Here is a 64,625-nt window from a genome sequence, read left to right as displayed (position 1 = left end):
TTAATTTTGATTTCTTTAAGCCAAAACGTCACTATTTTAATAATAGAAAAATTATCAAAATTTTCACTTAACTTTTGCATAAAGTTCAAGTACCCTACATCTGTTAAAAATAATTACTAGGTTAAGCATAAAATGTTTGAGAAATATGAACTCTTCAGCTAACTTTAAGTATGAGTTAAAGTCCTTTTGTTTAAAGTTCAAATATATTATACATCAGATAAAAATAGTTACTATATTAAGTATATAAAGTTTGAACAACTTACGGACCTTGTTAAGTTACATGATAATGTGACTTATATTAACCATTAAGTTATAACTAATGACCTAAAAGTAGAATGAAGTAAATTATTTTTTAGCTCACAAATCATAACTTTTGGGTTAATGTAAGTTATATTATAATGTAACTTAACAACACCCACAACTTTAACTCTTGAGCAAACATTTAAATATGAATTAATTTCATGGACTTATATACGTTATTAGAGCCAAACTCATGCAGCAATGGGTACACACTATGTTACAATGTGACAAGGATTAGGAAAAAATTCAATCAAACACGAGGGGCCGTGATAGGAAAAATATCTCACATTAGCTAAGAATTAGGTTTATCTTCTTGTTTGTAATTTAAAAAAAAAATCTCATGTCACCTATGTATTAATAACAATATATTATTAGAATTTTAATTATTTATATTCTTTTATATATATATTTTCTTATTATTACTCATACACTATTGAAGTTTAAAACCAAGACTTGAGCTCTAGAAGGGTCACTCTTTTTCCATTGAAGTTAGAATTTGGCTTCGTTCTTTTTACATATGTATTCTTATATGATAATCGTTACTCACCACCTTTATTTTTGTTCGACAGGCTTTGTTTTAATTTATTTGTCTTTTTTGTTTTTAGTTATTGCACCGTTAATTGTTTTGCACCTTCATGTTTATTTTTTCAGTTTTTATTTTCTATCACGTTATTTGTTGTTGGATGTTTGATGTTGAATGTTGGTTGTTTGTCGCTGTTGTTGTTTTACTCCCCTCAGAGGCTGTTCTGGTGGCAATAGATAGCGTCATTTCAATATTTGGGCCTAGAGGGTATGTTTGTATTGGGAGTCATAGGTTGGCTTCAATAGTGGTGCGTTGGGAGTTTGATAGTCTGAAACAGGGACTCATTGTGAGGGCATTTGGCGAATCCCTTGAGGAATGGTTTTTTTTTTTTTTTGTTACAATGTGGTGTTTGCTTGCACTAGTTAAGTTGGTTAGACTAGGCCAAACTCATAAAATTCCTTACACCTTATTAGATATTTAGATGTAGAGCCACTTTTTCTATCAGCTATAAGGAACTCGCAGTGATGTGTTATTTTATTTTGTTTTCTTTGTTACTAGGTTTTGTCCTAACTACCCATGAGTCTTAAATTAACCTAAGTGTTGAATTTGAGTTCGATGTGGCTTTTTATTTAGGCCTTGATATGGCGATGCATTATTGACTATTTTTTAAATCCTTTTATTATGATTTTAAAAAAAAGAAAAAATTACCACTTTCATATTTACTTGGGATAAGTTTGGATCATTACTACGATTCTTTCTTATTAGCCTTTACACAATATTATCTACATAATTCATCACAAAAAAATTGGTTAGAATAGGTTGATATTGATTTTAGAATCTATTATCTTTTTCATTTTTTCCTCTTTTCCTAAAAGATATGTAATGGTCAAAACTTAAGTCAAATTTTTAGTCATATATTTCAAGAGTGATGATACAACCACAAACTCTTCTACAAACTTATCTTGTACAAATTGATTTATCATTAATTCATTGGTTTAATGAAAATATAAAATAATAAAAATAGATCATGTGAGCCAAGAGATATTTAATTCAACTAATGTTATCCCGTCATATCAGTTTGTACAAAATAAATTTGTACAAGAATTTGTGGTTATATTATTACTCATATTTCAATGATCAACAAAATGAAATTGCGTGAAATCACTTGTCCAAATACAGGAGGAGCAAATATAATCAACGTCTACCTGAAACTAAATGTAAAAGAAATGGGAGCATGGCGACCTTAAAACTTGATATTAAATAGGTCTATTTGTGAACGAATCATGCTTGCTTCATCTCGGTTTTCCAAAAGGAACTGATTTTAAGAGGTGTATAGAAAGTGTGGCCTATAATCATATGTTTGCAACCAGGTGGCATTAACAGTTTCGGTTCGTTCTGTCCCTAAACTGAATTGAACTAAAACTAATCGATTTATAAATATATGAACTGAATACGAACTTAAATACAAAATCGAGCCGAATTGGATCTATAATTTAATTCGGTATCGATTTGATTTAAGAATTTTGAGAAATTTTTTATATTAGTTAAAACTTCAGACTTTTTACTTAAAATATTTTTCTTAATTAAATTCAATTATAATTACTGCAATTCATGATTTGTACAAAAATATTAATGTGAAATAATTTTATAATAATAAATAATATTTTCTTTAATTTTAAATATTGAACCGATCAATTCTTGATTTTTTTTTTCCCTTAGAACAGGTTGAATCGAATTGAATATTTTCAGCTTTCTATTCAATAAAAATTGGGGTAATTTTCACTTTCCTTGCCTGAGGTTTGGTGTATCTCTGCTTTATTAGAAAGTATTGTTGCATCTCCACTTTCCTCCCCAGTTGTTAATATAATGTTTCATATATAGTTAGTCACTAATGGTAATTTTGTAATTGCATACTTTATTGATTATATATTTAGGTAAATTTAAAAGTTTTCACTTTAAGAATAGTGTAGTAATAGAAACATGTTAATATCCACTGAGTAACAATAGATACAATTTGCTATCCATTGTGTTTTAACTCACAACAAAAGCCAAGTTTTTCTCTTTCATCTATTGGAATCGAAACCACAAAAAAAATCATAATCTTTTCTCTGTCATCTATTGGAATCGAAACCACAAAAAGCTCATAACTCATTTCAATTGTTCTCAAATCGTTTGAAGAAATCAGAAGCTGTTGTTACCAAAATGAAAATTAACTAATCTCAATCGATAACACCTGGGACGGATTCGATGAATCCAGCTAAATGGACTGCAATTAGTGAATATCGGCGACGACCTAGAAATCATCCACTTATGTTAGAGCCAAGGGTCAGGTAACTGCAACTTTCCCCCTCCTTTTTTTTTCTTATAATAATGGTGATGAGATCGGTTAAAATGCAATTGAGATTGTTGTTGTTAATAGTGAAGTGGGTTTGTGGGGATGATTTTTATATATTTTTTCTTTAGAGTATGAAAATGGATAACACAAATTGGTGTTTCAGTTACCTCAAATTGGTGTTTTAACTAACTGTCATTGACTTTATGCTGGAATGTCTTTCCTTGACATTTTCCTCAAATATTCAAGATGAGCGAAACCTGTAATGAACATTTATGAATCATTAAAATTTTCTTCATGTGTAAATAAGTACCAATTTTTGCAGTGAATGAGTTTTGTTTTTATGTTTTGGTTGTGATGGAAATGTCAAGCAAACCACTTGTTAATTGTGATATTGAGATGATGAATAGATAGCCAACATCATTGCCAATATAGCCGTTTAGATTCAACGGTAATATTGGCAGTGTTCTTTAATATTTTTAAAGTCTTTTTTTTTTGTTAAACTTTGATTTCTAATTCAACAAACATAATTTGAGTTTTTGTTAAGGATAATATGGTCATTTTGTATTGTTTATACACTTGGTGACAAATTTTAGAAGAAGCTATTATCTTTGTTAGCTTTGATTATAATGGTTCAAGGGTATTTTCGTCTTTTACTCAGTCAACTAATGGTTATTTAAATGGGTAATTTTTAAGGACCTCCCCTGAGGTTTAGTGTATTAACACCTAGATAGAATATATTGATATAATTACGGAAACCTCCCCTGCTGTTATTTAGTAGTTAAGTTGACTGTTAGAGGATTGTTAAAATTACTAAAATACTCTTCTCTCCAAAATAATAAATTATTAAATATAACTTTAAGAATCGATGGGTATGGGTTTGGCTAGAATCACAAAACACAGAAAAGGATAAAAAAAAACCATTTATGTAATTGACATGTTAACTATAAAAAAATCCCTAAAACTGAAATAATTCCTTAGTAAAATATTATCAAGTATCAAAGCAATTAACTGCATCAGAATCAACAAATTGTTTGAAAACTCACTTCAACAAAATGCATGTTGGCGGTGTATTGGGCTTAAAGAGGATTTCGTTTGCGAGATCTAATTGGGTTGAACATGGCCGCAAGTGGGGGATGAAATTTGTGGCTGTTGAGATGTTATTGAGGTCGGAACTGCACGGGGGTTGGTTGAGGGGATGGACGGTGACAAAATGGAACCATCACCGATGGCAGAAATCACGGCAGTGGTATGCGGTGTGAGAAGTCGTGAGCTGGGTTTTGAGGGCTGTGTGTGGTTGAGTTTTGGGATGTCAGAGGTTGCTGCGTGGTATTGGGATGGCTCAAGGGTGATAGCGGATGGGTGGCATCAGCAACGGCCAAAAGGGCACTGCCGGTGTGGGGGTTGTGAGACAAAACCCATCTTCTTAGGTTAATGCTTGGTGGTGGACGTGGCTGATTTAGAGGCTCCTGTCACTAGCATTGGTCACCAACGTTTGTCACTGGCGTGAAGAGGGGACTCTGGCAATGGCAAAACACCACTATCGGCCGCCTATGAAGCCATGGTTGGCTGGTTACGTTCGGTCAACGACTGGCAAATCGGCCAAAATTGTATTAATCTAGTAAAAAAATATTTTGAATTTTAAATCTGATTTTACAAATTTACCCTTCTATACTGATGCCATACGTATTTTTATACTAACGACAGGGGAAGTATATGTAATTACATCAATGCATTCTATTTAAGTGTTAATACACCAAATCTCAGGAGAGATCCTTAAAAATTACCCTTATTTAAATAGTAACTAACTGTAGGGGAGGAAAGTGAAGATACATTAATACTTTCTATCCAAGTAGAGATACATCAAATTTCAGGGGAAGAAAGTGGAAATTACTTGTAAAAACTGAACCAAATGCCTAGACGCAACTCTCACGTATACTATGTGCCGAAAGCCTGAACCCACTACATGCAGCTGTTGGCATTGGACGTATACGTGCTGATCTGTGGGCTGCTGAGTCAGCTTCGTCGTATTTGTACATATTAAATCCAACTTTCTAGTTTAGCTATTGACACGTAAGCACAAGGCTTGAAATTTTCTAGTGACGTGTTGTTGTAAATTTGACCTTTTTCATCCACGCGCTTTTATAGCGAGTGAAGCAAGAAAATAAAAATTAGACTCACATCTTCATTCGGTCTTTACGCTGAAAAACTTGCAGTATATATAATCGTCATCAAAATCCATCACCTTCTTCTCTGAAAAAGAAAAAGAAAGAAAATTAATAACCAAAAATGGCGAAAAAAATAGAGGGATTCAATTTCGAGCAGCGACACGGGAAAGCTCGAGTGAGAGTTGCAAGAGTTTGGCGAAGCAAAGAAGGCCGCCATTTTATGGTCGAATGGAACGTCAGCATCAGCTTGCTCTCCGATTCCATCATCGCCTACGTTGACGACGATAACTCCGATATCGTCGCCACCGATACCATAAAAAATACTGTAATTACATCTAAAATGAATTTATTTAAATTAATTTTATTATTATTATTACTATTAATTTGCGAAATTTTTATATTAATATAGGTTTACGCTAAAGCTAAGGAATGTAAAGAGCAACTTTCAGTCGAGGAATTTGCTATTTTACTCGCCAAGCACTTTACGTCCTTTTATCGCCAGGTAAAAGGTTAACTTTGAGGATGGCTAGAATGAAGAAATTGTAAACTGAAGATGCTCAAAATTGAATTCTCTAAACTGAGTGGGCCTGAATGTAAAATTTTCTAAGAAATGAGTTGGGCTCCTTTTTGTTTTGAGGTAGTCTATTTGGCATCGAGGAACTATAACTATAGGTACCGTAAAAAAATTAAAATTATGAAATAAAGGTTAATGTTATATATAATTTTTAAATAATAATTTTCACAAAACTAATAAAGGTATAATATATTTTTTATTATATAAGTGTACTTAATTTCTAAACTAGCGAGTGTTTACTAAACAAATTGTCTAATTTTAATCCCAAACAAGGCCTTAATTTGAGAAAGAACCCCTTATATTTACATGGAATTTTTAGTCTAATAATGTTCATGTGTGGTTTGATTGGCGAAGAGCCTTTATGAGCTCTTTAAGGATCATCGTTGCCATTGGTGCATTTTGTTTTGTTTATTTCACTGAAGGTATTTATTTACATGGTGGATTAAGTAGTGTTTTTTTTATTATAGGTTACTAGTGCCATAGTGAGGATAGTGGAAAAGCCATGGGAATGTGTATCCGTGGATGGGCAACTGCATGAGCATGGTTTGTTCCTTAATATCTTCAAGATAAATAATATGCAGAGTAATATAATACTTTTCAATTGATAATAAGGCTGTGTAATAGATAACACTTTTATTCCAATAATGGTAAGACAATGTATTCAATGATATAATATTTTCCTTTTTTGTTTTCTTTTTCTTTTTCCTCTTTTGTGAAAAGTAAGAGCAAACACGGATTATTAATGAACTTGCAAAAAGTCCAACTGGGTTGTAAGTTAGAAATTGTAATTTGTACATAGCAATCAATGGAGTGCAATAATTAGCAACCAATGGAGTGGAAGGCTGTTGGAGTTCTCTGGAGTACCTTGCGTCCTTTTTCTCATGACCATTTTAATTGCAGAAATGGTTTCTACGTATGAATTGGTTGTGATTTTTTTATTAATGATTTTAGTGATATTCTCTACTGAAGGTTTCAAACTTGGATCTGAGAGGCACACAACAGAGGTTACAGTACAGGAGTCTGGTACTTTGCAGATGACTTCTGGCATTGAAGGACTGGCTTTGCTGAAGACAACCAAGGTAAACTTATTTCTCTATACTAATGCATTATACCTGAATTAGCTCTGGTTGATGTAAGTTAGAAGAGTGTGGGTTTCTTTTTATTAGTCCTACCATTGTCTGTTCCAAACAAGAAAAGAAAAGGGCGAAAAAAGAGGAAAAAATGCCGATCTGATTATCTGTTGTGAATTAAAGTATAAGAGTGAAACCTGCATATGTGCCCCTAATATGGAATCTAAAACAAGAAATACCACTGAGGAATTCCTTGAATCCCATGCCATTGAACCCAAAGTCCACCAGATTATCTTAATTCCCAGTATTAAAGGGAATTAAACTAAAACCATTTATAGGATGCCTAATGAAAATAAATATGAGAAAAGACTAACTGATACTATAGACTATGAGAAGTTGTAACTAGGATCTGAAACATATGTATGCTATAATTCAAGATTTCCATGCACTTTAAACTTTCTTTTCTCAAGCCTTGTAAAGCCACATTAGAAGTGTTCTTCGAAGTATGCTCGAACAGGATAAGATAGCCTGTTTAGGTATAGTTTTTTATCTACATTTAAGCTGTTGCGAGTACAATATTGCTATCTGTCTATGTGACAATTGGTTCCTATGTATTGTAGATTCATCTGGTTTATAATATAGTTGTTATTGTTTCCACATATTTTGAAAAAATTAAAAAAAAGAAATTACAGTACCAGATAAAAGTACTCTATATTCAAGAATAAACATTGTCACTCATGAAACATAATCATAATTACAGAAAGTTTCATTTAAGTTGTATCATGGACTGATCTTAAATACAATTTTCTTGCGAATTGTGGAGGATGCTAAAGTAACAGACCTTTAACTTCCAAAACATGTCCAGTGGAGGTCGGTATTTGGCAGTAGCCACTTGTATAGATGCTTAATTTTTTATTTTTTATCTTTTTGCCAGCCCTAAAGGTCAAGAACCTTGGAATCCTCTGGAAGTTTTGTATTATAGCAAAGTCTTTTATCTTGTATTTGTGCCAAGACCCTGAGTGTGCTATTGCTCCAGGTGACCCTTCACTGCTTGACGTTTCTAATAGAGTGCCAATGCACTCTTTTTGCATGTGCAAAGTAAAACCCTGCAGGGTTTATTTGATTGAAGAAATCATTATGGTTTCTCTTGGACGCTGAAACCACTTGACCCAAAAGCTTCAACCATTTGGCAAGGGCCCAACATTGATATTTAAAGTCAAAGTCTAATTGTCTTCTGGTAACAATTTGGGAGGATTCAAAAGAACACGTTATTCTGTTGTCATATTTAGTTATAATTATATTATCAAGGAGGTTGGCTTTGAAATCATTTTCTGTTAAGCATTGTCTCGTTTGCTTGCGATATTTAGAGTATTACTGAAATTGGGGTGTTTGTTGAATTTGGGATCCATGCTATGGACAGTCAGGTTTTGAAGGGTTTATTAGGGACAAATACACGGCTCTGCCTGATACTCAAGAAAGGATGCTGGCAACAGAGGTCACTAGTACGTGGAGGTATTTTACATTTTTATTTTCTTAATACTTAAATGTAAGAAAACAGAAAGTCACATAAGTTGAGGAAAACATTTCTTCGTTGTAAGTTTATACCTCTAGAATTCCTTCATTTTGAGTTTATTACTAGCTATATTGACTTCTTATTAAATTTCCCGAGTTCAGAAAACAATGAGGCATGTTTCTAAGAAAAATGTGATTGCAGGTATTCTTATGAATCTGTCTTTAACCTCCCACAGAAACCGCTTTACTTCACAGAGAGATACCTGGCTGTGAAAAAAGTTCTGATGGATACTTTCTTTGGTCCTCCGAAAGAGGGAGTATACAGTGCGTCTGTCCAAAGCACTCTTTACCAAATGGCAAAGGCCGTCCTTGGCAGGTCTCTTTCGGGTTTGCTCACTTTCAGACTCCTGACCTTTTTTGTGTGCGGCAATAATTTAAGATGATCCTTGATTTTATTGGTTTCAGGTTTCATGACATATCATTGGTCCATCTAAAAATGCCCAATATCCATTTCTTACCAGTTAATTTATCAAGCAAGGACAAGGACATTATAGTGAAGGTGGGACAATTTATCTGTTAATGTTTTCCTAAACAAAAAGACTGAAATCATGTGTAAATAAGCCTCAAGTCATTTAAAAATGAGGAATCAATTTGAAAATGAGGAATCATTCTCTGCTATTAATTTTGCTCAAATTTTAGCATTCGAATATGTTGAATTTTGCAGTTTGAAGATGATGTGTATTTACCAACAGACGAACCTCATGGATCAATCGAAGCAAGCTTCAGCAGGTTCTGGTCAAAGATGTAGAAGTGTTGCAAGATGTGAAGTGTACACTATGTGTTTCATCATTCTCAAAATAATAAGTGCAACTGATTGTATCATGTTGTTAAATTAAAGTTTTATTGTTGGATTTATGCTTGAACCTTAAGCATCCTAACTTGCAAACTTTAAAAATTCATTTGTGCTGGCATCTCGTTCTCATTTTTGGGTTTTATAAATGCTCTTGTTTGTTTAACAGCTTTTTGTTCAATTAACTCTAGAACAACAGAAGAGTTCAGAGTACGTGTTTGATGAGCATTACTTCCTAAAATACGTATTTATAAGATACGTATTTTATAGTAGATTCAAGTCACTGCGTCGGGATAACTATTGTGGGTTGCGGTTTGGAAAGGATGGGCGCCCTAAAGTAAAGGATGATTCACATCGAAAACTTGGCTAAGTCTACTTCAGGGATTATAGTCCATAAGGAAGTGTCTTGTTAAATGAGATGGTAGAGAATTTATCATTTTAAAACAATAATAATAATAACAACAAAAATAATAATTTAGAAAATTAAATCTTAAACCATATTCATATATTACAAATTCACATGGTAGATAATTACTGGCTAAAGAGATTCATTTTGGTGAATATGCATTATGATTGAATGCACGTGGTTGACAATGTGAAATACATGTGGATTAGATTATGGACAAAACATGCATTGATATTTACTATAAAGCATGCATTAAAGTAAATGTAAAAGCATGCACTGATATTTAATGTAATAACATGTACCAGAATTAGTATAAAGCATGCATTGATATTTAATGTAAAGCATACATTAGAATAAATGTAAAACATAAATTGATATATATTCTAAAAAATGCATTAGAATTAATGTAAAGCAGCATTATAATAAATGCAACTGAAGAATTGAAACCTGAAAATTAGCAAGTTTCACAATTCATTCAAGCATCCATATTTTTAGTTAAGTATCCAAGGGAGAATTATAAGTGAGTTAAGAGCATTTCCAAAACTAATTTTTTTTCCAAAAAATAATTTTTATATTAAGTCCAAAAACACAAAAAACTATTTTTGAGAAAATATTTTCAGTTTTCTTCCAAAAACAATTTCAAGACAATATTTGTAGTATTTTCCAAAAACATTTCCGGGAAAAATATTTTTAGAATTCTTTCAAAAAAACATTTTCAAACTCATTTTAAGAAACCTTTTCTAAAATAGTTTCAAAACACATTTCCATATTCATTTTTTAAAAATATTCTATTTTCTCACATTTTTTCTAACTACACTCTCTAAACTATAACAATCTTAAAATATTAATGTTAAGATATAAGTTTCCCATTATCACTAGTGTACTCTGGTCCTACACAGGTGTCATTACTACTTGAGGCAAAATTGATTACTCAACGAAACAACAGTTATAGTAAATTATAACAAGTGCTTATTTAGGCTATATTAACGTCTGAATACGCTTTTAACCTTACTCTTTAGACCATACAACAGAATTAGGTGGATTGCAGACACTAAGCCCGAATTCCCAATCAAGCTCAAATTTATTTCAATTGAAAAAGAGTCCATTCTTCTAACATGTGGCCTGGTGAAATTTCCGTCCCAACATTTGGCTATTCCATTGAGAGTTTGGTTAGAATTTTGATGTTGCCTTCTAGTAGCAAATAGATAACATTTGCAGTCGAAGCACTGGTGAAAGTTCGTATAACTTATGAACCAAATGAAGAATCATGTCTAGAAGGGATGGCAATCGGACGGGTCATCCAAACCTGAGCTTGACCCTATAACATTAATATAGGATGGAGCCCTAAAGAAGTTCAGTTGTTTGAATTTTAGCCGATCTAAATCGGGTTGACCAAATTTTAAATCAATATTACTATGACGGGTAGTTAGATAATTTCATCTCCCTCATATTAGCTTGTTTATGGAAAGCATGTTCTCAAAAATGATGAATTTTTGGAGTCTCCATATAGCATAAATCGATCACATAGATAAACAACAAACAAAACAAACAACAAAGCATAGCAATTGATTCTTGAAGAAGAAACAATAATGAATAAGGAGCAAAAAATCTCTAATTCTCAAATCCTCCTTTTACTTCACTCCAGGTGATTCTCATCATCATCATGATCATCCCTATTTCCAAAACGACGCCACTTTTCATCTTTGACTTCATTCATATTTTTGCTTTTTATTCTCAGGAGTGAAGCTGTCATACAGTACGACTGGGTTCAGAGTAAATGCTATCCTTCAATCAATGGTATACAACATCAGAATATTAGTGGCTTTGAGGTCGCTAAAGAAACAATCCATGATCGGTTGATGATCACTGCTTCACACAACAAAGTCACTGATACTGGCATCAAAATTGTTATGGATGGGAAAATCCTCCATGGGTTTGAGGCCCAATGGGACTCCACCCTAAATGAGGTGAATTTTAAATAATTTTTGGAGAATGAGGTGGGAAATTAGGGAAAAATAATTCCTAAATTCTTAATAGGGTGAGATTTAGTTTTGTACTCCCTACCCCACCCCCACCCCAATTCTCATTAGATATAAATATTTTTTCTAATTTTTATTTAATAGTTTTTGTTTCATCAGTTACAATGTTAGTTAATAAATTTTCTTTTTATTTTTACTTGACATAAATGGAATATAACTAATAGAAAACTTTACAATATAATTTTTATTTAACTTAAAACATTGTTATATTTTCTTTTCCCTTTCAAGATATTGCTCTCTTCAAACATTTTTCAATTTTGATATCATTTCGAGATATTATTTCAAACATTTGGAGTTTTTTTTATAAACAATTTAAATACTTTATAATATGGTAATGATTTTATTTAAGTCTTTAATTTTTAATTTATTGAAATCATGTATCTATATCTATTATAAAATAAATAAATGAGGAATGTGGTGGAGATTTCACATTCTCACCCCACTAAATTTATTGGGGAATTGGGCGAAATTTTTAATTGGTGAGGAATGGGGTAGGCCTCCCCACCTCCATCCCACCACATTATCATCCCTAAAAATCATCAACCCCAACTGTGTGAGCATGTGATGTTGAGTCCTGAGCATGTGCCGTGAGATGTGTTAGGATTTGTGTTTTGAGAGTTTGAGATGTTTCACAAGTGTGAGTGTATAATGCGTGTGTGTAAGTGCTTTTTTTTTTTTTAAGGTATTCGGGTAGAGTTGGGGAATATAAGGCCTGAACATTGATCCGAATTTGATCGGGCCTTAATATTTAAGCCCAAACCCGACCCTTCACCCTTAAATTTGAGCTAGAATATGAAAATCTCAAGCCTAGTGGATGGGACCAATAAGTTAGGTTGGGTTTCTTTTGCCATCCTTAATATTTGGGAAACAACAGCCTCAACAATAAAGGCAGCCACAAGCTTTCTCACAAGATCAACCTTGAGCCATTCTATAGAATCAAGTGCCATATTAATCACAACAAGACTTGCCAAGAGAATCTAAGCCGATTCCTCGTCATGGGCAAGTGTCTGTTCCTCTAAGGGAGTCATTCACTCGACCAGTTATGAATACTTTTGGGAGATTACTAAAAAACTTTCTCGAAATTGTTTTAGGTAGAATATTGAAAATGTTTTCTAAGAAATTATTTTTGGAAGAATATTAAAAATGTTTTCTCGAAAATTATTTTTTGGGAAATGTTTTGGATTGAATCTAAAAATGATTTTTTGGAGAAATTGGTTTTTGAAATGCTCCTAATTCATTTGTCATTCTCTCTTAGATTACTTAACTAAAAAGATGAATGCTCAAATGAATTGCGAAGCTCACTATTTACAGGCTTCATTTTTTCATATGCATTTATTTTAATGCATGCTTTACATTAAATATCAATGTGTGCTTTACATAATTCTAATGCATGCTTTATATTAAATATTAATGCATGCTTCACATTAATTTAATTGCATATTTTGTCCATACGTCTAATCTGCATGCATTTCACATTCTCAATCATGTGCGTTCAATTGTGATGCATACTCGCCAACATGAGCCTCTTTAGCCAATAATTATCTACTAAGTCCTTAACTTGAGTACAAAAATAAATAAATAGTCGATGCATGTGGATCAATCATATATGTATGTAATTTAGGATTTAGTGTTTAGTGTTTTAAACTAAACTTATTATTATTATTATTATTATTATTATTATGATTATTATTGAATAATTGTTTCTCCAATAACTCATTTCACAAAACGTTCTCTTATCAGCGAAGGTCCTGCCAAAGGGTTTAATGTCAATTGAGTTTCATTATGAAATACATATCTTATAGGTTGAACTGGGCCTTTGGACGTAGCATAGATTTTTGGGAAATTTACGAAAATAATCATAAATATTTTGTTATTTTCACAATTAACCCTCTCAACTTTTTTCTATCAACATTAGCCAAACACGAGCTTTTCTCCCCAAATTACCCTTCTTTACGGACCAAAAGCAACATTGTTTCACCTATATCGTCAAACCAAACGCAGCTTTCCACTTTTGAATCATCAACCAACGGTGACGGCAAAAGACAACGGTAAAAGTGAAATCCGATCATAATCTATCCAAATACAACACTAATCGACATTAGAGTTGTATGAGTTATTTTCTGAACTTGCTGAACTGAGTTGAGGGGTGAATCTGGCCACAGGGTGCCTGTCGCACCAACCCTTGTAGATTCACTAAAACTGTATTATTTTGATAGGGCTCAAATAATTTTTTTTTATAATTTCAAGCTTAATGGATTCAGTTGTACTTGAATTGTGTTACGATGTTTGGTGGGAGACATTAGAGGATGACTATATGGAGTATGTGAATGGTAAAAATCAAGCTTTCATGGTTGGAAAAAATTGTCTGTTTGATCAGTTATTGGCAAGAGTATACGAGATGTTACAAATAAACCCTAATGAATATAGTATCACAATGAAGACAACTTTGAGGTCTAGTAACACATTATATCGTATATGTGCACTGCCCATGGATATATGTGATGATGAAATGGTGAGGGTTGTGTTGCATATGGCATCCGATGTAGCCAATTTTGGATGCATTACTATATTCGTGACCACATCACCTCGAGTTCCGAGCGAAAGTATTGAGCCACATGTCGATACAGAAACTTCGTTTAGAGCAACTATGTCTGGCCTCGATAATGATGAAGAGGTGTTGCCAAGGACAATATCGATGCAGCAATATTACTCTCCAATCCACTACAATTATGACAACATTGATGATAATGGCGTTACATTACAGGATGTTGGAGCAATGGTATTTCCAATAACGACGTCGTTGGAGCAACGGTATTCTCCGTATCACAACAATGATTTTCGGGACAATGATGATTTTCATAATGAGACAGAGGGGGATAATATTTGTGCAGAACCTTCTAATAATACGAGGGGGGGCACTCATTTCAATAATGATGGTGATGATGGAGGAGCCAGTCCTTTGAATGTTCCGTCGTTTCAACATGAGGATGAGTGTGAAGACAATACTCCTGTGAATAACAGAGGCAATAGACCTATTCCTTCTATGGTTCGATCGAGAAGGAGAATTGACCCCCTTACAAGTCTTGCTCCAACTTTGCCTTCGAACATGGTTGCTCCAAGCTTTGTTAGCAGTTGTGACTCAGATGATATCAGTGTGGGTAAGCTATTTGCTGAGAAAAATGAGTTTATATTACAACTACGCAAGGTGGCCTTTAGAGATAAGTTTGATTTCAAGATTGCATGGTCTACTACGACACGTTTTGAGGCTCACTGTTGTTCAGAATCATGTAAATGGCGTATTCAAGCAACTAGATGTTCGAACGAGCAAAATGTTCTTTGGGTGGTGAAGAGAATTGATAATGTACACACTTGTCATAATGAGGTATTGGCTGATGGACGTCATCAAGTAAGGAGCTGGGTTGTCGGTCATATTATCGCGGAAAAATATATTCAAGATAAGAGAATTTATACTCCCAATGACATAAGAGCAGATATGCAACAGGAATACGGTGTTCAGTTAACATACCAACAGGCATATCGGGCGAGAGAAGTTGGTCTTGAAATAGTTTGAGGCAACCCTGAAGAGTCATACAACTTGCTCCCTAAATACTCTCACGTACTAACTACAGTGAATGAGGGTACAGTCACTCACCTCGAGCAGGATGGAGATGGTAATTTCTTGTATTATTTTGTAGCACTCGAATCTTCCATCAAGGGGTTTATGCAGTACATTCGACCTGTCATTGCTGTAGATGGTACTCATCTGAAGGGACTATATCGTGAAAGCATGTTCGTGGCAACATGTCTTGATGGTAACAATCAATTGTATCCGTTAGCCATTGGGATCATGGATTCAGAAAACAATGATGCTTGGGAATGGTTTATGATGAAGTTACATGGAGTGATTGGCGATAGACCTGAGTTGGTAATTATCTCTGATCGATGCACTGCCATAAGGAGAGCCGTTCTTAAAGTATTTCACAATGCAACTCATGGTGTTTGTTTTTACCACATCAAAGGTAACATTAAGTCACAATTTAGAATGTCCAAAGCTCTTTGGAATGAATTTGAGCCTGCCTTTATTAATGCAGCAAAAGCATATAGCCACGAGGAATTTAAGAGACAACTTGAAGGGTTGTGGATGATCCACTCGGGTGCGGCTGATTACCTAGAAAATAATGTCGGTACGTGTAATTGGGCAAGGTCTCAGTTTGAAGGTAGGAGGTACAACATACTTACCACCAACATCACAGAGAATGTTAATTCTTTCATGAGGGAACCTCGAAAATTTCCTGTTACTCATCTTGTTGATCACTTTAGGAAAACATTGCAGCAATGGTTTTATGATAGAAAAATTGTGGCTGAATCTATGACTACTCGACTAACAACATGGGCGGATGAAATAGTCACTGAGAGGAGAACTATAGCTGAAAGAATAATAGTTTAGCCGGTGTCTCCGCATCGATTTTAAGTTATAGGCGGTGGGCTTAAGGAAGGTTTGGTTGACTTGCAAAAGAGAACTTGCTCCTGCAGAGTGTTTCAGCTTGATCAGCTTGTGTGTGCTCATGCAATTGCGGCGTGTCTAACACACCGGGTGGATTTTATTAACCTTTGCTCAGACTTTTACATTACAGAATCGTTGGTGATGGCTTATGCACAACCAGTGGAGCCAGTTGGTGACGTGGCTGATTGGGAAGTTCCAGATGAAATTTAGGAGATGCAAGTATACCCACCAGTTGAGGCACCACCACCTGGCCGTCGTAAAGAGCTCAAAATACCCTCAGCTGGCGAGGACGTTAACCGGCGGACTATAAGATGCGGGCGGTGTCATGAACTGGGCCATAATCGTAAGCGATGTAAGAATCTCATTACGTCGACTCGAAGTTAGTTGTATTTTGTGTGTTATTCATCTGTTAAAACTGTTATTGTTTTTGTATTTCATTGGTTAAAACTGTTATTGTTTTCTGTATTTCGTTAGTTAAAACTGTTATTGTTTTCTGTATTTCGTTAGTTAAAACTGTTATTGTTTTCTGTATTTCGTTGGTTAAAACTGTTATTGTTTTTTGTATTTTGTTGGTTAAAACTGTTATTGTTTTTTGTATTTTGTTGGTTAAAACTGTTATTGTTTTTTGTATTTTGTTGATTAAAACTGTTATTGTTTTTTGTATTTCGTTGGTTAAAATTGTTATTGTTTTTTGTATTTCGTTGGTTAAAACTATTATTGTTTTTTGTGTATTGTACACTTATATGTCATAAAACTTTAGTTTATTTTAAATATTAAAATGTGAGCATTAAAATTATATAAATTTAAGTGCGCAAATTAAAATAAAAAATCAAATTTCAACATTGAAATTACTAAATAGGTTTACAATACAATATCATCATTAAATATGTCAACCGCAATCTTCTTTCTAAAGTACTCGACATCATTAAACTCCAATCTAAGCCCGAACATTAAATACATCGTAACTATCAATACAAAAACACCGCAATCGCCAGTTCCGAGCTCTTGTTGTGACGCACTCTTAACTGCCATAACTTTCCAGGGGTCTGCACTCCGCAACTCAGGTCGGATGTTGTAGAAGCCAACATATTCCAACCGTCGAGGGAATATAACTTCAAGTGGCTTTAATTTCAACTTGTACCTTTTGTCGTCGCAAAATGTGAGTAATGAGTTATAAATCCAGACTTTGTTTTTCCGAAAGTCAACTCGTGCTAGTAGCCAATGCGCGCCGTCCAAGTTAACAGGGATGAGTAACTATTTATAAATATTGAAAAACATGTTCGTTATACATGAAATTGAAATACAACAAAGAAAAAGCGACAACTCGAATATTTTCATTATGGAGTATGTGAAATGCAATAAAATACATATCATATCGACATCCGTCATTGGTTTGGACATTGTGTGCGGTCGCCCACAAAGATAACTATTCAAGCGGTCGTCTAATACTAATGAATCGACCACACAATCCCCGTTATTTCATAACTGATTCAAGAACACCTAGTACATAGATAACCAAGAAATGCATAAATAAACAAAACTTAAAGGCAATAATTAAAAATAAATAAATAGTATTTATAAGTTTTGTCGGCACGTTACCCAAAAAAATGTGTCAGTATGTGTGACACGTTGGAGTAAAGCATTTGGATACTGCTGTTGTTTCTCGCTAATCAAGCGGAGATACTCGTGAATATGCTGTAGAGAAACAGAAATATAACGATTTAAAAGAAAAATTTTATACACAAATCCACAACACTAAAAAAACTTCAAAAATATAAATACCTCATCGTCTAGCCATCCTATCGAGTCTGTACCCAAAATTATTTGAAAGAATGATCGCGGGTGCTGGACTCTCCGGCGGACTCTAATATCACTAGTGAACCATCGATCAAACTCAGCAAACAGACTAAAGTCCTCCAATCCTCTAAGTGGATTTACATCCACACTTGTACTCATGTCAATCGCATGCTCCATGATTTGGGGTCGAGGTAAAGGCCGGACGTTCTGTCCTCGCCTGACTGGAGGAATCATGTAAGGACTGTTATAAACATACGACGGTATGTACGCGCGGCCGAACTTACTAACGCCCGGAGGCACCTCAGTGAACACCTGCACGCTCTCCCCACTAACATTCCCGTAGAAACTATACAATGACGTGGGCGTAGATAAATTTTGATTGCCCACGTCAGTATATACTCCATAGTCATCTGGGGCCTGTCCATTCGCCAAGAAGAACATATTAAACAACTATCAAATTAAAAGTTAAACGAACATACTTATTAAATTTAAATTTGCTCACCGCATACGAGCGTGCAGTGAGAGAATCCTTATTTGGACGTTTAGAAAATGTGTCGATGAAGCCAACAACGGTTTCTTTAAAATCTTTTAATTCTGACTTTATTTCATACACGTTACGATCAATCTTATCCAGTCGTCGTCGCATGTAATCATTAAACTGCTTTGTCCTCGACTATTACAAAAGAAAACAATAAAACTTAAGAATAACAGTAAAAAAATAATGATTTATAACAAAAAAATATCGTATATTATTTATAACCTCAGATTCTCGTGCGTCATCAGAGTTGTCTGTTTGCTGTTGGTGGTCATCACCAGTCACCTCATCCTCAGAAGTGTCATGATGCTGCTCTGGTATTGGGTTTGGTATGTCGTCATGATCGTCATGCTCGTCTGATTGCCTTGTAACCGACGGCATTGCGTTGATTGAGGGTTGGTGCTGTATAAAGTATTATTTAAAATTAGTAAATGAAAAGTCAAAAATTTCGATTATAAAATTTTTAGTACTTAGAGTATACCGACCTTATGAACCCAGTCTGGAATGGTTGGCAAGTAATCCTTCACAGAGAGCCAATATTTTCTGCTACTCTCATTTGAATTTGGCTCAAGACTTTGTAAAACGTCCCCCTGCCATAAATTCAATTGAAAATTTTAAGTAAGTATACATAACTTAAATTTAGTAAAGTTAAAAAAATAAGTAATACATATTACTTATAAGACGAGATTCGTCGTTGAAGAACGAATAAACCTCCGCAAAGTTGATTCTCAAAGACGCCATGGACTTCCATTGCAGAATGCGGGGAATCTTCTTCTTCATTTTGACGACCCATGTTGATGGCAACCCTCCGATTGCTTCGTAAATCCAAGCCTACAACAACCAAAGTGAAAAATCAAATAAAACAACTATAAAATATTTAATACTATAAAACTTATTAATAAACAAAAAAAATGCACCTGAACCCCGGACGTAAAGCCGTAAAGATTGTATTTTTCAATGTTATGATCTAGATTTTTCAACCGAGTCTTCTTAAATTTCTCGTCTTTCTCGAACAGTGCATTGTCAAGACTCTCGTAAATCATGTCCTACGACAATAGACCCCATGGACGCTTTCGGAAGTTATGTATATCATCAACTTGGTCAAGCTAATCGAAATTGATTTGACAGTGATTTTTTCTTCCATTTAGTACTCTGTCCGCAAAATAAAATAGTGCAATCTTTAATGCATCCATTTCCTCGAATTTCAACTTCTTAAATACTGCATCGAATTCGTTCACATTAATCTTACGATGCACACCACCAAAATACGTATTCCGTAGCCTCTGCTCCATTTCATCATTTTTTTGGTTGGTATCAACACCAAATGAAAGTCCAGTAACCAAGCACCATTCGACAATTGACAAGCGAATCAAATGCTCACCAATTTGAAACCATAACTGATCCTCATGGCTATCTTCTTCATGGGCCACTTGTCTTAGTAAAAGATTGTGCAAAATTACCCCACTAAATGGAAAACTTCGACACTCCAAGAAATGTCCAAATATATCATTTTTTAACATACTCAACTACCGCTTTGTTAATTTTTCCTCGATGGCTTTTACGACCGAAGATAACTTACACATGCTCGAAATTCGACTAGGAAAGTGATCGGCATAACGAAAATACATCTTGCCTACTTCGATATCCGGTGATTCTGATTTCGTCATGTATCTGTAATATTTATAAAATTATTACATTACATTTACAGAAAAAAAATGACTCGTTAAAAAAAAAGGCCACTCTAATTTTTGGTGCGACAGCGGGGCGTGCATGGGTGCGCGCGCCCTACCCCCCTCCCTCCCCACCCCCAAAATTAATCCACAACACTCCAAAATCGAAAAACAATACTCCCAAACACCACCAACCACCACAAACACCACCACCATCAACATTATTCTCAAACTATAACTATTATTATTCTTAAATTTCATTTTAAATTAATGAAAATAAGAAAAATGACTAACCTAGGTTTTGTTGAAGGTTGTAGATCGTAGATCGGATGCCGGTGAGAGATGGAGCCGCCGCCGACGAGGGTTGATGTTGCCGCCGATGATGGGAGTTGGATCGGTTTGGGAGAGATGAGTGAAAGGGAGTGTTAGGGGAGAGATGAGGGAGAAGGGTATTTTGGTCTCAAAGGTTGTTTTATGGCTAATGTTGATAGAAATATTTTTGGGGGGTTAAGATGAAAAAAATCAAAACTTTAATGGTTATTACTGTAAATTTCCCTAGATTTTTTAGTTAGTAACATTAACCCCCTTTGATTAACATTAGTCTGAATTTTCAATCAAAACCAACTTTATTTTAATTGAAAAATAGTCAATCCTTATGTATGGCATGGTGAAATTACCATCCCAAAAAATGAAAAAGAATATAAAATTTAACAATAGTGTTAAATTAAATTAGTCATAATCAACATATAAACTCGATGAGATGACGATAACAATTGTATTTGTTTTCACTTAATTTCATGACTTGTAAATTATTTATTGTTTTAATCTATTTCTCCATTAATATTACTACAAAAGTGCCGTGTAAAAGGTCATGGTACCTCAATGTCAAGCTATTATTGCATTTGCTAAAAAAAATATTTGGGAATGGAAAAAACGAAATTTAATTTTTATTTCAGTATTTGGATGATTTTAAACATAGAACTTATTAGACTCAAAAATTACGAAAGAAAAAGAGTTTAATTTTTAATCGATTGAATAAGGAGAGAGACTTGTGTGGGCCGTAGGAGTATGTTTACCAACTTAATATAAGGTGCACTTGGGGCAGCCGAATTGCCCTAATAAGGTAATGTGCTTGGCTAGGACTCGTTATTTTCAAGTCTAATGGGGTGGATTACATATTAAATGTTACGAGACCCATAATATTTAGAATAAAAATTTTTTAATCCGAATACGAAATTGGGTAATTTTCAAGGACCTCCCCTGAGGTTTGGCGTATTGACAATCTCATAGAAAGTATTCATGTAATTACAAGGACCTCCCCTAGCGTTAGTGTACCTTTTCGTATATTGTTCGTATATGAGGGTAAATTAGTGATTTTATAAATAAAAATCAAAGAAAAATCAAAACAAAATTCAAAGTTGCATCGATGACCCATATTTAGGTACTGATAATCAATTTATTATCTCCACTGCAAATTATCTTCAATATATTTGAGATGAATCAAAACTCCATTTTCTCTCTCATTAAACAAAACCCACAGCCATTTTCAAGCTTGAAAAGATCTGAAAAAGCTTTTATAACTATAGAATCTTTGCTACCTTCAAGTAATTTTAAGCTGAGTATGGACATGATAATATTAAAATGCAAGTCCATTTTCAAGCAGAAGCATAGGCAGGTCACGTTCAAGTCCAATGTTTGTGCAAAGAAAGAAGAGTGCCGCCATTGAAACGCAGGAACCCACTTCACCGAAAGTCACATGCATGGGCCAAGTACGGGTCAAGCAATCGTCGAAACAACAACAACCCAGAAAAAGAACCAGAGGCTCGACTAAACGGTGGTGTAAGTGGATGGGTAAAAATGATAAAAGCGGCTGCTTTTGCCGTCGTTTTAAGGGGAAAAGACTCAAGCCTAGGTCTTTAAAACCCGTTTGGTGCAAAAGGGTATTGTTCTTTCATGGTAGCTTTCGAAGAAAAAGAAAAATTATAGAAGATTCTTTGGAGAAAAATTCAAAATTTGGCAACAAAAGTGAATCTTTTGTTCGAGAAACTGAACATGACGAAGAAGAAGAATGAGAGGAAGCTGCCAAAGTTTTTGCTTCTCCTGCATCAACACCACTGAAAAATGTTTTTTTATTAACAAGATGTAGATCTGCACCGTACAGATCATCTTCATTAGCGAGTAGGGTTTGGGGTGAAGAAGAAGAAGAAGAAGAAGAAAAAGAGCAAGCAGAGGCAAAGACAGAGCAAGAAAGCGGAGGAGAAAAGAATCCCACATCGGGAAGAGAGTCCATTTGCAGAGATTCAGATCAATAACCAAATTGTTACACTCATTTAATCATTTTTGTAGCCAAGGGTATTTTAGACTTTTTGTTAGTCCACTAACAGTCAAGTTAACTGTGTACTAACGCCGGGGGAAGTCCTTGTAATTATATGAATACTTTTTATGAGACTGTCAATATGCCAAAATTAGGAGAGGTCCCTAAAAATTACCCATACAAAATTTATTGAACTTTTCAAATGACAAATTCTGTCTAAGCAGGTGTACCATGTTGAGACGGTGCACCCGTCTCATCCAACTATTTCTCTTAAACAAAAAGGATAATATGTTGATTGCATTCAGTTTTTGAAAGGTAATAAAAAATAAGAAAATTATCTACCGACCACATTTATTTTTATTTTTTAAAAAATACACATATCTTTTTGGTTGATTTCTACTAAAAGTTACATTTTCTTTTATTTTTCCATTCTGTTTGCATTCTGTTATAATTTTGCTGATGTTATAGGGTTAAATTGTCATTTCGCTTGTATAGCAAAAATCAACGTCATTTAAACGCGGTAGAAAGAGGAAAAAAAGTAAAAATATTCTAGATTATTTTGTTTAACTTATTATCAAATGTTTAAATTGGGAAGAAAAATTGAAGTAATTTAATTTTTTTTTCATTTAACTAGGGTGAAATAGTAATTTTTCATTGGGGGTAAAATAATCATTTTGTTAATATTCTGTTAACTTCTCTCACGGAGTTTAAACAGCAGTGGAAAAATGATACATTTTGTAACTTTAGGTGGAAATCAGTAAAAAAAGATATGTGTATTTTTAAAAAGAATAATGATACAGCCACAAACTCTTGTACAAACTTATTTTTTACAAATTGACGTGATATTAATTTATTGGTCGAATGAAAATATAAAATAATAAAAATAAATCATGTGGGCAAAGTGATATTTAATTCAACTAATATTATCATGCCACATCAATTTGTATAAAATAAATTTGTATAAGAGTTTGTAACTATATCATTACTCTTTTAAAAAAAAAAAAAATAGATAGTCGGTGGATAATTATCTTAAAAAATAATTAGTTTTGAAATAATATAAAATAATTAATTTTCTCCAAAAATTACTGCCTAATTTTTATATATCTCAATTTACCGTTCAAACAATAACAATGATAACTTAATGAGAACAAAAGTAAAATGATAAACATCCTCGTACAGAACGGCTACGGCAGTTTGTGGTACTCTCTATCTTGATTCATTGTCATGATTCTCCCCAAAGCCGAACAAAAACCCGATGAAAATCAATCTCCCTCCTCCTTTTCCTTTACCTCTAAGTTGAAACCATTAATATTATGTACATTATCAACTCTAATTCTCCTTATAGCAATCTCTTTCAGTTTCATCACCAAAACAACAAAACCCGCATTTTTTCAATCAAATTTAGGGTTTTTTCACCAAACCCAGAAACCAAATCCCATTTCCAAGCCACCCCCATATTGTGTTTTATGGATGGCTCCATTTCTTTCGGGTGGTGGGTATAGCTCAGAATCTTGGTCTTACATTTTAGCACTTAATGAACATGTGAAAAACCCTAGATTTAAATTGGCTATTGAGCACCATGGTGATCTACAATCTTTACAATTTTGGGAGGGTTTGCCTCACCATATGAGGAACTTGGCAGTAGAGCTTTATAACACTGAATGTAGAACAAATGAAACTGTTGTTATTTGCCATAGTGAGCCTGGTGCTTGGTACCCTCCTTTGTTTGATACCCTTCCTTGTCCACCAACACCTGGTTATGGAGATTTCATGGCTGTAATTGGTAGAACCATGTTTGAGACTGATAGGGTGAGTCCTGAACACGTAAAGAGGTGTAATCGTATGGATTTTGTTTGGGTCCCTACTGATTTTCATGTGTCTACATTTATACGAAGTGGGGTTGATCCGGCTAAAGTTGTGAAGATTGTTCAACCGGTTCATGTTGGTTTCTTTGATCCCGTCAATTGTGATCCAATAGATCTTGCTTCCATTGGAAAACCGGTTTTAGGGTTGAGTAACATGAACACGAGTTCAAAGGAGTTTGTGTTCTTGAGTGTGTTTAAATGGGAGTATAGGAAAGGCTGGGATGTGTTGTTGAAAGCATATTTGGAAGAATTTTCTAAGGCTGATGGGGTTGTTTTGTATTTGCTAACAAATCCTTATCATTCGGGTAGAGATTTTGGTAACAAGATTGTGAACTTCGTGGAGGACTCTGATTTAGAAAAACCGGATGATGGCTGGGCTCCGGTAAATGTGATTGATACTCACATCCCTCAAATTGATCTGCCACGATTGTATAAGGCGGCTGATGTTTTTGTTCTTCCGTCAAGAGGGGAAGGGTGGGGGAGGCCGCTTGTTGAAGCCATGTCAATGGGATTGCCGGTCATTGCAACGAATTGGTCTGGGCCAACGGAGTATTTGACAGAGGAGAATGGGTACCCATTGCCTGTAGGGAGAATGAGTGAAGTAACAGAAGGGCCATTTAAAGGGCATTTTTGGGCTGAACCATCTGTTGATAAGCTGCGCGCTCTGATGAGGCTAGTGATGAGCAATGTTGATGAAGCAAAGGCCAAGGGCAAGCAGGCGAGGGAAGATATGATACAAAGGTTTTCTCCTGAGACTGTTGCAGGGATTGTTACCGATCATATAAAAGATATCCTTAGCAGCAAAATTTAAAAAAATAATATACTGAAATATTATCATTTTTGGCTCTTTGCTACTGAAACTTGGATTCTTTAGCTACTAGCTTAGAAGCTCGAGTTTGTACACGACTTGTATATGGGTTGGTAGAGCTTCTTAAACCACAGTCAGCTGCCAGTCTTGAGCTGCTTACAAATGCAAACTGTTTGATATATTGACTGTAGTGTGATGATGTTACAGAACATGAATTATAGATGTATTTTACGGGAATTAATTGAAGAGATTATATCTTAATTTTAATTTTAGAGGTTGTAGAGTATGCTTATGGCATACTTCTGAATAATTGTTTTGCTGTGATATCCCGTATTCCTTCAGCATGTCTTGAACATCAAGAAACACTTCTTGCTTGTCTCTTGTAATGTACTAACAAACAGCTCACATGCCCTAAACTTCATGAGAACTCATTCAATTGATTCAAATATCAGATAAACTGTTAAGGATTTGGATTTTTCAAAAGACTGCTTCTGAATATTTTGTGCTGTAATATCTTGTGTTAATTTTTTCAAGCCTGTAAAGTTGATGACTTATGGTGAAGAACTGAAGATTGTGCAACTTGAAGCTTTGCCAAAACATTTATAGTGGCAATTCAAAAAACTGACATTCCCATCAAAATGAAAAGATGCACCAGAAGTGGCTATAATACGTTGCTAATAAGTTTATTTCTTTCATCGATCACAAGAATATCATATCATATCATTACAAGGCAGTTGATATGTATGTGATATCCAATAAAGACTTTGAAAAGTTAGTGACTCAACAAATCAATTTATCACCCAGTTTTGCAGAATCTCGGACAATTCCAACATAATATTATTGAAGATGAGGTGTGAAAACCGTAAAAACTTCTTTGTAAACAGGTTTCTTGAAATCCACAGCCTGCAAACAATTTAGGTACTCAAAAGAATTAGAAATAAGAACATCAAAATACTGAACTTATTTTATTTATGTCTGAACTAACAGAGAATAGTAGAGCTACTGACACGCTCAAGTATTTGTTCTGGTGACATCCACTTCCACTCGCCAAACTCAGGTTTCTCAGATTTATCACCAAGAAGATTGATTTCTTCCTCCTTGCCAGTGAACTTGAGGAGAAACCTGTGATTTGCATGATTGCATACAACAAATAAGTAAATAAAAACAAATGCAGCTTGGATGGTACATTGAAACTAAATAAATAGCACAATTCAACAGGGAACGGTTCCAAAATTATGTGTGGATATAGATTAGCATGCAGTAAAAGAAAATCAGAAGTATTTGTACGATATACATGTTTATACTGTCTACTACCATCCAATCCAGACTTGGGTGAAGCCGGTGCACAGGTTGAACCATGTCAAAAATTAAAAATTGTTAAAAGAGTAGACAGAGTATCAACAACCAATTTACATGAGTCAGCAGGTTCAAAGCTAGGTTAGATTTGTGAAACATTGAAGCAGTATCGAGTAACTATTTCCAATGTCTTTCCTCTCCTCTTTCTTCTTTATGCATAACAAAATAAAGTAAAAGGTGGCTGAAGGAACCATGTTCCTAGTACAAAGGTATATTACATTTGCAATTTCCTATATCTTAAATCAATCCATCCGATCCTTGCTGAGTTTCTGGCCCGCTCTGCATAAAATGCATCTAAGTGCCAAATCAAGTTACTCACCACTTCTGTGCTTGACCTTTCCAGTCACCTCCCCATTGATGTTTAAGTTTTTCCCTGACTTCTGGAGGGAAGTCATATGTCAACCAATAAGGCACCTGCATGCATATTTGAAATATTTAAATTAGCATTACACTTTCATTAGAAACTGCCATCTAACTTGAACACGAAAAACAATAAGAGCAGATGTAGATACATATTGAAATGAATCCTAAACTGATATAGATGCCACTGACATTTATCAGCCTGAAGGCATGTATAGCTTTATTCAATGAACATTTTTCTTTTTTAAAAAAATTTTATTTAAGCATTAGCATTACCGGTAGATAAATTCCCTTCATACCCATGTGAGTGAGGTTCAAATCCTAGATCTCTTGTTTCAACTGAAGAGATTTTACCAACTAAACCAGCTGGCACCCACAGATTCAATGACCCAATTTCATTCACCTCCACAAAACCTACCAAGATCTAAAACCTTTACCATCAAATTTAAGCATCAAAGAAACAATAACTGAGTTTCTCCAAAAGCCAGCACATTAAAGCCTATCAAAACATTTCTGTTTTCTTTTCTCCAAAAGGCCAGTCTGGCAGTCAAATTTATAATAAGTAAAAAGCCAAACCTCTGCAAGAACTTCCGCCGAGCTGACTCCTGTTTCTTCTTTCAATTCCCTTAAGGCAGCAACTTTGGGATCCTCATTCTCGTCAATACCGCCCTGAATAACAACTTACAAGAATCGCCATTCAATTCGTGGAAAGAAAAGTTCATATTTCAAAAGGAACACTAATACAACCGCCACCAGCTTCACTTTCAACTTCAATTACCAAAAATTCTAGCACTGTTGCTCCAAATTCTTCAAAGAATATAAAAATTGACTTTACCACTCCATAAAAAATGTGATAATTATTATCAGCGGTCATTGATTGACACATAAATGCCACGTCATTTAGGATACAAATATTGTACTACAAAATTTTTGTAACCGCAGCATCAGCAAATTACGAGAATTTAACCAAAAAAAAAATAGTTAAAAGAGATTATGAAGAGTGATCAATGACGCTTCAGCATTACTCAATACTCGTGACAATATGAGTTTTTAAATAAATTCAAAATATATAAATTGAAAAATAATAGTTACAATAATAGAAGCTACCTGTGGCATTTGCCAACTATCAGGTATATCAAGTCTCGAAGCGGCAAAAATCTGCAAAATTTTGTACGAAATTATGATTATAAATTTTTTGTCAAAATATAAAATTAAAAAAATCTTTGAAATTTGAAAGGCGATGGATAATTAAAAACCTTTTTGGAAGAATTGATGAGACAGATGCCGACATTTCTTCGGTAACCTTCTGGAGGAGCGTCCATGGAGTATGATGATGAGCAAATCCGATTCTGATGATGAACGAGTGGCAGGTTAGTAGATTTGGAGAGTTTATGAGGGTAATTTGGGGATGTGAAATTAGGCTTGCAGCGACTGAGGAGAGAAGAAAGGTGAAGCTGGGAATTAGAGGAGAAAGATCGGCTTAAACATAAAGCCATTGCCTGAAGAGGATGCCCAACATTTTTCTTTAGTTATGAATCCGCGTATCCGACCGTGCTGGCTGGCTTCTATTTAATTACCGAAATAGCCCTGCGTTTTAAGATCTAAATTTATTTTTGTAGCCATCAGTTGGGCCTACCTTTCATGAGGTTAAGCCCAATTGCGAGAAAAAACAAAATCAAGCTTTTACTTCAAGGCCGGCTTGATTCGTTATTTTAAAATAATTTTTAAAAAATTAGGATCTAATTCAATATAGTATTTTTAATTTTTAAAAATTATTTTAGTAGTTCTTTGATATAATAGTTGAATATAGTAACGATTTTAAAATTTGAAAATATTTAAGATAAAAGAAAAAAAGTATTAAATTTGATATGGATAATAGTAAATAAAAATACACTTTTAATTTCTTTTATCAAATTTTAAACTAAAAGTTAGAATAATATCCAAAAATAATTGTTGGATAAGATTTAGCCAAACACACTTTTTTTACAATTTTCTATATTCCTTGTTTTTAAAAACAAATAGCTGTATCCAAAACTTGAAAAAACGAGCCCTTAACTTCTCATTGTAAATAAATGGATTTTTCATCTATATAGATAAATTTAAATATTCGAAAGCAAATTTTGTAAAGCATTTACTGTTTGATTGTAGACCCTTGAGACATGATAAATCTGAAAATCTTGATATGGTATAAGTTCGACTTGAATATCTATATGAGTAGAAGCATGATAAAAAATTAACTTCCCAATGAGAAATGGATTCCCAATAGCAGAGATAAACCAATCCTAAGGTGCGTTTGGGGCAGCTGCGCTACCACAGTGTAGCTGCTCCACCCCTTATATTCTATGAGAAAGTATAGTTATACCAAATTCATGCTCACCAGTGAGTCGTACCAATATCAATATTTAATTTACTAATAAACACTCATGAGTATGACAATTTTAAAATTTTTAACTTTTAAGAACTTAAAATAGAGATGGTTATTAATAATAGAAATAGTTTGATACATAACCTTTTTTAAAAAAAAAATTGTATGTTTACCTTTCCAAATAAACTTTATGATAGCAGAGATAAGATATTCTTCGAGCTATAACTAATAAAATCTATTTTAGACACGTTATAAAGGTGCATCAAACGAACACCAATGGCAAGTGTAACATTAAATTTCGTACAAATTCTAAGACTCTATTATCTTTTTGAACTAACCATGTATGAAGTATCTAGAGAGAATGTTGCACTTCATACATTATAATTTAGATTGTAGACCAACCTATTCAATCCAAGATTGCTAAATGTGGCTCTGATTTGGTTCGATGGGGTGATCATCTCTCCCGTGAGTTTTGTAATCGAATTATGGGCTGTAAGAGGAGGATGGGTCTGTTACGGGGTAAGCAGGATGATGGTAGTTTGACTCAATTTACAGAAGCTCGATCCCTGTATAATGAATTGCTGCAAAGCCATGAAGTTTACTGGAAACAGAGATCGAAGATACTTTGGCTTAAGGAGGGTGATATGAACTCCAAGTATTTTCATGCTACAGCTTCGACAAGGAAGAGAGTGAATACGATTGGAAAGCTCCGAAATGGTCAAGACCTATGGTGCACTCGTCCAGAGGAAGTGAATGAGATAATTGCTGGGTATTTCAACAATATTTTCATCTTTGATAGAGGTTCCTGTCCTGAAGTTATTCAATGTGTCAACCCCAAGATATCAGCGGCTCAGAATCACTCACTTCTGGAACCTTTTACTGCTGCGGATGTCCGAGATGCCATTTTCAGTATGCATCCTGATAAATCGTCAGGACCGGATGGTATGAACCCTGCTTTTTTCCAAAAATCCTGGTCTATTGTAGGAATGATGTCTCATCTGCTTGTTTAGACTTTATTCAGAATTGTGCATTCCCCACTGGCTTAAATGACACTAGTGTTGTTTTGATTCCTAAAAAGTCCAATCATGAGTATGTCACTGATCTGAGACCAATAGCATTATGTAATGTTATATATAAAATCATAGCTAAAATGCTTGCTAATCGTCTCAAAGGGGTTTTGGGGTCTGTTATTTCGAAGTCTCAGAGTGCCTTTGTCCCAGGTCGAGCCATTACTAATAATATTCTGATCTCTACTGAGATTATGCATTACTTAAAACGAAAAAAGCAAGGTAGGGATGGGGTCGCAGCTCTAAAAATAGATATGTCTAAGGCTTATGATAGAATTGAATGGCCTTTTCTTAAATCGATCATGCTCAAGTTGGGGTTTGCTGCTGATTTTGTTAACTTGATTATATTGTGTGTCACTACTGTTACTTATAAAATTGTGAGAGAGGGAATGGAAATAGGCCCTATTGTACCTAACCGTGGTCTAAGACAAGGCGACCCTTTATCACTGTACCTATTTATTATTTGTGCAGAGGGGCTGAGTTTGCTAATACATTATTATGAGAGGGCAGGTTTTTTGCATGGGGCTCGAGTAGCTAGGGGTGCTCCTAATATCTCGCATCTCTTTTTTGCCGATGATTGCCTCTTATTTTTTAAAACTAGTGTCCAGGAAGCTCACTTAATGAAGAATATCTTGGCTATGTATGGGGCTGAGTCGGGTCAGAGAGTTAATTTTCATAAATCTGCTATCTCCTTTAGCCGCAATATGAAAGAAGAAGTTGTGCAACAAGTATGCGAGTTACTTGGGGTCCAACCAACTGCTGACTATGGTACTTATTTGGGCTTGCCTTCCTCTATCGGTCGAAGTAAATCTGCTGTTTTCCGCTACATTAAGAATAGAGTTTGGAAGCGCCTACAAGGCTGGAGTCAGAAGTTATTATCTAGAGCTGGTAAGGAGATTTTGCTCAAGACAGTGGTACAAGCCATGCCCAATTATGCCATGAGCATGTACTTGCTTCCCCTTGAGCTTTGTCGGGATATTGAGAAGATGATGAACTCCTTTTGGTGGGGTAGTAAAGGTACGAGCACTAAGGGTATCATTTGGATGAGATGGGAAAGGTTATGCAAGCCTAAGACTCATGGGGGACTCGGTTTTAAGAAATTGCATCAGTTCGACATTTCCATGCTTGGCAAACAAGGTTGGCGGTTTTTAACTAATCCGAATTCCCTTGTGGCTCGCTTATTTAAAGCTCGATATTTTCCTAACACCTCTTTTCTTGAGGCTTCTTTGGGCAGTAACCCCAGCTATGTTTGGAGGTCTATTTTGGCGGCTCAGAACGCTATCTCACTAGGTAGTCGTATTCGGATTGGAGGGGGCCATGAAACAGTGATTGGCCATGCCCCCTGGTTGTCGGACCAAGATAACGGCTTTATCACCTCTTCACTGCCCACATACCTTTCTAATGCCACAGTAGACAGCCTCATGGCGCTTAATCTTCGGCGCTGGGACTTTGATGTGGTGGCTAACATTTTCAATCAAAGAGATCGCGATCTAATCTTACAAATCCCTCTTGGCTCTCGGATTGTCGAAGATGGTTGGTATTGGTTACCAGATTCAAAGGGGCAGTACACGGTTCGAAGTTGCTACAAGATGTTGGAGAATCTGCCAAGTCCTCCTAACAGCAGTGTATGGCGAAAGCTGTGGCAACTTCCAGTTCTTGCAAAAGGTAAAAATTTTCTTTGGTGTGCTATGGTCAATGTTATCCCCACTGCTGATAACCTTGTGCAACGCCGAGTTGAGGTACACCCCTTATGCCCTATATGTAATGTAGCCACTGAAACTATATCCCACGTGTTGCTTGAGCATTCTTTTGCTAAAACTTGCTGGTTAGCATCTGCTGTTGGTTTTATTGGGAATTGTTGGAATGTTGGGGAATGGCTGGAGACTCTCTTTACTCGTTGTAGTAAAGATGATTGCAGCTTAGCTACTATGATTTGCTGGGGAATCTGGTTGAATAGAAATAACAGAGTCTGGAGGAATATCAACGGAAGGGCTAGTACTCTTTTCAATTTAGCAAGTCAGAATTTATTCCAGTGGCAGCAAGTTCGTAAGAATCCTTACTTCTCTCCTTCCTTTGTGGCAAATGATCATGGTTCGGTTTGCTGGAAACGACCCCGAGATGGATGGTTTAAGTGTAATGTCGATGCAGCCATCTCTCGACACAGAGGAACCATCAGCTTTGGGGCTATTATCCGCTCCTCACAGGGTGATTTTATTGCAGCTAAAAGTGTTTCCCTCCCTGGTACATTTGCAGCTCGTGAGGCAGAGGGAATCGGCTTGCAAGAAGCTCTCAATCGGCTCATGCATCTTCCAGATCGGCCAATTGTTGTTGAGATGGATAGCTTACAAGTGTTTAATGCTTTACATGACAGTGTTGTTTATTCTAATGGTTTTGGTGCTATAATTGCTGATTGTAGAGATTTAGCTCAATCTTTAGGAGAGTTTGTTTTCTCTTTTGTTCGTCGATCTGTGAACACCGCTACTCATACTGTTGCTAGGGTGGGGGGTTCTTTGTCTGGTCCGGGAGAATGGAGGCATGTTCCACCTCCCTGGTTGATTAATTGTCTTGGTTGATTTATAAAATTTATCTTTCTTCAAAAAAAAAAAATTATTTCTTTCTTCTTTACTATAGGTACCAGTAAACAAAAAAGGAATAAAACAGTAAACAAAAAAGGAATAAACCTTAGTACGTACCACAGTGGTATCAGAGATGATAACAGATTTTGGAGAGTTAAATGTCGGCTCTCTCATGCCTAGTCAATGACAGATTTTGGAGAAGACAAATGAGATGTTTGGGAAGCTTAATTCAAGAAATTCTCCATGAGAGGCTGTACGGGAGGAAAAAGAACATTCTGATGCCCCACCTCACTATCTAGGACAATCTGGAAACACCATGGGCAGTCTTAAAGGCAACGGACAATAGTCATATGCTCCAAAGCTAATTAAACTTGACTTCCCATGGTCCAATGGCAGCGAAAGATGCGACTAGCTGGCTGGGTCTGTAGAGTTGAGCAGTTCTTTTATCTTCATCAAGCACCAGAAGAAGAACGAATAGCTCTAGCTTCATTCCATTTGGAGGGAAATGCTTAACAACAGTTCTAGTTGATCAAACAATAAGGAGATTCTATGACTTGGCAAGAGTTCTATGAAGTTATGCATGCTAGGTATGATACCACACAATTTCAAGAGTTTTATTAGTGAACTAATCAGATTGCAGAAGCTCAAAACGGTTCCTTATAGGTGCCCATCAAAAGGCTTAGCACAGAAACGATAGTTGATAGGAGGAAGAAAAGACTATTCTTAGCGTAATGAACAATTTGGTCCTAGATATCATCGCAAAAAATTATTCATGATTCAAGCTTGTTTCAATGATTACGATGCTGACAATGTAACTCTCGAACCACCGTTGTTACCACCATATTTGAGTCCTTGAAAATTAATTCCTTACTTACAGACTTGAGGACAAGGTTGACTTAAGAGGGAAGGAGTTGTTAGGGGCACTATTTTTTCTTTCATTGTTATTTTAAATAGCAACAAGTGTTAGTGGTTGTTGTAGTTCTAGTTTATTTCAACTTGTTGCAACTCTTTTGCTACTTTTTTAGAATTTCAACGTTCTATTTTGGTTGTATATTGAAAGTCATTATTGAATAAAAATATATAGGTGTTTTGATTTATGTAATTAAGTTGGTGGAGGCCACAGGTTCCTCAATTAACCTGACAATCAATTATTTCTTATTTCTTCACAGTAGATTCCAGTAAACAAAAGAGGAATAAACCTCAATGCATACCATATTTGTCTTTTTTTAAAAAAAAAATTTATTGCTTTATTTTAAATTGAAACTTGAAGATAATAATTACCGACAACCAACAACCAACAACTAACAACCCAACAACCAACAACCAACAACTAACAACCCAACAACCAACAATCCACAATCCATCAACATAGAGTCACAATCTAGCCATGCAGAAGTGATGCATGCCAGCCTCGGTCAACTCCATAGCTAAAATAGCAGCCATTTTTTGTTAAGTTCGTCAAGTTTAAAATGAACGTAATCCTTGTACTTCTTGGCCTCGTACTTCGGTGGATTTTTTCCGTTAACAAGTTGAGGAAGGGGACCCACCACCATATCAGCAGGTGGATCTAAGAATACTGGCCAAGATATTCTCGTCTTCTCCTTGTGAGGAGTGGCTTTATGCAGCACTGCTTTGTACTTGCCATTGCTCAGAATCTGCACATCAAACGTACGTCAAAATCAATTTGCCATAACACATGCATGCTCTTACTTAGGGGACTTACGGGGTGGACACGGGTTGAGCTGGATACAGTTTGTAAAACTTCAATCTAGCTCATTATTAATTGAATTGTGAAAAACTTAATTCCATTTAATTAAATAAACGTATTCAACTCAAATCAAATCTAACTGTTAAATCATCGGGTTAGAATAGGTTGACTTAATTATATTGATTAATATTAAAAAATTATAAATTATAAATAGAAAAAAAGATAAATAAAAAAATAGTTGGCGCTTAAAATTAACCGATTCAAATAGGAAAAAGAGTACATTAATTCTCCATCATGCATTAAATGTTGTCCATTATACTTAACATATATTGATAAATAAAGATTGTATATGACGTAATATTTGAAAATTTATCAATTTACTTTCAGTAAAAATTCGAGTTTGATTATTGAATTTTGAATCTGAAGCATTTAATCATCGTCAGGTTTAACAAAGAGAAATTGAAAAGGGTTAGGTTGATAGTTGACGTTAATTTTACTATAATTTTTATTGTTCTTAGGTTAGGTTGGGTTATAAAGGTTCATTAATTTGAACCCAACCCAACCAAATTAGTAACTAGATTAAAAAAAATTGACCAAATCAACTCATCTAAATTTAGTTTGATTGAATATTAGATGATAAATTTTAGAATATATTAGAGGTACAGTGTCAGCCGTACAATAATTTGATTGAATCTATTACCGTGTTAGCCATACAATAAGTAAATGATTTTATGATATGTATACATTTATTTTGAAAAATAATCATAAAAATGGTGGTTATATTAAATTCAATTATACATATCATACATGCATTAATTAGTTGTATTCCCTTTAACATATTTTAGAATTTCTCCAATTTGATTAGATTGTGTTTACCAACCTCCACTCTTATGTTAGCTAGTAGGAAGTGGATTTGGTGCTTAGCTGAGCTTGTACTGAGCACTGAATCAATGGTCAGCAATTACCTTATGTGGGCCCTAAACAATTGCCGACCATTGATATGGTGCTCAGCTCAAGCTCAGCTAAGCACCGGATCCAGGTCCTAGCTAGTAAGCCCGATTGATTTACCAATTTTCTGCCGCCCCTTACTTAATTAGGACAGTTTTATATTAATTACAACCATGTAACAGGTGTTCACTCGTCATTTATTGACATATAGTTTCTTTCTAGGTGTAATAAATAATATAAATGAAATAGCTATATACCATACATAACTTACCTCGATTTGGTCACCGATGGTAACAATCAAGGCGTTGGGTATGTAGTTGACATCGATGGAACGGTCACCCTTAAAGGCTAGCAGACCAGGGACATCGTTAGGTACCAGAATGGTGATGGAAGAAAGATCGGTGTGTGGCACCAATCCAGGAGCAAGATCAGGACGTGGGCAAGGTGGGTAGTAATTGATCTTGAGCATGTACTCCAGCTCGTCTCCTCCCACTGCTTCTTTCAGAGCATGCCCTTCAACACCTAACCCTAACGAAAGACACCTAAACAACTTATTCACCACTCCCCTCATGCAATTTGCATACTCCTCGTTCACCTCTCTGTAAGAAGGAGGGTTCTTGGGCCAGAACCGGTAGTTTCTAGAAGCAGGAGGCCAGATCCTGTGGAAAATATGATCCACCCAAGATTTCTTTTCTTCGGCTTCTTTCTGTAACCTGGTCCCGTATCCTTCGATGTCTTTGGCATCTCTTGGGCGAGCATAAGCTTCTTTCTCCTCCTGTGGAAGCTCGAAAAATTCTCTTCCAACGCCTTGCAGCTTGTTGATAAGTTCGCTGGGAATCCCGTGGTTAATAACCTGGAAAATCCCCCATTCCTGGCTTGCTTCCGCGATGGCGCCTGTGAGTCTTTCTTGGTCGGGGTCGTTGAGATCGATTGTGGGGATCTCAGAAACGGTGCCGTTGTGGCACGTTCGGACTGCTGCCTCTGGCTCTACCTGTTCATTTGAATGGGATAAGGAACCAATATTGGCTTGGACTCCCCTCTCTACTTCCATTTTCATGAACCCACTTTCTCTCTAGGTTTAGCCTTAATGTCTGTGTATCGCAGCAAATTATTGACTTATATTTATTCCGTTGATAAACTGCTATTTTTGTTAACTTTTTAAATAATTGACAACTATTGAATAAGAATATAAAATTAATTAAATTTTATATGTATATATGACATGAAATTAAGAAAATTGAACACATATTAATTCAGCACTGGATTTAAATTTATTATGTAAATGAAAACTGACGTGACAGTGACAATTAAAATTAAACTAGAGTAGCTTTTTGAAAAAATAAAAATAAAAGCCGCTGCCAGGAATAGACATAATGATGGTCGGTAATCAATCGGGAGCTATCGATTCAAATGAATTCTGTATAAACTATTAGCAGTTAGTGTGGTGCTGAATTATTTTTGTCGGGATTGCACTAAATCCATTAGTAAATTATTGTAGTAGGTAACAGGGAGTTATCAATTAAAGGCGAAGCTTATTTTACATTAGCTGTACATTAGAGTTAAAATTTTTTAAATTTTTAGAAAAGATAATAATTATTAAAAACATTAATATAGTTTTAAGTTTTACTTTAAAGCCCAGGCTGCAGTCAGGCAATAGTACTGTTAGATCTTCAATTTTTTTAAAATTTTTTATTTATATTTATAACAAATTTAGTACTAAATTACTTAATAATTTTTTCTATTTTATTTAATTGAATCTCTAACTTATTTAATCTTATATCTATTGAGTTTTTATTCATTATATTAATGACCTTTTACTTTAATATATCATGATTTTCAATATTGAACTCTTTTATTAATTGTTTAACTTTATTAAATTTTTTACTCAGTTAATCTCTCAACTTTTTAATTTATTTTATATTTTCATCATCGAAATTATTAATTTCTAATATTTTATTTACATCTTCTATATCATTTATAGATAAATTTGGGTTTCTTAATTTATTTAATAAATATCGTGACATTCAATTTAATTTATTATTTCTCCACATTTTTGAATCATTGATCAGATCAAATGGTTAAAATCTTTTATAGAAAAATCCTCTTTGCCTATAGCAAGAATGTGATAACTTATTGGTTTCTATGCTTTATGAAATTATTAGAAGTTCTGATAATTTATTCATTGTTCTATGTTTCTAATAATTCGTTAGATTCATGGGATATTTAGCATATGTAATATCTCTCATAATTTAGGATAATAAATTTAGATTACAAAATCTATGTGACAACATTGATGGTATGTATTAGGATGGGAAAATAGATTGAATGTGTGTGTGTATGTGTGTGTTAGAAGAAAATTTAGTTTATGTCTCAAGAGAGACAAGAAATTATAAATGCTGGTTCAAAAATATATTCAAAAGTTGTAAATCTTTATGAATATAATAATCATTTAGATTTTTATAAAAATATAGTAAAAGCTTTATAAAGTTTTAAAATAGATGTAGAAGTGATGGACTACAAAACTATTTAGTTAAACAAAATTAATGAGGACTTATTTGAAAACAAGAAGTAAATATGTGATTAAAAAATGAAATTTTTATAAATTACTATTACACCCATACCTCATTTTATGTTAAAATTGTTTTCATCCATTAGCTTTAAGAAATATCAAAATCAATAATTTATTTCTATTAGATGTTTGTTAAATTCTTTGTAAGATAAGCTTTGCCTCAATTAAAATGAACTATATATACAATAAATTTTGTATTGTTAGATCTTTGAAAAAATGACTCGTGACTTTGACCATCTAGAAGGTCCAGTATATTAGGCACTTATATTAGTATTTTAACCAAAAAATTTGTGTGAAATTGTTCCACCGCATCTGATGTGGTGAGCTCGGCGCACAAATATTTCTATTTGATAAAGCAATCAGTTGCATTATAGATTTAGGGTGCGTTTGGGATTGAGGTGTTGTAGTTTAAAAGTTACAGCTGTTGTGGAAAAAAAATTGTAACTATGAACAAAATTTAATAATATATAATAAATGTAAATTTTAAATTAAAATTTTGATAAAATTATTAAAAATATAATAGATTTTTCATTATACAAGTGAAAAATCATATCAATATAGTTTCTAAGGTACAACAACTAGTGCTTACCAAACACTCTAGTGTTATAACTTTTAAGCTACAGTTACGTAACCTCAATTCCAAACACACCCTTATACGGGAGATAAATTTTACAATACATCAAAAATATCATTTATGCTATATAATAAGCAAATGATTTTATTATATGTGTATTTATTTTAAAAAACTATCATGATTATATTAAATTCAATTATATATATCACACATATATTAATTAATTAATTATACTACTTTTAATGTATTTTAAATTTTTTTATAAATAAATATTCCATTTTAAAAAGTTGCAAATTTTTTTATTGAAAGTAATGAATCCCATTTGAAAAAACACATTGCGTAACGTGAAGAACTTGCTTTATAGTGTGAACCGGAGGCGTGGGGAACAAAAGTCCCCTAGGGGCACAATGATTTGCTAAGTAAATCAACCATTTTTTCTCCACCGATATTAAAGCAACGCCTGGGGACATAGAATGACTTGCTCAATCATATTTTAAAACGTGAAAAGTAGTCGGGGTGCGTTCGGTGGCAAGACAAGTGCACGGGACTGGACTATTTTATGTTTGGATCATTTTGGGATTGCTATTAAAAGAACGTGGCTTCCGTTCCATGTGGGACTCACCATTTAATCTTAAAAAACTTATCCCATAGAGACCATGAGATAAGTAGTTTAAGATAGCTTTAAATTTTTATTAGTTTAATAAGGGAAAATGATATTTATATCCCTAAAGTTTAGAGAAAAATTTTGTACATGGTAACTAAAAAAATTAATTTTAAATTTTTTGAATAAATACAAATATAATTTAAATAGTATAATTTGTTAAATAGTATAATTTGTTTAGTAGACTAATCATTTTAGAATATTTCTAATATATAAAAAATAATTTTTAAAAAATAATTATTATATTTATTTTAATAATATATTGTATTTAATATAAAAATTTAAATAAATCTTTGGATTAAATAGATTTTACAGTTAATAAAATATATCTCATGTATTAATAATAATAAAATTATTTTAAATAATATTAAAACAAATTTAAAATTATTATATATTTATTTTAATATTATGTTTCTATATATTAAAATTTAGTTTAATATAATATAAGATTATATAGTATTAAAATATTTGTTAAATGTTGAAATTATTTTAAAATTTATATATTGTTACATTTATTTTAATATTATATTTTTATTTATTATAAAATATTGGAGTCAATTTTTTGAGTTAATAAAACCAAAGGGTATTATTTTAAAAAGAGGTATTGGTGTCCCTTATTGAAAACTTAGGGTCTACAATCTATATGACCATTTCTTCAAACATTATGGTGTAGGTGTCCTTTTCCCTTTTAATAATAGCAATAATGATAATAATATAATTAAGAATTATATTTTATAATAGTATAGTTAAAGTAAGAAATATTTTTACAAGTAAATAGTAAATTCTAATAATTATTTATAAAAATAATAAACTAATAAAAATTATAAAATTATAAAATTATAATTCATTACAAAAATACTTCCTATAAAAAAATTACTTAAAATATTACATTTTTAAAATAATAAAATAGATTAGTTTTCTTATTGTTATAATAATAAAATTTATAATATAGTCCAATCCTATGCCACACTAAAAAAAATACTAAATATAATATTATTACATTTTATTATATCTTATCCCATCTCATTTCATTCAATCCGATCCAATCCTATTATCTCGTCTACTTAACTTGTCCTATACTGTGCTAAATGCATTAGTAAATTATTGTAGTAGGCAACTGCCTGGGATTCATCAAAATTATAGTGAATTTTATAAAAATAGACACAAATTTTTAGCATTTAATTTTGAAAAAATGACTCATGACTCTGATTCTCTGAACTTCTGGAAGACCTCGGAAGGTTTGGCCCTCAATATTGGGCGCACTGTAGAGCAATGACATGCACCCGCCAATAATTGTAGCTCAATTTTTCGTGGGGATGAGTATCATATCTACTACATAACAGCTAGTTCACAATTAATTGGTTCAATCTATGTTAATTCGAGACACTACTCAATAGCAAATTTGTTTTGACAGATGGATTTATCATATTCTAAGCTACATTTCAGAAGTACTTAAAATTTAAAATTTGTAATGATAAAAAGAAGAAGAAGGAATAACAGGTAATAAACTAAGAAGAAAGAGATGCTAAGTTGGATTATCTCCAACTTTTATGGCTCTCAACTTTTAGAGCTTTTTTTTTTTTTTGAAAAGGAAAGTAATGCTTTCATTGCTTCAACTTTGTGAATACATCCAAAATGGCCTGAGGAATTTCATTGGCCCATACAACTGGCTCTTTAAAGTCTATGGCAAATTTCGCCAGACAGTGAGCTTCTAAATTACAAGTTCTGGGGGTATGCTCAATCCTGACAAAATCAAAAAGTCTACACATGCTTTGAATCTCTGAGATCACCTAGAAAATTTCGGTCCTACTTCCTAACTTCTTGTTGACTAAATTAGTCACTTCCAGGCAATCTGTTTCTACAATCACTGACTGCAATTGTGCTTCTGTTGCAACTTGGACCCCCCAACCCACAGCTTCAGCTTCTGAGTATCTTACTTCTCCTCTGAATGGTACAGTTTTGACAGCAGCCAACACTATTTTGCCATCAGACCCTCTGACCACAGCTCCCAGCCCGGCTGTTTGCGATCCAACATGTATGGCAGCATCAACATTTATCTTATAGGTTCCAGATGGAGGAGGTTCCCATTGCTTTTTACATTTCTTCGGCCTTGACTTGAGGGCATTATCTCCAGCCTTTCTCACTCTCTGAAAAGCTCCTACCACAGCTTCTGCTTTGGCTGCAGATACTAGATGGTTCACCTTTTTGCCTTCGAAAATCTTCTTGTTCCTAGCATTCCATGCAACCCACCAGTAAACTACTACCAGCTCCATCTGAGATTTGGTCAAATTCTTGTATAAACCCTTGCATTGAACTCAACACATCTTGATTTTCTCCGCCATGGAGCTCTACTGCAAAAGGGGCTTGCCTCCAAATTTTCTGGGAGTTTTTACCATATAACAGTGAGTGAGTTATGGTTTCCACCTCTTTATTGCATAATCTGCAAATTGGGGTTGACAGGACCTTTTTTCTCCACAAGTTTTCAGCTGTGGGGAGAAGATTTCTAGCAGCCCTCCAGAGAAAGATTTTAATTTTCTCCGGAATGTTTAGTGTCCACAGATCCTTCCAGCATTTAAAAGCATTACCAGAATAACTTGGAGTGTCAGGGTATTTTATTTGAAGGGCAATTTGATAGCCACTTTTCACTGAATATTGCCCTTTTTTATCAAAGTGCCACAACACTTCATCCTCTTTGTTTTCTTTTGGCAATGGAATTTTAATGATTGCCTCTGCATCCTCTTTCATGAAGCTTTGCCGGATCAGACCTTCCTCCCAATTATTCCTAGCATCAATCATTGCAACCACTCTAGTATCCTTGTTTAGATTAGATGGGAAAATTGGTTTAAAGGTTGCTGGCCGTGGAATCCAATTATCTTTAAAAATTTGCACTCTATCTCCATTTCCAATTCTCCATCTACTTCCTTTCTGCATGATTTGTCTCCCCCATAATATGCTCCGCCATATAAATGAAGGGTTGCAGCCAGCCTTGGCGTGAAGAGATTTAGAATGCTTGTAGTATCTTGCTTGCATGACTTTCGCTACAAGTGAGTTAGGATATTGCAGCAGCCTCCATCCTTGTTTAGCAACCAAGGCTTGATTAAAGCAAGTAAAATCTCTAAAGCCCAAACCCCCTCTGCTTTTTGCAATGCTCAACCTCTCCCATCGCATCCAGTGAATTCCCCGTTTGTCTTCTTTAGAGCCCCACCAGAACCTTGCCACTGTCCTTTGGATATCATCGCACAAACCAATTGGAATCCTAAACACACTCATGGCATAAGCTGGAATAGCTTGTGCCACTGCCTTAATAAGCACTTCTTTGCCTCCACTAGAGAAAAACCTATGCTGCCACTTTAAGATTTTGCTTACTACCCGGAGCTTCACTTCGCGGAAAAAATTAGTTTTTCTCCTCCCCACCATCGATGGAAGACCAAGATACTTCTCATGTCTAGACACCACTTTGAGCTGAAAGATATCTTTGATAGTTGTAACTTGTCTTTCCGGGATCTTTTCGCTAAAAAACATGGAGGACTTATCATAGTTGAACATTTGTCCTGAGGCTGAGGCATAACATTCAAAAAGAGCTTTAAGATGCTTGCAACTTTCAACTGATACCTTTGCGAAGATCAGACTGTCATCCGCAAATAGTAAATGAGAAATGGTTACTTCCTTGCTAAACTTTAAGCCTTGGATTAGCTTTCTTTTTTCTGCCTGCAATAATAAATTGGAGAAGGCTTCTGCACACAAAATGAATAAATAGGGGGAGAGGGGGCAGCCTTGTCGCAGCCCTCTTTGAGGTTGAATTAATCCCTTGGCGGTGCCATTGATAAGCACAGAAAAAGATGCAGTAGTTATGCAATTTAGAGTTAATTCTATCCACTTATCAGTGAATCCCAATCTCTTCATTGTAGCCTTCAAAAAGCCCCATTCAATTCTGTCATATGCCTTACTTATGTCTAATTTCAAAGCTACTTTGCCATTTTTCTTGCCTTTGCTAAGCCTGATTTTATGGAGGCATTCATATCCAATTATAATGTTGTCTGTGATAAGCCGATTGGGTATAAATGCACTCTGTGTGGGGGCAATGATTTGATCAAGCATTGGTTTTAGCCTATTAGCAATTGCCTTAGTGACAATTCTGTAGATTACGTTGCAAAGGCTAATAGGTCTATAATCTGTGACTTTCCTAGGCTTAGCTATCTTAGGAATTAAGGCAATATAAGTATGATTCAAAGGGGCTATGGTACCTTGGTCATTGAGAATGTGGAGACATGTTGAAAGCACCCCTTCTTTTACAGATTGCCAATGCTTTTGGTAAAAAACAGCCGATAGTCCATCCGGGCCTGGGGCTTTTGTTGGACACATCTGCGCTAAAGCTTCCAAAATGTCTTCGGCTGTGAAAGGTTCTGCTAGCCTGTCATTCATCTCTTCTGTCACCTTCGGCTTCATTCCTTCAAGGGCAGCATCCATCTGAGCTTTGGTGGGATTTGTAGATGAGAACAAATCTTGAAAGTACTCGCAAAACTCCTTGTCAACCTCATTCTACGCTTCAATCCATTTCCCTTGATTATTCTCTATCCCCCAAATCTTATTCTTCATTTTTCTGGATGCTGCTTTGGAATGGAAGAATTTGGTGTTTTTGTCCCCCTCTCTAATCCAGTCGACTCTCGATCTCTGCTTCCAATACATCTCCTCGTCGATGAGATGGTTGTCTATCTTTTGTTCTGCTCTCCTAAGCTCCTCCCCACCTTCGTAATGCTTATAATTCTGTTTTATTTCCTTTAGATGCTTCATCAGCTTCTCCATTTCTTTTTGCCTACCCCCAAATTCCTTCTTGCTCCATATCTTTAAGGCTGCCAGAGAGTTTTTACTTGTTTTATGAAAGTTCAGAACTAGATTCCCAGAATTCCATTCTTGGTAAGTAGCCCATTCTTGCCTCACTATATCCTCACACGCATCATAAGCACTCCACATGTCTTCGTAATGCTTTCTCGGAAAAGTTCTTCTAGCATACCTCGGCATCACACTTCTCTCTTGAACTTCCATCACAATTGGGGAGTGATCCGAGGTCCAAGTAATTAAATTATTTGCTGCTAAATCAACGAAACTCTTGCCCCATCCTTTGCTGTAGAAGAATCTATCTAGCCTTTCTTTGATGAGGTGGGGACCAAATCTTCTATTCGACCAAGTAAATGGGTAGCCCCTGCAACCAGCATCCACCAAATTACAATCTTCTATTGCTTTTCTAAAATCAGCTACCATACTTACATTCTTGTTTTTGCCCCCCGTTTTTTCGTTAATGTGTAAGATTTCATTGAAATCTCCAAAGCAAAGCCAAGGATAAGAGAGCAGCCCTGCCAATCTCCGAAGCAGCTCCCATGTATGCTTTTTTTGCTTCATCTCAGGGTGTCCATAAACTCCCGTGCACCTCCATTTCTTGCCACTTCCATTTTGAACTACCGCATCTATATGATGGTTACTATAAGAGGTGATTTCTACTTGAACTTCAGCATCCCAAAACATAGCTACTCCTCCACTCATTCCATCCCGTCCGACCCCAAAACCATTTTCAAAGTTTAGATTTCTGCACTCTTTATTTATTGCCCAGACCTTAATTTTGTTTCACGTAAAAATAAAATTTGGGGTCTATGCAATTGGAGGATTTTCTTTAGTTCTAGGCGCGTCCGGGGATTCCCCAAACCCCGGACGTTCCAACTTAAAACTTTCATGGCTGTTGGCGGGGCTGGCCACCAGCCTCCGCCAATATCTCCTCCTGCATTTCCCCTGCAGCCTGTATTGTTGCCTCCTCTGTCGCTTTTCCATTTAGCTTAAGCTCAGATTGAGGAAGGCTACCTTGTAAATTCCAGATCAACCTTTTTATTGGGCTCACTACTTTTATTTTCTTTTTTTCGGGGCTTTTGTAACCAATGTCACCACCCTTTCTTTTGTTTCCAGTTGGCTCATTTGGACTCCCCACCTTAGCTTTCGGGGTTCTTGCCTATATCTTCCATTTTTTTTCTTTAATCTTTCTTTTGCTTTGACTGGTCCCGCTACCCTTTTCTTTGCCTTCAAAATGGTTCTGACTAAATTCTTACTTTTGTTGACTCCGGCCCATTAAGCCCATCTTGTCTAGTTCCCCTTCATTTTGGTTTTCCCTCTCTTTTTCACTTTCAATTCCCGCTCTTGTGCCCCTGTTTCGAGGAAATATTTCTGCCCCAGCTGTAGCAGTCTGCTCCATGCTGTCAATTTTCTGTTGTTGCAGTTCCCCCTCTCTCTGCATTAATGAGTTCTCACCTATTTCTGCCACGTTGCTTAATACCATTGGACTGGTTTCTTCATTTGGCTCAACCCGGTTCGACTCTGATCCGTTTTCCTCATCCGGGTCTTGTTGCAGGTTGTGTTGGCTGACCTTGTGTGTTTGATTGAAGAAATGTATATTGGCCTGATTGTGAGCTTGATTCCAATTTTCTCTACCTTTGGTTTTGTTTTGCCTCGCTCTTTCTGCAGGGGTGATTGCCTTCATCCAGCTACCGAAAGCAAGCTTTTCTTTTGGTTGACCCTTATACTTCAAGCATTCTCTGTATTAGTGCCCTAGCATCCCACAACAAAAGCAAAAGTCCGACAATTTTTCATATAACACTGCTATTGGAATCTTCATTTCTCCTTCTGGTTGTAAGAATATGATCTTCTTTAACGGAGTAGTTATGTCTATAGAAATTCGAACTCTAGCAAAGGCTTTGATGCATTCTCCATCTTCGTCCGTATCCACCTCCTCCACCATGCCAACCTTCTCGCCCAGCTTGTGAATGGCTTCCTTGTGCATGCATATTATAGGCACATTATGAAATTGTACCCAGAATGAAATATGAGTGAACACCTGCTTGTGGATATCTCCTATTCCCCTTGGCTCCGTCAAAACTATCAACGCTCTATCGAAATGCCACGGGCCTCCCATTAACACCCTTTTCTTGTCTTCTTCTGCATCGAATTTGAATAAGAACACGTTGCTTCCCATGCTCTCTATTTTCACCTCTTTAATGGACCTCCACACTTGCCTTATGGCTGATTTGAGCCCCTCCAGATTTACTCCTCGTGTTAGAAGTATTTTGCCCACTAAACAGTTTGCCGTAATCTTTACTCCTTTAGCTTTCATTTGACCCATTACTGCTACCGTATCCTCTTCTTCTTCTTTTAACGTTATAGCCTGACATTTCCGAATAAGTTCTTCTGTATTCATATTGACTAATTCCCAATCCTCACTATTAATAAATATCTTACCAACCACACTTTGAGAAGAAAGCTTAACTAATTAAACCTTCTGATCCCCCAAGGTGTGGGTGCCATAAAGAGTCATAAAGACTCATATAGCTTCCATTCCTGGTTTCTCTTTCAGAGAGAGAGAGAACCCGTTGGGAGGAAGAAAAAAGTTCTGAAATGTGGCTGCCGATTGCTTACTTTTAGAGCTAACTAATAATAGCTGTATGGAATTTAGACGTTCCCCAAAAGGTACGAATATTTATTTGGCTAGCTTTATTGAATATACTGTTTGTGGTCTAAGAGAATTGTTAATGACTATAGTGGTCCTCAAAGGGTGTCCGAATTAAGCAAATTAACTTAAGCTTGAAGACCCATATATTAAAAAAAAAAAAAAGAACTCTTAAGTTCCTTAGTCTCGTCAAATAAGAAATTAAATGTGATTTATGGCATCTCTGAGTATGCTAGATTTGTGCTTACAATATTTTCTGTCTTGCATTTGTTTAAATATTATGCTTTTGTGGGTATATGAGGGAGCTCGTAATAGATTTTTATATAGAGGAGCTAAATCACATGTGGTTGCAAGCAGGGCATAATTAATTTCAATCTTTTATAGGTACACTCTGCTGCAAATTATTTGTGTCTACCACTGTTGTGGAGTCTGTTCACAAGTGGGATTTTCCTCAGATGAAGGATGTGGTGCGGGGGTTATGGTGATAAGATTCACAATAGTGTTAGACAAGTAAGGGCTGTTGATGTTGATCGGGTTGTTTTCTTTTTCTTTTTAGGTCCTTGGCGATATGCATATTGTCAAGGTTGAGGCATTTTGCTTTGGTTTAAGGTTCGCTAGTAAGATTAACTTGTCTCTATCGGTGGTGGACGAGTCGGATTCATTATGGGTATTACAATTCATTTCAGGTAAATACCATGCATGTGGTTATTTTCCATTATTTCAATTGTGCAATGGTTGATCACATTGCAACATACCTTTAAAATTCAACATATACTGGGGAATTGCAATCAAGATAAAAATGTATCAACTAAAATTACTTTTTTAAGTGTTAAAATTTATTAGTTTGTTTAGAGATAAAATAAGAGTTTTAAAATAAATTCAAAATATAAATTGAAACCTAATACTTACGATACAAGTTACATGTGCTATTTGCCAACTATCAGGTATGTCAAGTCCTGAAGCGACTTCCTTAGTATATTAAAGTGGCGTACTATGAATTTTATGTTGAAATACAGTTGGAAAACTTGTCTCCCCAATATGGTAACAAGTTTTAGAGAAGAATATAAATTGAGAAAAAATGACTTTAACCAATTTTCATCGAGTGAGATAATTACAATTTATATAGTTTACATGATTACATAGGAAGGGAAAAGAAATAAGTCACATAGTGCTAGCTTCCTAAAGTACACAACTATCCAAGAATAGAATATTTACAATAAAAAATAGAAAATATACAATCACGCAATAGTTGACTATAGAGATTCCTTCATATGCCCCTCAAGATGGTGTCCCTTGGAAGGACGCCAATCTTGACTTAAAGGGTATATAGTCATTGATGAGAAAGCAGCTTAGTAAATGCATTGGCTAACTGATCAGCAGAGGACACGTGAGAGACTAGAATGTCACCGTTCTTTACTTTTCCCCATACAAAGTGAAAATCTATGGTAATATATTTCATGTGAGAGTGAAAGATTAAGTTTACACAAAGATATGTAGCCCAATATTGTCACAATAAATAGTGGGTATACCAACAAGCGCATAGATCAACTGATATGAGGTTGTTCTACCTTAATCAAGGTTCTCGATTCGAGACTTGGGAATGCCGTTGCGTTATATACTTGTTGGGAGAGTTTTGCCGCCCTAATTGTCCTACTCGGCTTGAATCTAGATTAGTTGGGGCCCAATGTGGTCTTCGGATACCAGATGGTTTAATACACAAAAAAAAAATTAGTGGGTATGGTAGGCAAGTGAATTATGAGTTCATCTAACAATGATTGGAGCCATATAATTTCAGCAGTGATAGAAGCAACTGCTTGGTACTTAGCTTCGATAGAAGACCTAGCAATAGTATGTTGTTTCTTCAAACTCCAGAGATGGCATTGTGACAAAGAAACATGACGTGAGCACTTGTGGATGTTCGGTTGTTAGTGTCATTGGCCTAATTTGCATTAAAAAAAAAAGCCATGAAGTAATAAAAGGGAATGGCGACATAGGAACAAACATGATGACGATGTTGAACACGTGGATGTTGATGTGTCTTGTAAATATGTTTCCAGTATTTGGTCTAACATTTCATTAAGTAAAAATTGCTTCGTTCTGCCAGCTGCCAACTGCTTAGATTGCTTCTCACCTCTTCATCTTTGATGGAAAGATGAGATAAATAAAATGGTGAGAATGGTGTTGTGCAAATTTTAATGTATTCGCAAGCGCACGAATCTATTGTAGTATAGACTAATAGTGACGAGTGTCGATCCCACGAGGAGGTGGATTTTAATTATGTGTAGAATTAGTTTTGTAAATGGGTGGTTAGATTTGTGATGGAAATTATTTAAATTATCCTAAAATTGGAATTGAGATGGCGATAATAAATTGAAGAGAATTCTATTGAGATGACGTACTTGGGTATCTGGATCCGTATCAACATGCATCATGGGCTAAATAATCCGTATTAATGCCAATTAAATCATGAGGGGGGAATCCACACCTCATGAACCACGCTCTAATCAATATGGTGCTAAGGGCTTATCGTGCCAAATAATAATAACCTTGTACTAGAGGGCCGGTGAAACCAAGGCGGTACTAGACAAGATTAGTATTATTTGTCGACGAGAAGTCAAAATATCCACAAAAACTAGAGGGGAAGAGAAAATAAATTTACCAAATTAAAACCATGACACATGTTGAGACTTCACCTTCAACCCAAGCTTGAAAGAAAATTAGCCACTCATAATTGAACTTGGGGTAAAATGGAAATTTATTAAAATACGAAGAAAATACAAGATGGAGAGAGAATTACAGAAAACAGAGTCCAAAAATGGATTCAGAGGTATCAAATTAGAGGGGAGAGGCCCCCTTTTTATAGATACATAGAGTAAATCATGGCCATCGGATTAAAAACAGTTTGGACGCTCAGGATTGCGCCACGTCATCAGTCAACAGTACGCGGTTTGACCACGCGGATGAACAGTAACACGGTTTGACCTGGATGAATAGTAATGCGGTTTGACCCGGATGAACAGTAACGCAGTTTGGTTTAAAATAATCTTGTGTGATGCATGTACCGTACGCGAGATCTTTCGTCCACTGATATGCTGCCATGTCACCATCAATAGTACATAAGAATTTTAGCCCAACAAGATCGTGACACCTCATCAGTCAATGTCATATCATCGGTCAATGCCACGTCATCGTTCGTCTATGTGAACAGTGTCGTGAACAGTAACGTATACAGTACCGTACATGTGATCAGTGCTATTTTTCCTTTTATGCTCCTCCTAAGGTTTTTGACCGTCCTGAGTTCAAAAGTGATGTCCGTTTTGTCATCTGATCTCTCGTTTATTGTGAAATGACTATGATGCCCCTAAAATACATAAAATACTTAATTAAAATAAAACAAACGAAATTAAATCAAAAGAAGGTTAAATTCATAAAAGTAAATGTGTTAGTAAGACTTGAAATGTAAAATGACGGTTTTCTCCTTTATAAATATGCATTTTCTAACACTCAACAAATGGTATGTAGTCCCTGGGGCGTGTAATCTCAAATTTATGCTACACCATTGCTAGTGATTACAAAGTACTCAGAAGCATCAAAATATCTTAATAGTTGGAGGTTCGATTCTAAACTTTCACTCTTGATTTTTGTGGACATATTATGTTGTACTTGCATACAAAAATCACATTTAAGTTCTCTTATAGTTGGTATTAGAGTATGTTATACCTTTGTCTTGATGTGTTCTGTACTTTGTATATATGCAAAAATCCTTGAAAATCCTTTTTGTAAACTTAAAGTCATATTTACATGTTATTGTGATAACAAATGTTAGAAATCATTAGGAAATGAATTTCTAATAGTTTTGTAGTTGAAAAATGAATTAAATGGACCTAGCTGAAGGTCAAAGATGATATTGAACGACATGTTGTTTGATGGATATAAGATAAACGATACGTGATATCATTCATTGTTTTAAAACAACTATTCAGTTATAGAATAACGATATGTCGTCTCCATTTGTTAACTAGACTACATGTCGTTTGTTTTGGGAATATATAGATGACTTGTAGTTTGATTGTCATATATGATGACATGTCATCCGTTTGTTAACATAATGGCTTCGTGTTCATTTTTTTATGAACAACATCCTTAATTATGCAAAATTATATATTAAGTATTTTTGGACCACATATAATATAATGGCATTAATTGTATTAAACAAAATTAATATAATGTTCATTATCGTACATGAATTTATGTTATATTTGTATGTTTAATTAGGATAAATTATCAGACTATTTTCTTAATGTATCTACAGGAATTAAGAAGTGGAATACAATTTGATAGTATTATCATAAAGATATATGTGAATTTACTTGAATTAGAACTTTACCCTACATGTAAGTTTAATGTCACTTGATTCATCTTTTGTAACACGATTTGCATTGGTAAAACATGATATTTCTATATTAGCCTAAATTTGTAATATAAGCACGTGTTTTAATTTTATGCAGTTGTACAACCTACAAATTTTTTCTAAAATTAAATGTGATATTCTCAAGTTGAAAAGTGATAACTATAAGTATAGAATGAGAGAATTCTTTTTCACTTAGAGCAGATAGACATTGGTTATGTTATTTGGAAAGACGAACCACCTATTGATGATAACGACACTGAAGCTAATATTGTTTTTTATGACAAGCAGAAGCGATCTAATTGCCTTAATGTGATGTTCACAAAGGCTAAAATTTCTGCTGCTATTTGTGGTTCAGTCAATCAAAATAATGATGTCCGGACATTATTGAAGGCTATTAATGATCAATTTGCAACTTCATATGAGACATTAACCAGTACCCTAATAATGAAGTTTTCATCTATGAAGCTCACCAATGTCAGAGGTATGCGTGAGCACATCATGCAGATGGAGGACATTACAACTTAGATGAAACATCTTGAGGTTGATATGTTTGAAACTTTTCTTGTGCACTATATAGTGAATACTCTTCCACAACAATATGGACCTTTTTAAAAATTTCTTATAACACACATAAGGATAAATGGTCAATTAATGAACTAATGATCATGTGTGTTCAAAAGGAAGAGAGACCGATAATGAAAGTTGCTGAAGGTGCATATACGGTAACAAAGGAAAGAACAAACCCCAAGCTAAGAAAAAAAAGGAAAGGTAAAATACCTCCCCAAGAAGAAATAAAAAAAGAATCCAAGTGCTTTTTTTGCAAGAAAAAAGGACACAAGAAGAATGATTGCCCTAAATTTAAAAAACAGCTTGAGAAGAAAGGCAATTCAATCTCTTTCATTTATTATGAATCTGATATGGTTGTTAATCATGATACGTGGCAGGTTGACTATAATTCTATAATCCATGTAACGAACACCTTACAGGGTTTGCAAAACCTAAAGAAGCCACTGAGAAGTGAGCAATACATCTTTTCTAGAAGCAAAAATGCATTCACACGCTGCGGCAATCAAAACATGCAGCTTGATTTTGAGCCATGGTTTTGTTTTAGTTTTAAAAAAGGCATTTTATATTCCAAGTTTATAGAGAAACTGGGTTTCAATTTCAAGACTTGTACCACTCGATTTTCCTTTAACATTTCAAATAAGTTTTGTAATTTTTATTGTAAATATAATCTTATTGGTAATAGTACAATGTCTGATGATCTTTTTCGCCTTATTTTGCAAAACAATATTTTCTCACACTTTAATGCATGTTCATCTAGCATTAAATGATGTCTTGTGAATGAAAAAAACTTGATCATATCTCCACAGAACTAATTAAAAGATTAGTAAATGATGGAGTACTCAGTACTTTGGATTTTACTGATTTTGATGCATGTGTGGACTGCATAAAAGGAAAGCACACCAACAAGATAAAGAAAAGTGCCAAGAGGAGTTCAAAAATATTAGAAATCATACATTCAGATAATTATAATCCAAACATGAACCCATATAGTCAGAATTGCTTAATCTCTTTTATAGATGATTACTCGCGGTATATGTATCTCTACTTAATAATAAAAACAAAGCATTAGATGCTTTTAGGGTATTTAAAGCAGAATTAGAGAAAAAGGCCAAAAACAAATTAAGATTGTGAGAATAGATAGAGGCAGGAAATACTATGGTAGGTACACTGAGGATGGGCAAGCGTATGGTTCATTCGCGAAATTTCTTCAACAACATGGGATAATTGCCCAATACCCTCTGTTTGGTTCTCCAATCCAGAATGGTATAGTAGAAAAACAAAACCGAACATTTTTTGACATGGTATGCAATATACCTAGTAGCTCTTGTCTTCCTAAATCTTGGTGGACCGGAGGTCTCAAGACGGCTGTATATATATTAAACCAAGTTCCAACCAAGGCGGTTCTTAAAACACCATTTGAACTAAGGAAAGATTATAAACAAAATTTACGAAATATATGTGTTTGGGGATGCCCCTTTGAAGTGAGGTTTACAATCCACAAGAAAAGAAGCTAGACCCAAAGACCATTAGTGGGTATTTTGTTAAACATGCTGAAAGGTCTAAAGGATACAAGATTTTGTTAACATGAATATGTTAATAATATTGATTTTGATGATAACAAACTTTAAATGGTTTTTGATTAAAATGTTGGAACTATCCCTTAATAAATGAAAGCCTTATAATCATTTCAATCATTCTCTTAAAAAAATGGACTTTCAAATTAAAAATGATTCTCTGCAAAATCTGATTTAAAATATGATTATGGAAATAAACGGTAAACTGTTTTCCTTTAAACGGTTAACCGATTAATACCAGAGAGCAACATATTACCTAAGCTCTAACCGTTTATGAAAAACGGAAAACACAAAAGATAGGAAGGCTACTGGAACTTAACGGTGAACCGTTTATTTAAACGGTTAACCGATAACATCCAGAATTGAAGGTTGTCCTCCTCTGGCACTGATTAACAAAACCGGATAAGGCTAAATTATTTCGCAGGTTACTGGAAACAAACGGTGAACCGTTTATTACAAACGGTCAACCGATAATATCTAGAGAATTCACTTCATGCAAATCCTTAACTGTTTACTTTAAACGGATAACTGATATTTATCTTACAGGTCTCTGAAATTTAACGGCGAAAGGATAACCCTTAACGGCACACCATTTATTTGAAGTTTGGCCCAACGGTAACTTTTGACTAACCTAAACGGTTAACCGTTAATGGTTAACGATGAACTGTTTTCGGACCGACAGTTTGTAACGGCTAGTTTTTTAGCTCCATATATAAATAAGCTCATTCAAATTCAAATAAGTGATTGTAAGTGTTGGGATACACTTAGGATAAAGAGATTGGGATAATCTCTTGTTGTAAAGGTTATTGACACCTTGGAAGTCAAGTGTAAGCATTTGAAGCCTTGGAGGCTTGCTTAGTGGAATCCTCAAGCCCGGAAAGCTTGGAGACGTGGACGTAGGCGAGGTTGGCCGAACCAGGTAAAAACCTCTGTGTTTGAAATTCTCTTCCCTTATCTTTTTATATTGTGATCAACTTAACTGTTATTACTTTGAACTTGGATTATATCTGCTTTAAGTTTTTCTTCATAAATTGAATAATTTTTTAGAATCCCAATTCACCCCCCTCTTAGGTTGCATACATGTATTTCAGATTTACTGTCCATCTCATAGTACTAGGATTGTAGAATCGAGAAATGCAAAATTTCTTGAAATCGACTTGACTAGTGGGAGTGATTAATTTCAAAATATTATTTCTGAGAAAGATAATTTAGATGCTCAACCTTCCACCTCAAGTGATAGATTGATTGGTATTCACAATACCCCTTAAGTTAAAACAGGTGTTGTGCAACTAATTGTTGAAGTTCCATAAGTTATTGATTATAATCCAATAGATCAAGTTGTTGAGGAATTACTTAAAGGTTGCTCAACAACATTCACCTTAGGAGAACGTTAGTTTAACATTAAGAAGATCTACTATAATAAAGAAACCATCAATTTCTGGTGATTATATAGTGTATTTGCAAGAGTTTGACTATAATAGTGGAGCAAAAAATGATCCCGAATTTGTTTTACAAGCCATGAGTTTTGAAGAATCAAATTTATGGTACAATACTATGAAAGAAGAGATGAATTCTATCATATGTCATCCAACGAAGTCTAGGATCTTGTTGAGTTCTCTAATGGTGTAAAAGTCATAGGATGTAAATAGGTCTTTAAGACAAAGAAAGATTTACTAGGCAACATTGAAATATATAAACCAAGACTTGTTGCTAAAGGATTCACTTAAAAGAAAGGAATCAATTACGAGGAGACTTTTTTGCCTGTATTGAAGAAATAATATTTTCGCATTATTATGGCATTAGTTGCTAATTTTGATTTGGAACTACATCAAATGGATGTGAAAATAGCTTTCCTTAATAGAGATTTAAAGGAGGAGGTTTATATGAAACAACCAGAAATATTCTCTTCTATTAATAGTGAGCATTTGGTATGTAAGCTTAAGAAATTCATATATAGATTGAAACAACTTCCTGTTAATGGTATTTAAATTTTCATGACGTTTTCTCTTCATTTGGATTTGTGTAGAACTTTACCGATCAATGTATATACCAGAAGGTTAGTGGAAGTAAGATTTGTTTTCTTATTTTATCTGTGGATGATATTCTACTTGCAACTAATAATAAGGGGTTGCTTTGTGAGGTGAAACAATTTCTCTCTAATAATTTTGATATGAAAGATATGAGTAATGCATCTTATGTTATAAGCATTAAGATCTATAGAAACAAATTTCAGGGAACTTTAAGTCTGCCTCAGAAAACTTATATCATTAAAGTCTTAGAGAGATTTAGATGAAAAATTGTTTGCCAATTATAGCTCCATTGTGAAGGGTGATATGTTTAATTTGTACCAATGCCCAGAAAATGATTTTAAAAGGGAACAAATGAAAAATATTCTATACACATCTGTTGTTGGAAGCTTAATGTATGCTCAAGTCTTTACAACACTTGATATTACATTTGCTGTTAGAATCAGAGTAATCCAAGTTTAGACTATTAGAAACCTGCAAAGAAAGCAATAAGGTACTTTCAAGGGACCAATGATTACATACTTATGTATAGACAGACAGATAATATGAAAGTTATTTGCAACTTCAATTTAAACTTTGCGGGCTGTATTGATTCATGGAAATCAACATCAAGATATATTTTTATGCTTGTCTACGGGGCTGTATCTTAGAGAAGTACATAGCAGTCTTTGACTGTTGCTTCCACTATGAAGGATGAGTTCATTTTTTGTTTTGAGACTACCTCACATGGTGTATGGTTGAAGAGTTTCAGGCCTAGGCTTAGAATTATAAATTCAATCTTAGAATTATAAATTCAATATCTATGCTATTGAGAATATATTGTGACAGTTCAATTGCAGTTTTTATGGCTAAAAATAACAAAAGTGGAATTCGAAATAAACACATTGACATTAAATATTTGACCATTAGGGAACGTATTAAAGAAAAAAAGTGGTCATTGAACACGTTAACATTGAATTGATAATTGCCGACCCTTTAACAAAAAGCATGCTATGACAGAAGTTTAAAGATCATATAGACCAAATAGGACTTGGTTCCATCGTGTAATTTTCATTGTAAATACAATGTAATATAAATGAAACTCTTATTTTAACTTATTGTGATACTTTCTTCCCATTTTTGTGCACATTTGTTTGTTTTGAGAAAAAAATCATTTTTTGTTGGATCAAGAATAAACATAGGGTTTATTCATTAAGTTAAGTTATCATATGTTGCTAGTATTTAAGAAAAATAATGCACTGTAATACATAGAAGATAATACTCATTCTTAGAAGACCAATCACCATGATTCATGTATTCTATTCTTTAAGTCTAAAGAATGATATATATAAATATAATATCAATTGAAATGTCTCGACGAAGTGGGAGAATGTTGAACGCGTGGATGTTGATGTGACTTGTAAATATGTTTCTAACATCTGGTATAACATTTCATTAAGCAAAATTTTCCATGTTCTGCCAGTTAATAGTTGCTTAGATTACTTTTCACCTCTTCGTATTTGACAGAAAGATGAGATAAATAAAATAGTGAGAATGGTATTTGGTCCCTAAGGCCTGTAATCTCAACCTTATATTACACCATCACCAATGATTACAGGGTAGTCAGAAGCATAAAAATATCTGTAGAACATCTCAATGGCTGAAGGTTCGATTCTAAACTTTCGCTTTTGATTTTTATAGGCATATTATGTTGTACTTACATACGAGAATCATATTTATGTTTTCTTACAGACATACCACAAAGGTCTCACAGTAGTCGTTTTACAATAGCCCAGTGTTCGGTGGTTGGGATATGAATAAATTTGGGTTACTTATTGACAACAATGGAAACATCAGGGTAGGTAAATATAAATATTGGAAGCCACCAATAATGGATCGATATACACTAGATTCGGTAATGAGAAACCATTATGAAGACTCCGCACATAATTGGGAGACATGGGCATATGGACAGTGTTGGTATGCAGCATATCAGCCTTTGCCAATAGATCATGTAGATATTTATGCTATGAGAGGAGAACACCTGAGTTGGGTGGAATTATTTCAATGCTAAGAAAGTATGAAAGCATGCCAAGGATTTTAATTGAAAATTTAGCAGCAATTTATTGTGTGAATTAACTAAGAAGATGATTGCTTCTACTTGTGAGAATTAAATCATCTACATACACTACTACATTGTTAGATGCATGTGCTTATAAATAAATAAAGAGGTATCTTACAGAGAATTGACAAACCCACTAGATAATAGGAATTGTTATAGTTAATGATACAAAGCATGTGGAGCTTGTTTAAGACTATATAGAACATTCTTAAGATGAGACACATGTGTGGGATTGCTCTTATCAACAAAATTGGAGGGTTGACTCATATAGACATCCTCAAGTAAGTGCCTATGAAGAAATGCATTATTGACATCTAATTGTTTGAGAGACCAGCCGTTAGATAGTACAAGACTAAGGATAAGATGGACAATTGTTGGCTTGATGATAAGACTAAATTTCTCATGACAATCAATGTCGAGTCGTTGGTTAGAAACTTTCACAAGGGACGAGGTTGGTTAGAACCTTTCACAAGGGATGAGCCATGTAGTGTTCTGTGGATCTATTTAGGTTATGTTTAATAGGAAACACCACTTATAGCCCACTGAATTTCGAGAGGAGTTAGAAGGAACAAGTGTTCAAGTTTCATTACAAAGAATTACATTAAACTCATTTGACATATTTGCTTATCATTTAAGATATTGAAGGTTCTTCGGAGACAGAGGTTGGTTTAAATGGGGAGGCTGGTGTATGGACAAAAGTAGGGCTTAGTTTTGCAAGTGGTTTATGGATGTAGTTCTTTTCTTTAGTTTGCATTAGATGATTGTTGTTGGTTGTTTGTAATGGTAAATAAGATGTAGGAGGTGGGTTGTTTAATACTGAAGAATAAGGTATAGAAGGTGATGAAGGAGGGTAGATGGAGGATGAAACATACAAGTTGTGGGAGAGATGATGCTCACGAGCGAAGGTGTCATTATCAATGGTAAAGATGTAGCTTGAGCTGGAATAGAGTGTAAGGAACATAAGGAAGAGGTGAGTGAGTGGGGTTGAGATACTACCAGAGTTTGATTATTGAATTTATGCAATGCCAAAGGGAGATTTTGTAGGTAGTGAAAATTTGGGAGGTGAGAATTTATGGAAAGTGATTGATGTGATGCAAACGATTGATTTTCATGAGCAGTTGATTTAGAAATTAGCAAAAGTAGAGAGGATTGGATCCATTCTTGGAAAGTTTGATTTGTTAGGCGTGAAAGATGGAGAAATTGTTGAGAAAATGGAAAATGGACTCGAAAAATGTAATGTGACAGGGGATAAATATTCACTTTTTTTTTTAGATTGGATCATAACATTGATATGCTCTTTGGGTGGAGGAATAACTAAGGAAGACACATGGGTGAGATGGATGAGCAAACTTGTGAGATCTATATAGTCGTAGCCACGGATAACAAAGGCAACCAAAGACTTTTAATTTAAAGTAATCTAGTGGATGGCCAAATAATTTTTCAAATGAAGTTTTCATTGAGAAATCAGTTTTTAGCATATGGTTAATAAGGTATGTAGCGATAGTAAATGCATGTAGTCATAAGGTGACAAGCATGTAGGCATAATGATATAAAGTGAGTTCAGTTTCAACTATTTGGTGGTGATGACGTTCAGAAAGGCCATTGTTTTCTTCGTTATATGGTGGTATGATAAGATATGATGCTGTTGATGCTGAAATTCGGTTGAGTCGGTTAGCGACTTAATACCAGACTTCTGTACCATCATTAAATTTATTTGTTAGGGAAGCGACTTACAATCACTAACAGATCACTCGTAAACACCTGAAATCACAAAGAACGGTAAGAGGAGCTAGAAATTTTTCCTGTGTGAACCCTCCGACGTCTAAATCAGTTATCATGTTTACAAGAAAAATAAAATATGCAATTTATAGTTGTTATGAATAAATCAAAATTGAGAAAGAAAGTTTCAATCTCCTCCTACTTTGGATTTTTTTGAGACTTTTATAAGAACTAGGAATTATCACACCATCTTTAATACATGATTGTTATTGAATTAATGCATCACTTTGATCATGAGTTAATGTGCCTGTTATTGTGTAGTTATTAAGCTGCAGTTATAATGTCCGGGCGTGTGTAGACGTTATGGCTTAATTTCTAGGAGGAGCTTGACGGTTTTTGGTTGGTTAAGGTTTTGGTCTGCTCATAGTATTCTGGTTGAGGTATCTGCTCATATCCTCAAGAATTACCACCTGGTGCTCATAACCTCAAGGATACTACCTGGTCGAGGTTTTCTGCTCATGGTCATCAAGATCACAACCTGGTCGAGGTGTTCTGCTCATGGTCATCAAGATTACCACCTGGTTGAGGTGGTCTACACCTGGTCATCAAAATTACCACATGGTCGACATGGTCTGCTCAAGGTCACCAGAATGTTTTCCTAGTAGTAACCTATCAACCATTTGCTGATATTTTATTTGAAGGAGATCATAGTCATCATATTTTATTCCCCAAACACCAGTCCCCCAATTTCTAGAGTTTAGAGTGGAATGAATCAAGATTGGAACCTTTAAAGTTTATAATTTTTTACAAACTTAAAACTTTAAACAACTTATTTTGCTTCTTCTGTTGACCACACTATAGGTGAGCAAGTGTCGCCAGTTTAATGTTTTATGCTTTATCTAGAGCAAGTTTCAAGACTTTTAACCTTTAACTGACTTAAGTAATTTTAAGTTACATTTATTATTTTAAGGTCTTATGTCTTACCTGGAATAGGCTTTAACGCTTCTAACCTTGTACTGACTTAAGCAAATTTAAACAACTCTTGTCAATTTAAGGTTTTATGCCTTACCTTTAACAGGTTTTAAGGCTTTTTATATTTTACTAATTTGAGCAAATTTAAACTAGAAAAGAAGAATAATGAATGTAATTTTTTAATTGTATTTATGTTATTCAAAAGATGTGCTCGTCACCTGTAACAACCCGCCCCAAACTTCACAGGCAAATCTAATGTCCTCAACTCATGCTCTTCTCGTCACTCACCATGAATAAATCCTAATTTATGAGAACTCCTGGCATCCTTGAGTAACAAATGCGTATTGATATCATCAGTCGAAATGCCCATGCTGGTCACCGGTGACCGAAAGTCAACCGACGGTGATGGAAAGCTTGAGTTATACACTTCTGGCTGAGCTGAGTCCAGTGGCAGTGGTGGTGAGTTCTAACGCGCAATGGTGGTGCTGGATTGAGCTCCCAAAATCATGAATCCTTCAACGGCTGATCAACAACAAATCGGCTCCTTCGGTGGCTGTGGTTAGTTGAAAATGTAAATGAGAAGGTGAAGAACAAAATCCAAGTGGCAATGTGGCCCAACTCCAGGGAAAACGCATCGAATCGGGGCGGCAATTCCGTAGATTTTCACTGCTTAAATATGTGGCTTTCCGGACACTTTATGACGACGAGGATGGCAAGGAAATGACCGGCGTAGCATGAGCTTTTGATCGATACCAAACTTGACGGGTGGGGTGGCCAGAATTGCGTGATCCCTCCGAGTTACGTTTGCGGGTTAGGTTGACCCGGTTCGGTTTCTTCTCTTCCCACTTTCTCTAATTGTGGTCTTACTATAGGTAGTGTAACTTTTCTTACCGTTCCCACAGGCGATGCCAAACGTTGATGCTGAAATTCGATTTAGTCGGTTAGCGACTTAATAGCAAACTTCTGCACTATCATTATATTTATTTATTGGGGAAGTGGCTTACGATCACTAATAGATCACTCGTAAACACTTGAAACCACAAAGAATGGTAAGAGGCGTTGTAAGTTTTTCCAGCGTGAACCCTCCGACACCCAAGTCAGTTATCGGATTTACAGGAAACATAAAATATGCAATTTCTAATTGTTATGAATAAGTAATCTTAAGTGACTGGAATAGAAAAAACCAAAACTGAGAAAGAAAGTTTTAATCTCCCCTTGATTTGGATTTTTAGGACTTTTATAAGCACTTGGAATTATTGCACCATCTTTAATGTGTTGTTGTTATTGGATTGATTGCACCGCTTTGATCATGAGTTAATGTGCATGTTACTGTGTAGTTATTAAGCTGCAGTTATAACGTCCGGGAGTGTGGAGACGTTATGGCTGAATTTATGGGAGGAGCTTGACAATTTTTAGTTGGTTGAGGTTTTTGGAGCAATCGACTTGGTTCTGGTTTGCTCATGGTATTCTGGATTAGGTATCTGCTCATAACCTCAAGAATTACCACCTGGTGCTCATAGCCTTAAGGATTACCATCTGGTGCTCATAGCATCAAGGATTACCACCTGGTCGAGGTGGTCTACACCTGGTCATCAAAATTACCACATGGTTGATGTAGTTTGCTCAAGGTCACCAGAATTTTCTCCTAGTAACCTATCAACCATTTGCTCATTTTTTATTTGGAGGAGATCATTGTCACCCTATTTTATTCCCCAAACACTAATCCCCTAGTTTCTAGTGTTGAGAGTGGAATGAATCAAAACTGAAAACTTTAAAGTTTATAATTTTTTACAAACTTAAAACTTTAAGCAACTTATTTTGCTTCCTCTGTTGACCACACCATAGGTGAGCAAGTGTCGCTTGTTTAATGTTTAATGCCTTATTTAGAGCAAGTTTCAAGACTTTTAACCTTTAATTGACTTAAGTAATTTTAAGTTACATTTATTAGTTTAAGGTCTTATGCCTTACCTGGAATAAGTTTTAACTCTTTTAACCTTATACTGACTTAAGCAACTTTAAACAACTGTTGTCAATTTAAGGTTTTATGCCTTACCTTCAGCAGGTTTTAAGGATTTTAATCTTTTACTAATTTGAGCAATTTTAAACTAGAAAAGAAGAATAATGAATGGGTTTTTTTAATTGTATTTGTGTCATTCAAAAGATGTGCTCATCACCTGTAATGACCCGCCCCGAACTCTATAGGAGAATCTAATGTCCTCAATTCATGTTTCTCTCGTCACTCATCATGAATCAATCTTAATTTATGAGAACTCCTAGCATCCTCGAGTAACAAATGCGTATCGATATCATTAGTCGAAATGCCTTTGCCGGTCAATGGTAACCGAAAGTCAACTAACGGTGACAGAAAGCTCAGGTTATACACTTCTAGCTGAGCTGAGTCCAGTGGTGGTGGTGGTGAGCTCTAATGCGCGGTGACGGGGCCGGATTGAGCTCCTAAAACCATGAATCCTTAAACAGCAGATCAACGACAAATCAGCTCCTCTAGTGGCGGTGGTTAATCGAAAATGGCAAAGGGGAAGGTGAGGAACAAAACCCAAGTGGCGGTGTGGCCCAACTTTGGTGAAAACACACCGAATCGAGGCGGCAATTCTGCAGCTTTTCATGGCTTAGATTTGTGGCTTTCCGGACGCTTTCCAGTGATAAGGACGACAGGGAAATGACTGGCGTAGCACAAGCTTTTGATCAATACCAAACTTGACCTGTGGGGTGGCCGGAATTACGAGATCCGACCGAGTCACCTTTGTGGGTTGAGTTGACCCAGTTCAGTTTCTTTTCTCCCCCGTCTCTCCAATTGTGGTCTTACTATAGGTAGTGTGACTTTTCGTACTGTTCCACAGACGACGCCAAATGTTGATGTTGAAATTCGGTTGAGTCGGTTAGCGACTTAATACCAGACTTCTACACCATCTTTAAATTTATTTTTTGGGGAAGTGGCTTACAATCACTAACAGATCACTTGTAAACACTTGAAATCACAAAGAACGGTAAGAGGCGCTGGAAGTTTTCCGACGTGAACCCTTCGACACCCAAGTCAGTTATCGGGTTTACAAGAAAAGTAAAATATGCAATTTCTAGTTGTTATGAATAAATAATCTTGAGTGATTGGAATAGAAAAAATCAAAATTGAGAAAGAAAGTTTCAACCTCCCCTTGCTTTGGATTTTTTAGGACTTTTATAAGCACCTGGAATTATTGCACCATCTTTAATACGTGGCTGTTATTGGATTGAATGCACCACTTTGATCACGAGTAAATGTGCTTGTTATTGTATAGTTATTAAGTTGCAGTTACAATGTCCGGGCGTGTGTAGACGTTATGGCTGAATTTCTGGGAGGAGCTTGACAGTTTTTGGTTGGTTGAGGTTTTTGGAACAATCGACCTGGTTTTGGTCTGCTCATGGTATTTTGGTTGAGGTATCTGCTTATAGCCTTAAGCATTATCACCTGGTGCTCATAGCCTCAGAGATTACCACATGGTTGAGGTGTTCTGCTTATCGTCATCAAGATTACCAACTGTTCGAAATGTTCTGCTCACGGTCATCAAGATTATCATCTAGTCGAGGTGGTCAACACCAAGTCATCAAAATTACCACCTAGTCTAGGTGGTTTGCTCAAGGTCACCAGAATTTTCTCCTAATAGCCTATCAACCATTTGCTCATTTTTTATCTAGAGGAGATCATGGTCACCCTATTTTATTCCCCAAACAGATGCCATTAGTAGCAAGAAAGTATTTTAAAGAGATGTATTCTTATCCATTATCCATGTAAAATATAATAATAGAATGGTTAAAGTATTTTTCTACTAATGCTTTAAAGCGAATAAAAATGTCATGGACATCAGATTTTTGTTTAAAATTGTAAAGCCAAATATAGCAAGTGAAATGGTCAAAAAATATAACATAATATTTATATCCACCATGAGAAATAACTGGACATGTGCACACATCAGAATATAATAATTCAAGAGGATGAGAACTTGTAAGTGAGGAATATGCATGAAAGTGATAACTTATGAGTCTTATTGTAGTGACAAGAATTACAAGGAATCAAAAGCACTTGACGATGGTCATAGCAGTAAAGCTTCATTCGAAACTAAATGTGACGCAAACCATTAGAAGCCGAATAACCAAAGTGATAACTGTTGGGAAAATATGCTCTTTAAAAGCATATGTGTTTATTTAATTGTAATAAACAATTTTTCTGATTAATAAAATAAATGAGGTATTTTATTCAAATATCTTAATTGCATTAATATTTGTATTAAAGTCCATTTAATCATATTATATGTATTTATGTGATCA

General features: G+C 34.9%; 6 protein-coding genes across 7 annotated transcripts; 4 read left to right on the top strand and 2 right to left on the bottom strand.

Moving 5' to 3' along the window:
- The first annotated feature begins 5,364 nt into the window (after positions 1-5,364).
- Positions 5,365-9,469, top strand: LOC18052262 (uricase-2). Its single transcript, XM_006445715.2, has 8 exons — positions 5,365-5,648; positions 5,733-5,825; positions 6,365-6,440; positions 6,867-6,976; positions 8,388-8,479; positions 8,682-8,855; positions 8,945-9,038; positions 9,204-9,469. Exons 1-8 carry the CDS (start codon positions 5,445-5,447, stop codon positions 9,285-9,287), a joined length of 927 nt encoding a protein of 308 aa, XP_006445778.1. The 5' UTR covers positions 5,365-5,444; the 3' UTR covers positions 9,288-9,469.
- A 6,026-nt stretch (positions 9,470-15,495) lies between these two features.
- Positions 15,496-16,221, top strand: LOC112100806. Its single transcript, XM_024190643.1, has one exon. It carries the CDS (start codon positions 15,496-15,498, stop codon positions 16,219-16,221), a length of 726 nt encoding a protein of 241 aa, XP_024046411.1.
- A 5,220-nt stretch (positions 16,222-21,441) lies between these two features.
- LOC112100805 lies at positions 21,442-22,592 on the top strand. The gene is made up of 3 exons (XM_024190642.1): positions 21,442-21,446; positions 21,944-22,220; positions 22,356-22,592. The coding sequence occupies exons 1-3, from the start codon at positions 21,442-21,444 to the stop codon at positions 22,590-22,592; spliced, it is 519 nt and encodes a 172-aa protein (XP_024046410.1).
- Positions 22,593-23,746: 1,154 nt separating this feature from the next.
- LOC18052261 lies at positions 23,747-25,554 on the top strand. Its single transcript, XM_006445714.2, has one exon. It carries the CDS (start codon positions 23,819-23,821, stop codon positions 25,268-25,270), a length of 1,452 nt encoding a protein of 483 aa, XP_006445777.2. The 5' UTR covers positions 23,747-23,818; the 3' UTR covers positions 25,271-25,554.
- A 371-nt stretch (positions 25,555-25,925) lies between these two features.
- On the bottom strand, positions 25,926-28,544 carry LOC18052260 (nudix hydrolase 26, chloroplastic). 2 transcript variants are annotated; one of them, XM_006445713.2, is made up of 6 exons: positions 28,240-28,544; positions 28,091-28,141; positions 27,560-27,652; positions 26,943-27,037; positions 26,275-26,389; positions 25,926-26,170 (listed from the first exon to the last, which is right to left on the bottom strand). In XM_006445713.2, the coding sequence occupies exons 1-6, from the start codon at positions 28,477-28,479 to the stop codon at positions 26,105-26,107; spliced, it is 660 nt and encodes a 219-aa protein (XP_006445776.1). In that variant the 5' UTR covers positions 28,480-28,544; the 3' UTR covers positions 25,926-26,104. The 2 variants fall into 2 exon arrangements, with proteins under 2 accessions (XP_006445776.1, XP_024045884.1); XM_024190116.1 differs by lacking the exon at positions 27,560-27,652.
- A 5,698-nt stretch (positions 28,545-34,242) lies between these two features.
- On the bottom strand, positions 34,243-36,735 carry LOC18052259 (flavonol synthase/flavanone 3-hydroxylase). The gene is made up of 2 exons (XM_006445712.2): positions 35,919-36,735; positions 34,243-34,646 (listed from the first exon to the last, which is right to left on the bottom strand). Exons 1-2 carry the CDS (start codon positions 36,702-36,704, stop codon positions 34,419-34,421), a joined length of 1,014 nt encoding a protein of 337 aa, XP_006445775.1. The 5' UTR covers positions 36,705-36,735; the 3' UTR covers positions 34,243-34,418.
- Between the last annotated feature and the right edge of the window lie 27,890 nt (positions 36,736-64,625).

Source organism: Citrus clementina, unplaced genomic scaffold (genome assembly GCF_000493195.1).
Source record: "Citrus clementina cultivar Clemenules unplaced genomic scaffold, Citrus_clementina_v1.0 scaffold_2, whole genome shotgun sequence".
In the NCBI taxonomy this organism is placed as follows: domain Eukaryota; kingdom Viridiplantae; phylum Streptophyta; class Magnoliopsida; order Sapindales; family Rutaceae; genus Citrus; species Citrus x clementina.
This window is presented reverse-complemented; position numbering and strand designations above follow the sequence as displayed.

Bases quoted from the DNA above. Each gene is read 5' to 3' on its own strand.
- LOC18052261 (XM_006445714.2), top strand. From the start codon at position 23,819: ATGATTCTCCCCAAAGCCGAACAAAAACCCGATGAAAATCAATCTCCC.
- LOC112100806 (XM_024190643.1), top strand. From the start codon at position 15,496: ATGCAGTACATTCGACCTGTCATTGCTGTAGATGGTACTCATCTGAAG.
- LOC18052260 (XM_006445713.2), bottom strand. From the start codon at position 28,479: ATGGCTTTATGTTTAAGCCGATCTTTCTCCTCTAATTCCCAGCTTCAC. The intron at 26,390-26,942 runs GTGAGTAACTTG...TGCAAATCACAG, and splicing joins AAAGGTCAAGCACAGAAGTG to GTTTCTCCTCAAGTTCACTG. The intron at 26,171-26,274 runs GTCAGTAGCTCT...AATTGTTTGCAG, and splicing joins CAGAACAAATACTTGAGCGT to GCTGTGGATTTCAAGAAACC.
- LOC18052262 (XM_006445715.2), top strand. From the start codon at position 5,445: ATGGCGAAAAAAATAGAGGGATTCAATTTCGAGCAGCGACACGGGAAA. The intron at 8,480-8,681 runs GTATTTTACATT...ATGTGATTGCAG, and splicing joins GAGGTCACTAGTACGTGGAG to GTATTCTTATGAATCTGTCT. The intron at 8,856-8,944 runs GTCTCTTTCGGG...TATTGGTTTCAG, and splicing joins GCAAAGGCCGTCCTTGGCAG to GTTTCATGACATATCATTGG.
- LOC18052259 (XM_006445712.2), bottom strand. From the start codon at position 36,704: ATGAAAATGGAAGTAGAGAGGGGAGTCCAAGCCAATATTGGTTCCTTA. The intron at 34,647-35,918 runs GTAAGTTATGTA...TTTGATGTGCAG, and splicing joins CCATCGGTGACCAAATCGAG to ATTCTGAGCAATGGCAAGTA.
- LOC112100805 (XM_024190642.1), top strand. The intron at 22,221-22,355 runs GTATTGTTCTTT...GAAGAATGAGAG, and splicing joins AACCCGTTTGGTGCAAAAGG to GAAGCTGCCAAAGTTTTTGC.